The sequence below is a fragment of the Haliotis cracherodii genome, unplaced genomic scaffold (assembly GCF_022045235.1).
Source record: "Haliotis cracherodii isolate W230 unplaced genomic scaffold, xgHalCrac1.p SCAF_11, whole genome shotgun sequence".
Classification (NCBI taxonomy): Eukaryota; Metazoa; Mollusca; class Gastropoda; order Lepetellida; family Haliotidae; genus Haliotis; species Haliotis cracherodii.
The window spans coordinates 5,940,658-6,012,746 of NW_027266266.1; the positions used below are offsets into that span (position 1 = coordinate 5,940,658).

Sequence of the window (72,089 nt, forward strand, 5' to 3'; positions counted from 1 at the left end):
CCTTCCACATCAAGCCGACTCGCTGTGATATAACTGGAATACTGTTTAAAGCGGCGTTAAATACAATTCAGTCGTTTAAATTACATGTTTTAGAGCAGGATTCGTGTTTTTGTGTGAATAGAAACATAATTGGGGCGAACCGGGATTCGAACGCACATTCACAGGTTTCTGGCGTGCCTGAGGGTCTAAACTCTGCACAGCAAGTTTCAGCGCCTTAGACGACTGGACCACCGGTGCCCCTTATCGAGTGTGTGTTTATTTGTTTTTAAACGGCCCTGATGTTACACTTCCAACTGAAATAACGTCGATTAACGGTCCCAAACATTACGAAACAACAATTTCCTTATGCCTTGTGGCGCCGAAGGACAAATTTCTGTTTGTCCACGGGGATACAAAGTGTGAAACCAATTTTGTGTCCCCAGAACCCCACAGCTGGACAATATTATCTATAAAACATAATTTTATTTACAAGCTTGACAATGTTTAATGCTGGTAATAATGCCAACGATCGCCTTAGGGACTCGTCTGTATGATGTCTGGTAGATGAAAGCAACAAAACTCATCTCCTTAACCCAAATATATAGCGACAAAATGTGTGCATAATCATGAGAAATCTCTAGTATATCATAAACATGTGTTTCTGAATCACTATATTTCCATATCTATCATTTCAAACAAAAAATACCCCTTTCATGATCAACCGTTGACATTTTATGTACAATAATATCATCAAATATATTATATTGATTGTTTCGTTGTTGTATGTCTACAGGAATGTAAATTATGTATGTCTGTATATATGTATATATAAATCATAATGTTTTGTCTTTTAAAATTGCATCTGTCCCGCAATGGAACGTCTCTGTAATAAATATTATCTTATCTTATCTTATCTATCAAATAGTGATATTTCTAGGTGTTTGTGAAAGGATGAGCGTATCCTGCTCCACTGCTGGCATCCAACACATGCAAAGGCAGGTCAATTGTTCACCTGCAAAAGACACGGGAACATATGGCACAAGTCAATTTAATGTTCAATGTCTAGTTTTTCAAAAAATGTTATTTATCGCCAAAAAGATCGTTATTTCGTTACCTTGCATGAAGTGTGAACTCAAATCACTGATGAAATACAGTATGTCTTTCGGCTCCGATTTCTTAAAGTACTGTCGCTCAGACTGTTACCATAGCAGTTCTTTTATTTAAGGGGGGCACGGGTGGCCTAGTCGTCTAAGGCGATTCGCTGTGCAGAGTTGCGTCCCTTGGGCACGCCAGAAACATATGATTGTGGGTTCGAATCCCGTTTCACCCCGATTATGTTTCTAGGTTTGTCAGCACCATACCCGTGCTCGTGGGTTTCACCGAAGTGGTAAACGTCTGAGACCCGCATCACTTCGGGGTTTCCTCCCACATTAAGCTGACACGCCCCGATATAACTGGAACACTGTTAAAGGCGGCGTTAAACCCAACTCACTCACTCACTCTTTTATTTAAGAAATATCGTTCACAACTTGTTATCCTTTTTCAAAAATATTCTTGTCAAATAACAATGCCTTTAAATGCATAGGTCTACCTTCAAATCAACAGATCAAATCAAGCTTGAGGGCAAACGTTTGGAAACCTGAGCGCACACACGGATGTAGAAAGGACCGTGATTGTTCGTACTATAAGGCTATGCAGTTTCCGATATCTGATATGAATAAGCTGTTCCCTCAAATGTCAGCGCCGATCCTCATCCCCGCGTGTAGACAATGTGTAAAGCCTCGAAGAGTTAGTGTGCAACGCAGCGGACACGAATTCATCGTGGGAACTCGCGTGCGTGCGTTGGGCTCCACATTCTGCACGCGCGTGACACTGCAGGGGAATGTTGCGGTATGTGCAGTGCTAATGGTAGTTGTAATAGCAGTAGAAACACATGGGTAGTAAGTAGGTCTGAACTGGTATTCACATCTGTCTTGTAGCGAAAGAACAGTGAGTGGTTGAGTATTGTTTCTGGTTGCCGTTGTTTGCAATATCCCCGCGGAGATATCAATATGGGGATCACACATTGCACTCTTTTGGACTCCGGGTTAGGGAGAGAGAAAAAAACGTTTTGCCATTAGGTTGTGTGTGTGTGTGCTTAGTGACGAGTATATATATATATATCTTAAAAGATTAGTCGAATATCATCATCATCGCCCTCCGGGCAGTTACTGTTTGATATGTTATGAAAAAATGTGTTATGAATAAAAGAAGAAAAAGTATTCGTCTATTCCTCTCAGAGAATACCGATATCCGTGATGTACTGGATGGGACGTCTGCCCGGAGAGCGGAAGGTCGGGGTTCGATCCTCATGCGTTTTACCAAAAGACGTTAAAAGATGGTACCTGCCTGGCATTAAGGGCTAAAACAAGGACTGGTCGGCTCGGAGTCAGTACACTGTATCTGAGTGGGGTATTCATGTTAAACTGCGGCATGTGGTGTCTGTGGGCTAGCACCATAATACCGGCATTAGTCAAGACAAGTACAAGCAGCCACACATACACGTGCATGCACGTTGCTATATGAGTTAAACCCCATTTCACCTCACATACCAGAGAAACGAGAAAACGATGTCTTGAAGAAGTGACCGAAAACTAGTCTGTCATACAGACCCTGGAAAAACATATCCAATACAGCCCATCCAAGTCTATAATAGTTGGCAAGTCAATATTACTGCTGTCTCTAGGCTCCTTTTTATTATATTTTATTAAGTTAATTTATCAACTGTTTTTTTTCTGTAATTGTTTTGTTTTAGAGACTAGATGTCTAGCCGTAAACATATTCTGTCATTTGAATATATACATTGGTAATCAAAATTTCATTGGGAACTGTATCGTCCAAGTTAACGAGGTTTCACTGTGTGTGATCTATACATACATTTGGTGCCAAGTTGAAGCAGTATAACGTACACAATAATAGGCAACTCGTTGAGAACCTCCGTGAAGAACCGGGTTATGATTGGTCTACACTAACCAATGCTTGTCGTTTGAGGCGACTAACGGGATCGGTTATGCAGGATTGCTGACTTGGTTGAAGCATGTCGTCGTAACCCAATTGTGTTGATCGATGATCATGTCAATCACTGGATTGTCTGTTGCAGACTCGATTATTTACAGATTTACAGACAGTCGTTATATTGTTGGAATATTGCTGGGTACGGCGTTAAACAGCAAACAATCAAACAAATGTCGTGTAAACGTGATAAAACGCCCACAGCACTATGGTCCTAAACTAAGGAGAATTGTGTCCGAAGACATAGATTCCAACACTTTTCATTTCCAGAAGACGCAAGGCTTTTTATTCACAGTCCACCTCATCTTAGGGTACATTGTGTCAAGATCATATCCGTCTCCGCCCAGATATTTCCAACTCATCCAACCTACAACGTGTCAAGATCCTTTCTGTCCCCCGCCCTTGACCGTTTTGATTTTTCCACAACAAGGGATAGATATTTCAAAGTTTCATCGTTAAAGGATCTTTTTTACAATATCAGCTCTCATTTAATCGTTAGTTTTTTTTAAAGAAATAGAACTTGTACATAAATTTTGATAAATGTGTTTTGTAATTAATAAATGATCTTTTAATATTGGTAGAATACATTGGATAACTAAGATTGTCAGTGGCTGTACCTCGAAGGGGGTTGAAGTAGTGTAAAAGGATTGTCCCCCGGAGATGGTGCGTAAGTCCACGTCATTCACAGTTTATTTATTAATACCACGTTTTTAATCGCAGAATATATGTTCTTTTAATTCGGCTAAATTGACAATAATCGCCAACACCTGAAGGGATGATGTAAATCCGGCTGGGGTCCATGCACATGATGCAGGAAGCTACAGTTCTGTAAGTCCGCATGGACCCTAGCATGGTGATCTACCTTCAGCTGCTGGCGATCTGTAGCTCTATTTTATAAGGTATTGTTCTGTATAGTGATGCATTGTTATGGTTCCACGCTAGTTTTAAATCATAATCTGTGATAAGACTAGGTATTGTACTGTCCGTTGTTGACAGGTTTTTATAGTTTCCATTTATTTATTATATATGCCCTTTGTAAGTCACGATATGGCTGAAATATTGCCGATGTGACTTTAAATTTTAACCCACTCACTCACTTTGTCCCCCGCCCTGATATTTCCATCTGATCCAACACACAATGTGTCAAGATCGTTTCCGTCTCCGCCCTGATATTTCCCACTCATCCAACACACAATGTGTCAAGATCGTTTCCGTCTCCGCCATGATATTTCCCACTCATCCAACACCAATGTGTCAAGATCGTTTCCGTCTCCGCCATGATATTTCCCACTCATCCAACACACAATGTGTCAAGATCGTTTGTCCTCCGCCCTGATATTGCTGGAATAATGGATAACTTTGGAACAAGTGTATAAATATATGAAAGAAAACGTCTGAATCAGCTGATGACTCACTCCATCCCTTCCTACCGGGTACCCAGTGTTTGCTGCTTGTTGATCAGATGCAACTTTGCAACAAGTGTTTACATCGCTGTAAATGGAGAAATATATGACACATTGTTCAGAAAATATATATTTTATTTCTCTCACCATGACACTGTCTCAATGTTACATCAAAATGTATAATTTACTGATATACCCCATAATTTAAAATTGACATGGCCAACACACTACATGCAGGAGCACAGGCACAATATTAATCTGGAACACCCGAATCTTTCACATTATTCCGGTAATGCCATGCCGAACAAATTAACTATAGTCATATAAATGAAGCCTGGCGTCTTCACCTTTTTTGAGTAGTATATGTTATATAATTGTAATCACCTCGTGACAAGTTATCTGGAAATACATGTTAACAAATGTATGACTGCATGTACTCATTTTCACGGGTGTGATGCGTGTTAATATCAGTGAACTTTTGACAGTAGTCGGACCCGGCATAACACAGGCTATATGGTGATGCATCTATCAACATAAAAACACCTATGTCCTTTGTGGTGCGACGTTCCTATCCCAGTGTTAATAGCAAATTCCTTTTCATTAAATCATCAAAACATAACGAAGCGTCGTATTGCAACATTGAGAACATGGTCAACCTTATCAATGCGGTCTTCATTAACCCCGTCAGAGCTTGCAGATTAAAGAACAGGTTCACACTCGAGTCATGTAGTTAGTTCGCAATACTACCAGTCAAACAGTTCGTTCACAAGACTACTAGTCAAACAGTTCGTTCACAAGACTACTAGTCAAACAGTTCGTTCACAAGACTACTAGTCAAACAGTTCGTTCACAACACTACTAGTCAAACAGTTCGTTCACAACACTACCAGTCAAACAGTTCGTTCACAAGACTACTAGTCAAACAGTTCGTTCACAACTTCGTTCTTCCGTTTCAAATGTTATCCCACTGAGCGAGAGATAAATGATGATTTGTCGAAGATGCATGACTAGGACTAGTCGTGTAATTTGTTTACAACATCCCTATTTGGGTGAGTGGGGTGGGGTGGGGTGGGGTGGGGTGTTGTGGGGGAAGGGTCGGGAATAACAACGCGTTCACTGTATGCCCACATCTAATGAAAGTTCACTACACTGATTGTTTCAATGCGTTTAAATGCATAGGTCTTCTTTCAAATCGACAGGTCAAATCAAGCTTGAGGACAAACGTTTGGAAACCTGAGCGCACACACGGATGTAGAAAGGACCGTGATTGTTCGTACTATAAGGCTATGCATTTTCCGATATCTGATATAAATAAACTGTTCCCTCAAATTTCAGCGCTGATCCACATCTCTGCGTGCAGGCAATGTGTAGCACCTTGTAGGGTTGTAGGGTTGTAGGGTTAGTGTGCTGGGAAGCGGACACGAATGCATACATATGCCCTATACTGCTTCGGGCGGTCGGGTAGCCTAGTGGTTAAAGGTTCGCACGTCACTCCGGAGGCACGGGTTCGATTCCCGACATGGGTACAATGTGTGAAGCACATGTCTGGTGTCCCCCGTCTTGATATTGCTGGAATATTGCTAAAAGCGGCGTTTAACCAAACTCACTCACTCACTCCTATACCGCTTCACCCAGGAACCCTATTCTTTAGCGACCGCCGCCATCCCGGAGGTAAAAACAAAGAAATCTAAATCGCCACACTCAAAATGAACATGAATTTGAATTCACTTTCATTATTTTATTTTTAAGTTTCCCTGTGTTGTTCAGTCATAGATTTAATTCTTTAAAATAAATGCACTTACACAAATTATTGTTAACACGTTCAGAAAACGGTATCATGCAATCATGGTGTGTTCGCTATAAGGCCAGAGTACATCTTGTGTGTACACCATAAGGCAACAGTGTATATATTCTCACTCAGAAACATATCAACAATGCAAGTATTCTACACAACTGCGTGTGTAGTCATTGGTTTAGATCAAATAAAACAAAATATATACAAAAATCTGGTGTTGCGCTGTACCCATCACAATAAATATCTCGATACGTGCGCACTCTAAAATAGCGATTGAAATTGCGAAAGACGTCATTTATAAACATTTGTATAAAGAGAGACAGCCTCAATCCAATAAATAATTCAATAAATATTATGATAGGCCACTTAAAGAAAGCCTTGTTTCTCATCACCGAATACAAATTGCCCCTTCCCTTGATGTGATTTCATGCTAAATTCGGTTTCGGTTCCGCATTTCTAAAGTTATTTCCTGTTGAGCAGCCATGTCGTTCGTACTCGCGTTAAAATCAGATCTTTGGGCTCTCTACCGCTGCAGTTACTTAGAGTAACTAAGCCAATCGCCATGTTGTAAAACATATATTCCTGACATAGTCTGAAAATACCCTCTGACAGTTAACACAAGTTAACTGGTATATATCTCAAGCGAAAATATGATTGTTTCCTCTCTATAAAATAGAATATTTCATCACTAAATTTTTAAGGATATTATTCATCAGACCTGTGCTCTTGTTTTAACGGGGCGGTCGGGTAGCCTAGTGGTTAAAGCGTTCGCTCGTCACGCTCGATTCCCGACATGGGAGCAATATGTGAAGCGCGTTTCTGATGTCCACTGCCGTGATATTGTTGGAATAGTGCTAAAAGCGGCGTAAAATCATACTCACTCACTCACACTTATTTTGGCGCACTGATCTGACAAGATTTGATGTCCTTAATTGGTGATGAACAGAGTGCATAAACATTCATTGCTATGCGTGCGAAGTCTTGCCACCCATCACTCAAGGTAACGTTAATATTTAGTCAAAATATTCGACATTTAAGGACCGACCATTTGTTATTTGGGGGTGGAGGTATCACTGCCCTCCTCCCCGTAATAGGAAATGGTCACTCCCTGGGAAGAAACAGGCCGTTAAGGAATCAAGGGTAGACGTATTCAAGCTTGTCAGTGCAGTGGAACCTCGTATTCTCGAACTAATGTCAATGCACAGTAGGCCTTTTGATAGGTGATCGTTATGTGAAATGGTGGTTAGCCTTTGTGTGCCGTGAAAACGTGGTGGGAGAGAACGGCGAGAGGAAATATTTGAAACATTTATGTTGGTTACATGTTTGTATCTCAAATTACACCATATCTCGAACCTGAAGGTTTGGTCCTTCGGATTCGAGATAGAGGGAGTTAACTGTAGCCTTCTCGCCTAGGCAAAATCGTATCTATATCACTGAATCCGGCTATGATATTATTACGACAATGAGGCATGTGTACTGTAAGCCCATGTTCTCTGGTGGGATGGCACAGCATTGGTTATTGGAGCTGATGATATATAGTGTAGTTACTGTTGATTTATGTCTCATGTGTGACAAAAGTTGTATACAGTACATAAATATTCTCCCTGATGTGTTTTTTTTGTAAATTACTTGTTTTCGACAGTCTATAGGTGAAGTAGTGCTGATTTAACATAAACATTTATCTCTCCGACATTTCGCTTGTATCAAACTACGGATAAATAGAAATACATTTCATAATCCCACGGTCTTCGAGTAAATGAGGTTGCACTCTGGATTGTCTATCCTAATCCTATTTCTTCGTTGCTCTCTCTTGATCAACAACCTTCGTCAACAATTGAAAGAGCTCTGGTGTGACCTTGACCTTGTCGGCAGAGGTCACCTCTAATTTGACGTCGGCGTACGTGAACCTCCCGACGCAGAATATCGACCACAGAGGTTTGTGAATACTGATCCTCTCTGCTTTACTCACAACCGTGTTCGAGATCAGATCAAGAACGTGAAGACGGCGACGATCAAAATCAAGAAGCATGCCAAACTGGAAGTCCGCGTTTACCCCAGCGGCGTTCTTGCAGCCACCGAAATGCGCCAGATTTTTACAGCAATATTTGATTTTGATGCATAGCTCATGGTGAAGGTCGCATCCAGCCAGAACGAGACTGGAATCAATTCTTTGACTGAGGGGAGCATCTACGGGTGTACCAGTCAAAGCTGCCTCAAATAACATCTTGTTATCAGGAACACGCTGTTTTATGTGAACCTTGGTTTTCACAACCCATAGCATGAATCCAGTCCCGTCCAGAGCCGTGTCCGCCATTGATCCGGGATAAGCGCGCAGACGACATCCGGTGTTAGGTAGGGGGCGCTCAGGAGCGTAGTTGACCATAACGCCCTCTGGTGTCACGGTCCTATCTGGGTGAATAGTCTGGAGATCGAATGACAGTCTTGGACCTGAAAAAAATGTTCAGTGATTGATTTTGATTGATTTTGATAATTGACTTTTACTTCTCTGGCGCGGCTAAGGGACCTAACCAGTGCACGCACCACGATTACATGAGATTACTAGATAATTACTAGATAATGTGCGTCCATATGCAAGATGCGTCCATACAACTTCTTTATTAAATGGGGGCATTGATGGCCCAGTCGTCTCAAGCACCGCAATTCGCTGAGCAGAGTTGCGTCCCTGGGCACGCCAGAAATATGGATGTGAGTTCGAATCCCAGTTCGCCCCGATTATGTTTCTAGGTTTGTCAGTACCATACCCGTGCTCGTGGGTTTCACTACAGTGGTAAGCGTCTGAGACCTGCATCACTTCGGGCTTTCCTCCCACATTAAGCTGACACGCCGTGATATAACTGGACTACAGTTCTAAGCGGCGTCAAATCCAACTCACTCACTTTTTATTAAATTATACATAAAATCACAAATGCTCCGATTTTGTCGTTTTGTATCCGATTAGCTCCCTTGACATTTATTTAAAGCATACCTTAAAAGATCTCACATTTGAAACTTTAAACGTCAAAGAAATATCTAATTTATTACTTACAGCTAATGCGGATTGTTCCTCTGTCCTCATTGGCCGGAATCATGATGACCCGGTCGTCATGACAACCTGAAACAGATATGCATTATTCAAGGAATGACGGGGGAATGCCACGAAATGCAGAAATGTTTCCCTTAATGCCAGGCTGAGTGTTGTGTACTTTGAAACTGAGAACGGATTTCTATGAAGTTAATCACCAAAAATGCAAATGTAATCAGTTGATATAATTCAAACCACAAATTCTCCAGACATGAGAATACCCTTACAAATTGATAAAATATGTACATTTTAGGAAGGGCAACGTCTCTTGACTTTTCACTAATGGGTTCGTTTTCGTAATCGACAAACACATATCTAGTTATTTACACAATGCGCCTAATGCATATGGACAAGCTAATGTATGCCGTTTTGCCATACACCAGGCGTACCTCATCCATACAGATAGATAATCGTATAATGCATTGCGTCAGAAACTTGAGTGTCATTGAGTTAGCTGGCCTTCTACGAGCAGAGACTATTTCAGGATTGAATCGATCGGAGCACGGCTTTCCGATGTCAGGCGTGTTTGCTACTCACAGACAATGTCCCTGACCGTCTTCAGATCCTTGCCCTGTTCCTCCAGAGTGGTGATTACGTCCAGGTCATGACCTGAAACAGTCCATTAGTTCCATGTGCATTGTATGTTATAAGTGGGATAACGCCACAGGGTTTCCGTACAATAGTCAATTTGTGCGAACAGTGTATGTCTCCAGTTGAGGGGGCAAGGGTGGCCCAGTCGTCTAAGGCGCCGTGATTCGCTGTGCAGAGTTGCGTCCCTTGGGCAACTTATTTACAGTCTATTTACTTGTATTTGATACAAATTCTCTTCATAACATATTAGTCTTTATATTCAATTTCTTCTTTTCGTAATTTTGAGCATTTTAAGTTTATTAGAAGCACATGAAAGTCAGATTATATCTAATAACGATAATAAATTCTGTCTTGGAGTGTTATGGTTTTTTTTACGAATAGTGAGAAAATGGCATTAATATTTTTTATTCCATTAGATAAGTACAGCAATTTGAAAGGGCAATAGAAACTTGACGCGTGACTTCCCCTTTCACTGGTATGTTTCGTAAACCACAACAATAATGGTAGGTATGTAAGACCACATAGTCCATATCATATCGGTATTGTCATTGATTCCTTACTTATCAGACCCGTGAAGATCCAGAGTAGAATAGGTCTTCAGCGACCCATTCTTGCCGTAAAAGGGAATTATAGCTGGAGTGCGGCGTTAAACAACAAACAAACAAATAAACAAAAACTTACTTATCAAAGTTACTTTTTCTCATGAGCATATACGGTCACCTACCTTCCGGGTGCAGAGATGGCTTCATTTGGACTTCCTCTCGTCCCTTGCGTCCTGTCGGCTTGTAGGTGACGACCCGTAGCTGTCCCGCCGTCTTCAGTAACGTCTCCACCATCTGCAGATTCCAGGGAGAGAATACAACACCCTGTCGTGTGGTATGAACTTGGCCATTGGGAATGTCAAGGACGTTCTTGAGGGAGTTGGACACCATCGGGAAGAGCTGCAAGAACTCAACGTTGTCAGCCTTAGATTTAAACTCCTTTGCATAGTCGGTCGCTGTGTTCAGCATGGACAGGCGACAGTCGGTCGAATCAGTGTCCACCGTCGCTGATGTTGCAAGCGTGGCCGAATCACGATCCACCTCAGCCAGTAGTTCTGTGCGACGGTGTTGCATGATATCCATGAGATGGTCGAATACTTCATTGATACTCTCTTTGGCGGTTGTCTCAGAGACTTCGTTGCTGTCCGATTTCAGTTTCAAGCATTGGCCGTAGTCTGTCAAATGTCTGTGCTTCTTTCGCGCTTTGGACAACAGTTTCCCAGTTTGTTTGATCCTAGTTCCAAAAGCCTCTTGTATTGTGAGAACATTATGTGTGTCCTTGTCATGACCTTCCCTGATACAAATGTTGCATACGACCTGTTTGCATGTCGTACAGTACAGAGTAACCTTAGAGAAACTATGATCTTTGCAGTAATGCTGTTTAAAGTCCTTGAGTTGTCTGGCTTTCATGTTAGGTACTGCAACGGTGCTGTGACGTTTTGTCTTGGTTTCCTCCTTATGTACGTCACGGCATACGTCACACATGTATCCATCACAGTTCTCGCAGAACCACGTGGACTGCGTCTTCTTGCAGACCAAACACGGAAAGCTTAGGCCCTTCTGGATATGCTGGTACTCCATGGTTTTGATCCGTATCAGCTCAACCGGTAGATCCACCGTCCCTCCATCTACAACAGACTCGTCGATGACGTCAATGGACTCGTTGGTTCTGTTCGCTTGGGGCATAGTAACTGATTGTCGGCATACAGGGCAACGGAGGTGCGAGGAGCTCTCAAGGCACAGCTTTGATGCGCACGCAGAGCAGATTGCGTTCAGGCAGCAGCCCAACATCCGGGGCTCGCGGCCGTTCATGGTGAAGAGGTGCGTGCAGAACAAACAGCGGAGGAAACGGGTCCGGGGGTCAAGGTTCACGGTCTCCGACATCGCCATCTTGAATAGCTGGAACTAAGAATCAAAACTTTTCTTTAGAGAATAATTTAAGATTAACGCCGAGGCATGTCAGGGCAGTGCGGGAGAACGGCTAAAAATAATGAAGTCTCATACGGTTACCACTTTGGTGGCGCCCATGATGACGGACATGGTGATGTGAACACTTACTAGTGCATGCAAATCATTTTATAGCATCGAATACATTTCCATCTACCCAAATTAAAGAAGTGTTCTCAGGAACGATATGGTATAAATTTTCCTTCTACCATTTCATTCTGTCCAACTAGTACTGTGGCATACAGGATACCTCGCTAACTCTAATACTTCGATCTATTGCTTAATATATTGCAACTTGGTGCTACAACCCTGATCGACTATATGGTCTAATATCAGTGTATACCTTTCAATGTTCCGAGATTGATGCGGGTGCGAATATTGTAAATATTAATTACAAATACGTGAAAATGGGCAACATAAACCAGTATGGTAAGAATAATCGTGCCATGTAATTTGATGTTAATAATATAATCGCTGCTCACAACCAAATTACTTGTGTTTCAATAATTCTTGACGAGATATGTTATAAAGCACAGCGGTGTCAAAAAGGTATGAACATACAAAAATATTCTCCAGACGAAGAACAGTTCCCAGCTAATATGTTACCTATATGTTCTCACGCTTTTGCCGTATATAGAATAACTCATCGATATACCTGGTATTACCTACCTAAGTGTTATATATTCTGTCAGTGCGTCACCTTAACGTGATCTGAGTCGTCAACTTCATAGGATGTGTCATACATGTAACATTGCCGGCCGTATTACTGTATCACGACATTGATATTGGGACCACGAGTTCGGTGCCCTTTTCTTGGTATATTTAGTAACGCGGTAAAAACATTAATACAAATTACAACAGGATATATGACATGTACAACTTCGTGATCGAGACAAAGAAAAAACTTTTTTCTTCAAATATCACGTCTTCTGCACTCGGTCTGTCTAGACTTGCTAATTACGAAGTAACATGATCGGAGTGACATGGGTTATTTGCTTCTGTAAAACCACGGACCAGGTCGCAGTGAAATCGTTGAGTTATCAACTTCCCCAATGACGATTCCTGCATTGGCCATTTGCCGTATGTTACCGAGGTCCTGACTGACCGGGTTTCACTTTCCCACACGCCTATACATGCAGCATCCACATCATTAGACATACATTGTCAATGCAAGAGTATAACCAGCCTAGATTTTCTGCCGAAACAGATTCCACTTGTCGTAAAGGTCCAATGGCGGTGGAACGTTTATGAATGAACCACTGAAAATCAGTGATGACACCAGATGTTCGCGAAAAGGGTAAGCATGTCCTGCCCTACCGGCAGCACCCGCCATTCATACAATTTGCATGAATAAGTAAGTATTTATTGCCTGACGCAGCACGGCAGTACTCCTGCCACGCGATGGCGGACTGTAAACAAACCAGACAATCAAGTGATCGAGGAACCAGAAATTCCGAATTTGTGTTGAAACCAATACAAAAAGTATGTTAATTTTGAATTACGTCTGCTGTGTAGAAGTGCAGAGAATTTCATAGGAAAAGGTGTGCACAGTAAGATATAAGGGCCACGACGAGAAAGTGTTATTCTGATATAATGTTTTTCAAATAATAGGTCTTAGAATATTGTTTACAATATTTCTTACGATACATATTTTAATATATCATCGTGACATTGTATGACATGTTATCATAACTGAAATACTCTGTGTGTGTTAAAAACCATACAACAGCTGCCATGTCGATAACGAATAACGAACTAATCAGGTCGTTCCTTGTTCAAACAGATTTTAAATATGAACAAGCTTTCTCTAAGCGTCAGAGCAGAGGCACAACCTCAAATACATTAATGCTGGAACCAGTGTGATTGTTTTTTTTGTAAATATAGCTAATATTTGTAAAGATATTTTGTCTTTAGTTTGTTTAACTTTTTTTCTAATATGATTCTGTCACGGTCAGCGGGTTGTTCTTAAAAGCAGCACACACATGCAATCATGCGGGGAACAAACACCACGGCCCCAAACGTGTATTTTTAATCATAGTTTGTCATTTTTCGACACTAAACTGCTTAATTGAATGTCAACTATGACATCCGACGCCCACGACCCCGACTCACTGATTGTTGAATTTATCGTGCAAACATTATTTGAGAGTGAGTGAGTGTGTTGGGTTTAAAGCTGCTTTCAACAGTATTCCAGTTATAGCAAGGCGTGTATGCTTAATTGGGAGGAAAGACCGTAGTGATGCGGGTCCCAGACGTTTACCACTTAGGTGAAACCCACGAGAATGGGTATGGTGCTGACAAACCTAGAAACATAAGCAGGTCGAACCCGCGATCATAGGATGCTGGCGTATCCAAGGGACGCAACTTTGCATAGCGAAATTATTTGAGAAGTGTGCAGGTACACAAGTTGTTTTGCATATCTCGGTCACAATCCCCGGTCAAAATGGGTTGCCGTACCCCATGCATGTCACAAAAGTCCACCAACATTAGCATCGGATGGGTGGTTACCAGGGTGATTGTGTTCACTTTCGGCATGGATCGTCAAGACGAAAACCCGGGTTCAATTCCCGACATGGGTACAAAGTGTGGAGCCCATTTCTGGTGTCCCCCGCCGTGATATTGCTGGAATATTGTTAAAAGCGGCGTAAAACCATATTCACTCACTCACTCACTCACTCACTAATGACTGTTTTTATTACAGCTAAGATTTGATATAGGTACTCCGCCTGTTTCGAACTGCGACCAGATCGAAGTATGGATTTTCTGTTGATGAAAACTGTCCTTTATTAATATTTTTTTAATGGTCCTGATAACATAATGTCGTCGTCTTCATTGTCATGGAGATACATATAGTATTTAACAGCAAGATCACATATCACAGACGACACATGCCATATACAGAGAATGGAGTATGACCGTTGAGATAGAATCGCTGAATTAGCAGGATAGAGGCTTATTTCTATAATGTCATCGTAGTCTGGGATGCTTATATTCGATCAGGGCGCTTCGATATCATTTCCTGGCCCATACCGAGTATATCGATTTCAGATTGTGTTCCGCATTTGTCACCATCGACCAGGGCCCTACTATATCAGCCCTAGTCCATACCTAGTGTACTTAACGAACAGCATGTTACGTTGGTGAATATACAATGCTGTGATATCTGAATGAAAATTAATCATTATTATCATAGTTCTGGGCCATATTTCAATTACCAAAAGCCCATACCGAGGGTAATCAAACACAGATATAGGATGTACGTTGTTGATTGAAGATCGTGACGTGTAAAGCCGTTCTGTGATACACACGATGTACATGTACATGCTTGTGAATTACGAGTATACTTCTGTCAATCAAAGATTCCCTTAATGTCATGTGGCATTTCTGGTTTGCAAGCTGTCACGCGACATCTGACAGTCAGATACCGACTGGCCAATGCTGCTTTGCTCATTATCGATTACAGCAAAACAAATCAACGCATACCACTCGATAAATATTCTTCTCAGACATATGGCTCAAACCACAATTATTATATAGTGTAGATTCAATGACGAAACGATGAACTATTTCTCTATTACACTTACGCGCTTCATTAAGGAATATCCTAGATTAATCTACGCCTTATGTTTGTAACGTTTACTACATACACTGGGATTAACCGAAGGGGCAATGCGCACATGCTACCTACCTATAAATGCTATCTGCGGTATTTGTACCAGTTCCATACAGCGCCACTCCTCGACATAACGTCAATCATATACCACTACACCTCGATATAACACACATCAGTAAATATTGCAGAAATTATCTCCAGCTATGACACAAACATGATTCTGTAATCCAGGAATCTGTACTTGTCGAAACAGTTTGCAAACAGTAGAGCGAGCGTGCTTCAATACACACTCCCGGTATTGACTGTTGATGTTCGTCGTCTGCTCCAAACTCCACACAACTACAACCCTGTGCGGAGCCTTGAAAGGTAAGATGGCCCGGAATGCAAATCGATGCAAGAACAAACTGATTCGGAGCGATGATTTGAAAAATAAATATTTGTCCTTTGTTCTAATCAACAATGAGGGTCAAAGACGTCGCCAGGTGTCACATACCACGACAGATAGGGACATATCTCGTGGTGGATGGGACATCTTATCGTGAGGTTGTCAATTCAATTACGCCATGGACACTTGAGACTTGCATGTGTACTGCGCGAGCATCTGCTAACAAACATGTTTGACACCTACACACGACTTGGGGAATGGAGTTATAAATAGCTGTATTGACAAGCCGAATCATGACAGATTATGAAATAGCAAAAATAAATATACATAATATCCAGGTAAGTTTCGCGACATGGTACAGACTAAACTCTAGCGAAATTGCCATTAAAAAGGTGGTTGAGTAATCTTGTGATGCAGTCACGTGACGTAAGATCGCGAGTAAATATTAGCCTGCGTTTGTGCTGCATGGCTGTCTGACAAAACTGTCAACTTCTTCAACTTCATTTCTGAGGTCTGATGTCATTTCTGTCTCGTGACTTTAGTGGTACCTCAATGTAACACTATCATTCTACTGTCTGATTTAGAAACTATTCTTATTATTGAATATATTCGCATTGTCAACATTCCTGTAACATGATTAACCTAGCGGGATGTACATGATACCTTCCTATAAATGTTACCTGTGTTATTTTGTACCAGCTCCAAGCAGCGCCTCGACATAACGTCAGTCTTATACCACTTTACCTCGCTATAACACACATCAGCAACTGTGGCAGAAACTATATCTCGGCATGATATGAACATATTCCTGTAATACAGGATTTTATATCCCGCTAGGTTAAACATATATTACAGGAATGTCACTTAAAGGAATGTTCGTCCGTAGGTAGGTATGTATGTATGTATGTGTGTGTGTGTGTGTGTGTGTGTGTGTGTGTGTGTGTGTGTTTGTGTGTGTGCCTCTGTATGTATGTGTGTGTGTGTGTGTGTGTGTGTGTGAGCATGCATGTATGTACAAGATGCTTATTATTTTCAATGTCACGTGACCCATGTTACAAATAGGCCTTGATCCGACATGCGGCCGTTGCGGAAGACGAACATGAGCATTAAGCCAGCACTCATATACCATCTTCCTCCCGAAGTATAATTTTTTTTTGTAATATCTAAAGGTGTGCCGTTATTAAAGTCTTCTTCCCACTCTTCTCATGGAGTGTACATTTGAGTAATTGATGTTTCTCATCGTCAAGTACATATCACTCATTACATCTGCTGGCAATCGCAAGCAGCGAAAGGGATGGTGTAAATCCTGCTAGGGTTTCATACAGGTAGCTAATGTACCGTAAGTGTCACCAGTGTCCCTTATACCTCAGCCCAACTGTAGTTGCTGCTGCCTGTTTCTTTATCGTAATGGTGGTGAGGTGAGGTGAAATGGGGTTTAACGTCGCGTCAAAGATTATTGCACTTATATAGCGACGTGCATGCACGTGTATATGTGTGTGTGTGTGGCTAGTTGTACTAGTCCGGACTGATGCCGATGTATAGTGCTAGCACACATTAATACCCCACTCAGACACAGTATACTGACTCTGAGCCGACCAGTCCTTGTTTTAGCCCCTTAATACCGAGCGCCAGACAGGGTAACAACAAGTACCATCTTTTAACGTCTTTTGGTATGACCACGGAGGCGGTCTTATCGTAATGGCAAAGAAGCCGTAACTTTTAATGCGGTAATGTCAGTTTTTAAACAAAACTGTGATATGCTATAGTTTTTAAAGGTATTTAGAAGTGATTCACATACGGAAGAGAATTTATGGATGTCAACTTCTTTATTATGAGGAACACAATGTTTCGGAGTATGTACTTAATCCGCTAGTTGTTGTACTGCCCTTCGTTGACACATTTAATATGTTATTATATATTAATCTGTTCCTTATGTTATTATATCAATTTATTGTCCAATTTAGCCTAGCTACGATATGACTGAACCACTGCCAATGTGACTTTTAATTTCAACTTAATTACTCACGGCTTACATAAAGATTTATTACGATCCAAATACTGGATTCAGTTAAAGGGGGACTATGCATGACGGTTTGGTTCCATTGTCAGTCTGGGTCTGGACGTAATTATTGCAGGTTTGACATTGACTGTAACTGGGACATGTTTGACATTGACTGTAACTGGGCCGTGTTTGACATAGACTGTAACTGGGCCATGTTTGACTTTGACTGTAACTGGGCCGTGTTTGACATAGACTGTAACTGGGCCATGTTTGACATTGACTGTAACTGGGCCATGTTTGACATTGACTGTAACTGGGACATTTTTGACTTTGACTGTAACTGGGCCGTGTTTGACATAGACTGTAACTGGGCCATGTTTGACATTGACTGTAACTGGGCCATGTTTGACATTAACCTAGATTGTACGAGTGATGGATGATACCGGTAGGTCAGTATTATGTATACACGTTTAGCCGATACCCGGTTTCATCATTGACATTCGGTGATCAATTCATACACTTTTCACCGCTATTTTGCCTTTTCTGCCCAGTGGAATCTGATCCGGCGAATAATGGCGACTCGTTGGCGTTGGCGTTTTATGTAAACAATATTGACAAACAAGATCTTGGAATAATTTGAAACAAACTTGCTGGGACGTCAACTCACAAGAGCCAAGTGCGCCTGTGGGGTATTGTTTGGCGTGTTTAAATCTTCCCCTCAGCATGGGATAGTTTTGCCAAGAGAGAGAGAGAGACACGGACAGAATTAACATAAAATATTGGGGAAGACAAACACACTTGTCCTCCAGTTCCAATATTTCGGTTGTGGTCATATCTTCTCACTCGCTCGGTCACATGACTGTAACTATCAACGACCAACCTTTAGAGCGCTACCAGTTCCTCACCACCAACAATGGATGACACAGTGTGGCGTCATATATATATATGGCCAAGTTACGTTCTCTTCACCCAGGTTGGCAATACTACAATTTGTCGATGTGTGGACACGCAAAAACGCCATTACGATATTCCACAGGTCAGCTGACGATTGGGTCTTCCCAGGTCACGAGACTCCAAGATGGTATTCACGCTCACGCCATATTGTCCATCTGATCCCCAGCTATATCATACCAGCACGTACAGCTAGAAAATGTTGAAATTACATGAAAGAGTTCGAAACACCCTGCATCATAAACTCACCAACCTGCGCTGTCCTGCTCGTCACCGTTTACGTGAAAACGTTTGATCACCGCTACAACGTGACAATTGGTAGAGTGACAAACACCTAACGCTTACTGTCAGAAAGAAAATATACATTTACCCTCTGCGAAATAAATTTCCTTTTGGCTAGATTATAAATAGCCATGCGGTTTTGAAGAAATTGAATTTTGTAAGCAAGGTGGGTTAACTTTTAGGGTTACCGACAAACGCAGTGTTGACTTCAGAACCTCAACGAAATTGTAAAGTCAATTATGTTTATTATAGTTATGTCCTTCTTTTATGAGTGAGTGAGTTAATGGCTAGGATAGATCGATTTTACGTCGCTTTGAACAGTACTCCCGTTTTATCACGGCGTGTCCGCTAAATGTGGGAGAAAAGCCCGAAGTGACGCATGTCTCAGACGTTTGCCACGTTGGTGAAACGAGCGAGGGTCTGATGCTGACAAACCTAGAAACATAATCGGAGGGAAGCAGGATTCGAACCCACATTCATAGGTTTCTTTTGTGACACATGATAGGTCTTATGTTTGGAGTCATCGAAATTTACTCCCAAAAGAAACTTCCGTATCCATCGACATTTTTCCTAATGGGATGGCTCACCCCTTTCTCACGGGATACGGTCTGCATGATCTGCTCTCAAACACATGGACATGATTCAGTCAGGGCCATATATCTTAATACTTCCATCAAATTGCACGCAGCCCTGAAGTCAGTGGGGATCCACACAGAGTTATATCATTCCGCCGTCAATTACACCAGACGATAAAGATTTATACCAAATAGATATAGCCATGGGTGTCAGCTTGCGGACGAGATGTATTTATGTTTACTTTCAGTTGATATTTCAGATTCATTTGAATGTGATTTCGTTCACGTTTAACATCCGGAATATTGCACTGACAACCTTTTATCATTAATACTCAACTTTAACAAACGTCATTACCAAATGACGACACTGTCAATAAATAGGCCTGTGGTGATCTGGTAAATTGCCGCTTGCTTATGCAAGGTTCTTAAAGATGGACTTCAGACCAACGCGCATTGCTTCGTACCTATCTATGTAGACTTGAGCAGTCTCCATTACATTGTTATCAATTTAAATAATGTTACCTTTAGCAACTAAACAAATATATTGTAACAAACACATTGTAACATGAAACATTGCTCCCAAAACTATATAAAACAGATGTATCATTTTCAAAGGTTTTATGCAACATACCTAGAACATTGAATTTTTTATATTACTTTTTAATTGATAATGGAAAGGATAAACTACAGCACAATAGAAAGCATCCACCAAACACTTTGATGTTACTTAAAAAACCCACAAACGTTATCAAAGCGTTACCAGGCTAAAATTTGAAATTTGAGGTCAAACACACAACTATGATAGTAGTTCAGTCATATCACAGTGTGTCAGCTTCATGTGGAAATAGTTCAGTTATATCACAGTGTGTCAGCTTCATGTGGAAGTAGTTCAGTTATATCACAGTGTGTCAGCTTCATGTGGAAGTAGTTCAGTTATATCACAGTGTGTCAGCTTCATGTGGAAATAGTTCAGTTATATCACAGTGTGTAAGCTTCATGTGGAAATAGTTCAGTTATATCACAGTGTGTCAGCTTCATGTGGAAGTAGTTCAGTTATATCACAGTGTGTCAGCTTCATGTGGAAGTAGTTCAGTTATATCACAGTGTGTCAGCTTCATGTGGAAGTAGTTCAGTTATATCACAGTGTGTCAGCTTCATGTGGAAATAGTTCAGTTATATCACAGTGTGTAAGCTTCATGTGGAAATAGTTCAGTTATATCACAGTGTGTCAGCTTCATGTGGAAATAGTTCAGTTATATCACAGTGTGTCAGCTTCATGTGGAAATAGTTCAGTTATATCACAGTGTGTCAGCTAAATGTGGTAGTGGTTCAGTTATATCACAGTGTGTCAGCTTCATGTGGAAGTAGTTCAGTTTTGTTGCAGTGTGTCAGCTTCATGTGGAAGTAATTCAGTTATATCACAGTGTGTCAGCTTCATGTGGAAGTAGTTCAGTTTTGTTGCAGTGTGTCAGCTTCATGTGGAAGTAGTTCAGTTATATCACAGTGTGTCAGCTTCATGTGGAAGTAATTCAGTTATATCACAGTGTGTCAGCTTCATGTGGAAGTAGTTCAGTTTTGTTGCAGTGTGTCAGCTTCATGTGGAAGTAATTCAGTTATATCACAGTGTGTCAGCTTCATGTGGAAGTAATTCAGTTATATCACAGTATGTCAGCTTCATGTGGAAGTAGTTCAGTTATATCACAGTGTGTCAGCTTCATGTGGAAGTAGTTCAGTTATGTCACAAAGTGTCAGCTTAATGTGGAAGTAATTCAGTTATATCACGGCGTGTCAGCTTCATGTGGAAATATGTCGCTTATATCACAGTGTCTCAGCTTCATGTGGAAGTAGTTCAGTTATATCACAGTGTGTCAGCTTCATGTGTCCTTTTTGGTGAAACCCACGAGCACGGCTATGGTGTCATAACCAGAAACACAATCAGGCCGAGCTTGGGATTCGAACCCGCTATTATATGTTCCTGGTACGCTCGAAGAACGCACTTTTACACAGCGTATTGCCTTAGACGATTGGGCCACCCGTACCCATGCGGTGTATGCATCCGTCGCTGATTTCAAACCATCGTCTAATCTCTGTGTCAACCAGTACATTCTGCTCCTTAACATGCGGAAAGATGTCCCCGCGCAATGCCTAGATTTGCCCCAGATAACGCATTGATACCATGAGGTCTCAAACATGGTCTTCACCTAGGGGAGATACCCTACCGCCAGGGGGTGTTCCGGTACAGCACTCCGGGCGGAATACGCGACTGTGATGCCATTGGGTTATGTAATATGGCCTCGGCGTGTATAATTATAAATACCAGTCACGATCTATAATAATTATGTTGTAATATTCGAGGATTACATATAGAGGGTTGTAACAATCGCGTTAGTAGCAGCTTCAAGATGCTACGTGTCTGTTGAACAAGAATGACCGAAAGCAACACTAATGTACCAATATAACATCTTTTATAGTAATTAAAAATATATCCAGTCGTAAAAGACGTTAATGGAAAAATAATGTACAAAGACTCGGTAATAATCAAATATGAAGGAGTTATTATCATGAAAAATTATATCCAGCCAGATTTAGTTAGGTAAAAAGGAACTATATATAAGAGGAAAAGGAACTAAGAAGAAGCAAGATGAACTTAGCCTCATCTCTTCAGGGTTAATTGTACATCCAGGATATAGATGAATAATTATTGCTTTTGAAGTAGGGACCTCTATAAGTGCTGGTAAGCATATACGTATGATATTAAAAAATAGTAAAGGACCTCCCGATGCTTTCATATTACTATAGTTAATCTGTCATGGTTGACTGATTGACTGTAATATTGTCATACATGTTATGTATATATGTATAAAATTTTACAATGTGCAAACAGAATTCCATAACTTACACTCTTGGTCGACGCCCCTGGCCGCGTCATACCAAAAGACGTTAATAGATGGTACTTGTCGTTACCTTGTCTGGCGCTCGGCATTAAGGGGCTAAAACAAGGACTGGTCGGCTCGGAGTCAGTATACTGTGTCTGAGCGGGGTATTCATGTTAAAGTGCGGCATGGTATCTCAGTGGGCTAGCACTATAAATCGGCATCAGTCCGGACTAGTACAAGCAGCCACACACACACACGTGCATGCACGTCGCTATATAAGTGCAATAATCTTAGACGCGACGTTAAACCCAATTTCACCTCACCTTGGTCGACGCCTACCAGTGTCTATGTAAATGAAGGCTCTGCATATGTCCGATTTATAAGACTTATGTTCGATCCCATATCGACAGTATGTGACCGTGTTACGCCATTACTTCTTTAACTATACTAAGGATAAGGACGGGGCATGAGTAACATTGTAAATATATAGTCTACTGTATAACCGTAGTCTATATATAACTGTATATAACTGAACTACGGTTAAAACGAACTAAAATTAGTAGTCCCTTTGAGTTCGTTATAACCGTAGTTTACTGTATATATATATATATATATATATATATATATATATATATATATATATATATATATATATATATATACATACAGTTATATATAGTTATATACAGTAATATATAGTTATATATATATATATACATAAAGTATCATAAAAGTATCTGTATGACAGTATTATGAAAGAATCGGGTGGGCCTATGTTTTTTTTAAATATAACTTTTAATTTTTTTCAAAAGAAATTAGTGACGTCATGAATAAAAGAAAGTTTAAACAAATTAGTGAAATAGTAAAAAGAATTCAATTCATATTTCCCTTTTAAACCGACTGGTCATTTTTCTCCATGAGTTTCAGACGTGTGTATTGTTGTGCCAACCAATGTTAAATTATAGATCCCTATCACACCTGGTGCTGTTATTGAAAATGTACACAAATACTTCTGATAAGCCTGTGATTGCTATAAGTAGACACATGTGTCATGATGATGTGATGGAGAGGGCCAAACTCTACCAGGGTCAGGGGTCTTCACCAGTAATCAGCACCCTGCCATTTGTACATGTGTATTATCTCATACAGTTATCTAATATATTTGTGGTATGCACAGTTGGTCGTACATTAACTGGTTGATGTTTAGCTGTCGAGCGTATGTGCCATTAGTGGAGCTATGTAATAGTGATGTGCTGAAACACGTTGAAGAAAAGCAGTGCACAAAAATGCGTAAAGCCGTGCACTGAACAGCTGGAATTTTACGATTCCCTTCCTCGTAGTTATAGGAGCTAGGTATAAGTGAAACTGAACGTTTTCTCTTTCATTTATATTTTACAGTCTGCTATGCTGTGGGTTTGGAAAATAATGGATTCTGATTGGTCAATTGGAGGTTTCAATCTCAATGACCATCTCTGACTGAAATAGCTAATTTGACGGCTACATACAAAAGTACTTTTTTTCTGTGATTTGGACACACTGATATCTACTTGTATATAGTTACTATGCGTGGCGGTCTGGAAAACAGTTTGAGTCTGGTATAAGCAAACTAGTTATCGATAGTGTGAGCATCAATCAATGCCGTTGCACTACTATGGGAGTTGGTCGCCCATCCTGCTAAATGCAGTAGGCTTCCCGTCTACCCAATTTGCTGTGGAGCTAAAACTGAAACCCGATGATCAAGACCACGTTAACACGTACAGCCCGTGTTCCGGGCGGCAGTTGTTTGGAACATCTATACATAATTATAAGGACATTACTATAATCCCCAAAGCAATAAAATCGGAAGAATGTTAATCCAGCTATTCCTCTTGGCGCTATGTCATCAAATTTCAAAGAGATTGTCAAAACTGATAATACACTTCAGAGTCAGCCGTGTTGATTAATATACCAGTTACAGAAAGAACTGTGCATATGATTGTATCACTTCTCTTAGTGCCTAGTATACATGGTACGAGTACAAATGTGTATATGGCACCAGGCAAAAAAGAAACTGTGCATATGATACAACCATGTGCACAGTTTCTTTTTGTGCCGAGGATATACAAATCACTAGGATATACAAATCACTAGGCACCAAAGGAAACTTTGCATATGATAAACTCGTGTGCACAGTTTCTTTTACAGTGCAGTATATGCAAAGAGTGAGAAAACAGGACAATGTTTAAATTGATTTGGTTCTGGTGAATGTCGATTTATACATTGCTCGCTATATGAACGTAACTTTAAACAACTCCTACCTGTTTGACCTGTTCCTTCCAAGCCTCGTTTTCCTCTATGATCCTTCTGGGGGTCATGGCGTTCTTCGGTCCCGGGGTAACCTTCTGGGGAGTGATGGGGGGTATGTCTGCTGCTGGAGGTGAAGCTGGACCTCCCTTTGGGTCCGGTGTGGACGTAGCGGGAGGGGCTGGTTGGGGGGACTCTGTGATAGGAAGCTTGGAAGTAGACTTTTTTCGGCTAGGAACTAGGTTCACATCTACAGGTGATGACGGAGATTTCTCATTTGACGTTTGTCTCCCAGGTAAGTGCGGTTGTGGTGTGCACGGAGGCGTGTTTGGTACATTAGTGGGCGTGCCACTGCTTATAGGCAGTTTCGACTTTGACGGTTTTCTTATCAGAGCACGTTTGCTGGTTTCTGGTGAAGCTTGACCTTGACCTTTGTCTGACGTTAATAAAACGTCGGCTGATTTATTCCCATTTACTGAAGATTCTTGTTTCCCTTGGATATTCTTGGACATAGGTTTGGCACCAGGGCTCGCTGGGGAAGAGCTACCGCTTGACGTTCTGGAACTATTGCGGGAAAGAGGCAGTTTTGTGGGTATTGAGGCCGTTCTCTTGATAGGGGCTTTCTTAACGCCGTTAGAATGTTGTTTAGTGGGAGGCGCTGGAGTAGCGGTGTTAGAAAGGTTATTGTCTTGTTCAGTGGCTGAATTTCCATTAATATCTGGATCATCTTGTTTCACGGTGCCGCTGGTAGTCTCACCTGGGGTTTCCGTTAACTCAGGTGTGGCGTCAACATCCACACTGTCTCTCGCGTCATTTTGTTCACAAGACTGCTCTGGTATTGAGTTGACGGCGTCCACGTCAGTCCCCTCATTCCTCGAAACATCGCCGTTTCCATTCACAGATGCTCCAGAACTAACTTCACCCTCTTGTGGACAAGAGTCGAACTCATCTTTCTTGTTAATCACCCCAATATCAACACTGGAAGACATATCTCCTACTGGACTTGTCGAACAAGCTTTCTTCTCGCCATCATTTTGGTTTAGATCACGTCCCACATCACTCAGAACTGTACCAGATCCAACATCACGCGGTACTGAACTAGATCCCAAATTTAAATCAGCATCTCCTGACCACTCCATCTTCTCATCAAACACAGTTAAAAATAGTTTTTTTTATGAAGTAGTATTCCTTCCTCTGAAGACACAAAGGACATCTATAGACCTCCTTCACAAAAGTCTCATCTCAGTCTGTGTTCAATATCACACACATCTTTCTTCAATCATGCCAGGGCCTTTTGTCGCCACTGCAGTCACTGGTAGGTGCAAGCAGACAGGTATATTGACAGTTATATCCTGGTGAGACGATAGAGGACTTATCTCCAGCTCGCTTGTGTCTGTAATGGTGTCAGAGGGAGACTGGGACCGAGATATGGTTGCCAACCAAGCGTGATCACCAATCATCTATCAAAACAAAATGAAAAATGAAGGGGGGCCCATAAAGGGTTTTATTCAATCAATAAAACTATCAAAATATTTAAGGAATATCACTGATCATGTCATACAACATGAAAATTATATCATATGCTTATTATAACAATGTTTCGCCTTTTGAACTGCATACTTATTCAATTAATATGAGGTTTCATAAAACTACCATTATATATGTTGTCGCGAGTAAGTATCTTCGTCGCTACATGGCTGAAATAAAGCCGATGCGAGGTTAATTTTTACTCACTTAAGAATATCCTATAAATACAAAATAACAATGTTTATAAGGATGAGCCATTACCATCAACCCTTGCCCCTCTCTTAGTGTTTTACACATACGGGTATATTATTATTGAAATTGCATTTCCATTTGCCACCCTAACAGGGCCTTTTGCTTTGGCTATGCTTCATTGAGTTCGTAATCACAGTAAGTAACCCAGCGTAATGGTACATCTGGCCCAGTTAATTGCGTCGCTGCAAGGATCGCTGCAGGGTGATATACTCGCTCCATTGCTTTTCTCCTTGGCGAAAGATTTCACTGTCATCGAGTAAATGTGACGTTCAAATTGTTCAGAAGGTTTGATCATTGGTTTGTCTCGACTTTTACTACTTTTTTCTTATCATCAATCAAACATATATTCAACATTTCGCCTGGAGCTACACTTGTTATAACCCTAATAACTCATAATCATATTTACGATATCGCCTTCCTGTCTTTCGAACAAAAACATGTTGTGATCTTGACATTTACGTTCATATCAAACACCCAGCAGGGTGTGACGGAAATGGACGTTTGAGTTTAATTGGCTTGGAGCGATTTATGTACTCAGGTGTTCACATGGAGAGTGAAAATCATGGTCCATTATTTACTGGCGAATAATAAAGTGCCTCTTTAGGGACCAACCATTTCATATTGGTGGGGGAGGGGGAGCTGTGATTTTATCGGAATAAAATACATTGTCCCCGATAATGCTTGGAAAAAATAATTATGCTTCAAACTGATGAAAAAAAGATGTTGCCTGCCTCAAAAATAACATTTTTCAAGGTGTACTTCTTAAAACAGATCAGGCGCATATCTTCAGATAAAAAAATCTAATCTCGATAGAATATCCTGTCCCTCTCAATCAGCTCACATCACCTGGAGATACACACGCGAGGGATTACTTTCTTTGCCCGGCAGTATACTGGTACATAGTGCATATACCACCTATATACATGCATATACCATACACACATACCATGCATATACCATATATATGCATGCTTATATCATACATGTGCCATCATACATATATACTAAATCATACTAAACCTACACCACGTATAGGATATATAAACCATACAAATGATATGCATATACCAGTCGGAATTACGTTATAGTGTACATACACATACGTGCTTATACCATACGTATACCGTGCCAAATATATGCCATGCATATATTCAAGAAATATGTATAGTACAATGCATGGCATATATTGCAAGTTATGGTATTAGGACATACATGTACAGTTCTGTTTGGTTGAAGCGTTAACTTGCTTGTATGAAAAATAATCATGAAGATTCAATATGATATACACGAACGGGCAAGGTTATGAAAAGAATGATTTACATTGAAAGGAAGGACGACTATGCAGAATAGATCAGAATGAGTGAGTGAGTTGAGTTTAACGCCGCATTTAACAGTATTCCAGTTATATCACGGCGTGTCAGCTTAATGTGGGAGGAAAGCACGAAGTAATGCAGGTCTCAGACGTTTACCACTGTAGTGAATCCCACGAACACGGGTAGGGGGCTGACAAACCTAGAAACATAATCGGGGCTAACCGGGATTCGAACCCACAATCATAGGTGTCTGGCGTGCCCAAGGGACGCAACTCTGCTCAGCGAATCGCGGTGCCTTAGACGACTGGGCCACCCGTGCATAAATAAGCCTTCCTCCAAAACTAAATAAGGACTTCAGTTTGATCAAACAGCGGTATAAACCTTCACTATCATCTGGGTTGACGGCTTCCATACTTCTGTATTCCCCTCAACAAACTGTTAAGATAACTGATTATCTCACATATTACAAAAAAGAGTTACCCTTGACCATGTTTTCTACAAACATTAAAAAACCCATTGATTTTGATATGAGCTGGTGTTGGCCTCATAAGCTTGTTACAGGCTTATTTGAAGAGAGACACCAACCTCTCAGTCCTAAACATGAGCCTGACAGTCAGTTGTCAGTGTATGTTTATAAGCAAGGTTATTTATTTCAGCTGGTTTAATAATCCGCAAACAACTAACATTGTTTCAATCATATAACACATATTACAGATTCTAGTACTTTTGGGGGGGTTGAGTCCCACACACTAGTGCGGGTTCTAAGCCTGGAAGGGACTCAACCCAGAAAGGTACTAGAATCTGTACTTTACTAAGAAAGTGTTACCTCAAAAATGACATTTGTTACATTTGACCACTTTCTAACTGGCATTGTGCATGCATGTTCAAATCGTGTCTCAAAAAACGCAGTACTCACGCATGTTGCTCGTTCAATCACTACACTTTAACTGACTTGACTGAGCTCACCGAACACAGCTCCGGTTGTTAGCGCTACAAGATTATAAACATATTGCTGTCACAGGTAATTGTAGCAATAAGTGATACATAATACACTACTTTACGAAATACTTTAACCCGATTTGTCCCGACCGGAGTATAATGAAGTGTTATCACACACGCGACAATCCCTCAACGACCGGTTTGTGGCAGGGCAGTCATGTAACGCCTGACTCCCGGCTAACAGCGTTAATCTGATAAGTTAACACTGGAGAGACACGTAAGTCACCAGGAGGACAGCCGTATCACAAGTAACATGCTGAAGCCAGTCATAACAGAACCGGATCAAGGATAATATATTACAGGGGGGGGGGGGGGGGGGGCAAATTTTGATTTGATTGAGTGAGAGAGTTTGGTTTTACAATATTTTAGCAATATTCCAGCAATATCACGGCGGGGGACACCGGAATTGGGCTTCACACATTGTACCCATGTCGGGAATCGAACCGAACCTTCGGCGTGACGAGCGAACGCTTTAACCACTAGGGTACCCGACCGTCCAGTTTGTGTGAAACTTCGAACGTACATGTGTATTGTAATAGTATTTTTACGTTTTCCATGAATTGTAGGTTCGTATGTGATTTTAAAAAGAGGGAGGTAGTCACGTGGACTTTGGAAGATGGGATTTGACTGCATGACTTTCAGGAAGTTGCTATAAGCAGGTAGGCGGGTGTAGACGATCGGGCCTAATGAAATGTTTCTTTAAGTGATACCGCCATGCTTCCGGCCCATGGTACATACTGCAACGAAAGCGGTTGTAGGGTTTACAGTGACAAATTTCTTAATGACCTGACAATAAAATGTTACGAGCTGTCTCGTTGGTACGTTGCATTAATGAATTAATTTTATTTTCATTTGGATGCAGATAACATTGTTGTTAAATACTTCTCTTTCTCATTTCATTATTTTAAACATATAGGTGAAGCTCCATATTCGTTAAGGTCGACCGTCTCACAGTCCTTGCACCATGTTATTATCCCCTTTGGTCGCGTTCAAGATTATCGCACTCCTAAGGCGACGTGTATGCACGTGTGTGCGTGAGGGCGTGCGTGCGTGCTTGTATTAGTCCGGACTAATACTGGTTTTGTAGTACTAGCACACACGAGCACCATGCCGCAGTTTAAGACCCCCCCCCACACCCCCCCCCCCACCCCCACCCCCACACCCCCCCCCCCCCCCCCCACCCGCCCACACACACACACACACACATCTCCTTAATGTTGAATTATCTTGAATATTTTCAGTACATGTCTTAGTCTGTGACAGAAGATTTTTCTATATGTCTGCTTTGTGATGAACCCGATGTCTCGCTACCGCTAAAAAATCACCTTAGGACATCCCATTACAGGTCACGTCAAAACGACCTTTCAACCGACCAATCAGAGCGTCGCCTACCAGATCAGAAAAGTGACAGTCGGAATGTGTTTTCTAATCATTCAAGCTCGACAAGGTTAACACGGGGTATTCCGAACGACAGTACCACTGATTCCGTCAAATTCAACTCTCGCTTCAGTAGGATCAACATTTGAACGGAAGAGACGTTACATATCACGTGGGAAGAACTGCTATACAATCTAGACCAGTATATTAGACATTCCAGAATGTTCTTTTGTTCAATTTTCAAATTTTTAATCAAGAACTGCGTCAACATATATTTCAGGCGAAGCTGAAATGGAAGTCGCTCGTTTTAAACTGGTGTCGTAAAGCTCGAGAAAGCTGCTTTCTGGTTGGCTAATGTCGGCTTCTTGTTAGCCATTTCATTGGTCGGTCAAAGTTCGCAAAAGGTCGTTCAGACGAAACCCGTAATGGGATGTCCTCAGATCTTTGTTTAGCGGTGGCGAGATAATAATGAGATTGTATACTCCGACCCGAGTCCTTGTTTTATCTTCAAAATACCGAGTGACAATTGGTATAACACGGCAGAGATAGAACCACCGACCTTCTGCTCTCTCCACACACTCACAGCTGACGCGACATGACAAATATCCGAAATACCGCCAACAGAGGCACCAGCCACATCACACACACTCTATTTGAGACATGCGCAAAACCAACTACAGTCGTCATGTCTGTTGATCTGATATGCAAGGGGCGTCGGGTAGCCTATGGTTAAAGCGTTCGCTCGTCACGCCGAAGACCCGGGTTCGATTCCCGACATGGGTACAATGTGTGAAGCTCTGGTGCCCCCGCCGTGATATTGCTGGAATATTGCTAAAAGCGGCATAAAACCATACTCACTCACTCTGATATGCAAAAGGTGTATTTGAGACATATTACAGATGAACTTAGACTAACATCTAGTCCCTGAAATGAATATCGTACAGAAAAAACAGTTGTTCAGGTATCTTAATAAAAATATAATAAAAGGGAGCCCAGTTACTCTCGTCATTTTTCATTGATACTGCAGTAATCAAGACTTGCCAAACATTATAGACTTGCATGGGCTGTATTTGATATATATTTGTATCAGGGTCTGTAAGACTACAGATGAACTGTAAGCGTTCAGTAATCCTTTCAGAGACAGCAGAAACATGGGCCCAAACTGATGAACCTTCAGTGTCTCAAACATAAATGTACGACATTGTCTGTCCACACCCACAAACGTGTGGTTCGTGTATACGTAGGCAATAACTTATAAATGCATTTCTGCTTCAAGCAATATTCAGTTGTCTCAATTTACATTTGTTTAAAAAATGCCAATCCATTAACATACTTTTGAACAACAACGGTTCCATTCAGCGTTGATTGAAAGGGTCGTTTTTAATGTTGCGTATTACAGAGTGATTAACCTAGGTCGAACTGTTGCTAGTTGCAGGGATGATGTATCGCCCTGAAGAGTGCGGATGTGTTACGACCTATAAAACCAGTTAGATAACGCCCACGTACAGTAACTTTACCTCATATTGCACAGATGGGATATAACGTAGTATACCGCGCTGACTAGGAACAGACACGTGTAGCTGACGCAATGGCAACACTCTCAACGGTTTAATGAGTCAAGCCGTCGCCAGCAGGGTACGACAATCAGTTTTCCTATTTTGACTACCCCAACTCGGTATCCACTTTCAGGTAGAAACAGGGGTCATAGGTAGTAATTACCAGCCACTGAACCATGAAGTACGTGCATGGCAACAGCAGAAACCAATCATCAAGTGTTGTGAAGTCGACACCCGTGAAGATCCGGGGTAGAGTAGGTCTTCAGCAACCCATGCTTGCTGAAAGAGGCGACTATGCTTGTCATGAGAGGCGACTAACGGGATCGGGTGTTAAGCTTCGCTGACTTGGTTGATGCATGTCATCGTATCCAAATTGCGTGGGTCGATGCTCATGATATCAGTCACTGGATTGTCAGGCACAGACTCGATCATTTACAGACCGCCGTCATATAGCTGGAACATTTCTGAGTGAGACGTTAAAAAACAAACAGACGGACAAACAAACAAACAAACAAACCTTAAGTCGAACTGCATCAACTCGATATATGACATGAGGCGATGTTAGTTTGTGCTCCGGACATAATGCTTGTCCTATCTATATGGTCCAATATCCGCCACTCCGTGTTGCTCGAACAGGAGATATTTTTGACGGTCCCCAGATGTCTTCACTTTTCTGTTGACATTCTACCACTCCTAGTCATATAAAGCCTTCATATCTTATCAAGCTCGTTATCTCTAGGACCCAACACATCATTAAAGACGAAGTGACCTTATGCACTAAGTATCTGTCAATCCTCAGGCTACAAAAAATGATTCTCATCAATCCCAAATTCTAAAAGAAACGGCAAGGTAACGAGTCCTTTTTAAACTTCATGTTTGTGTACATGGTTTTCAAACAGAGAATGAAAAAAGACCATCACAGACACTAAAATAAGTGAGTATTGAATTACATCAAGGAAAATGTTAAAGATACATTCCATGAACTTTAAAATTTTCAAATTGTTTGTAATTGTTTATTATCTTTCTTTTACGCCATTGTACAAGTGTTTATTTTTTTAATTTTTTTTTAACGCCGCACTCAGCAATATTCCAGTTATATGACGGCAGGCTTTAAATAATCGAGTATGGATCAGATCATCCAGTGATTGACATAATGAGCATCGATCCCCGCAATTGGGATACGATGACATGCATCAACCAAGTCAGCGAGCCTGACCAGCCAAGACCGTTAGTCGCCTTTTACGACTAAGCATCTGGAGACTTATTCTACCCCGGATCTTCACAGGTCGGTACACTAGTGAGTTATCGAATACAGTTTTAGCCATATTCAAGCAATATCACGGCGGGTGACACCAGAAATGGGCTTCGTACATTTACCCATTTGGAAAATCGAACCTGGGTCTTCGACGTGAAGAGCGAACGCTTTAACCTCAGGACACGCCACCGCCCTGCTATGATAACCCCATCTGATAGCTTAAATCTAGAATGCGGAAAAATGGGAATAGCTGGATTCGCAACTTGGAAAAAAGCATCGTCCGCTTGCTTTAACACAACCCGTACGACGATAAGAAACATTTCTTTTTCTTTCGGTTTTATACATCGATAGTGGTCTGATATCGACTCGTAGTATATTTCCAATTACGGATAACCCGAATACATGACTTTTATTGATGGATAACTTCTTTATTCTTTGCAGCGACGTTTCAGGGCTACTAATTGCCCCTTTATCAGGTGCACGATCCTGTATATGGAAAACGCGATATATTTTAAAGGTCGACATGACTATAATATGTTTGAATAGACATGCCCCTGTGGAACATTTAAGCCAATGTAACTCTAAATTCTGTTGATCATACGGACCTCTTGTCTCGAAATGCGGAATACTCGACATTTCAATAATTTTTTAGTAAAAAGTTTTTTTTGTACACACCTTTGGACAACGCACCTATACACTGTATGACATACTTCTTCACGATCAGCTGTCAACACGTGTTAATATAATGTTACATGCAGCATAACTCAAAATGACATGTATGTCGGTGGGTAGTTGCCTCACCCATCAACACGTGGTCTCGCCTGTTGACTTGCCCGCTGGCGCGACATTAACCTACATCTACCGGCGTTCACCAGTCACAGTAACGGAATCAAATTAGATAATTGCTAATTACTATGGTCGTCATAGCGACAATGCAGGTGTCTAGCCTTCAGCATCATGCACACACTTTCATGCCTTTCTTAAATATTAAAAATAACAGAATGAAATAAATTGGAACTATTCCAGTCAATGTTTGACAGCCTTGTTCTATGTTTGTTCAATGCATTGACACAGGTGGAAATAATGTTATCACCGACAACACATAATCTGAAGTCAAATAAGGGACTAGATTTTCATCAAAATAGCTTCAGGCATTTTGTCGACTATAAGACAAGCAAAAGCAAAAAGAAATTAACAAAAATGTATCCCTATGAATATAGCAGGTGCCACCTATTGATACAACAATGAAACAGCATCCTGTCCTTGATACATAGGCGCCATTTTGTTTATTTTTCGTTTCACGGATTCGACCGACGGGAGCCAAAGTCACAATAAAAACATATGGCCTAAATATAGTTTCAATGGAAAAATATATTTCAAAATGATAAATGTTCAATAAACTGTACGTCAAAATCTAAAAAACGTTATTTTAACCCATTAAATTATAATTGTGCATATGCATAATATACAATATACAATTTACAATATACAATATACAGTATACAATATACATGGCTTCTGGTCACTGTGAAACCCGTATCAACAGAACATGTTACACATGAAACACCTGTGCATGTCTAATGTATACATATTATCATCCTTATTTTAAACAGCAATGATTCAAAGTGGGCATAATACATTAAGCAAGGTTTCAGTACAGTAGATATTAATGATATTCTTTGTGTTAAATACGCTGTTTCAGAAGATGAAGAACATAATATAATAATACACGTTTTTCATGTTTTCCTCTAAGATTATTTATTGTCAGGACATAAGATCCCATTGTTCATCAAACAATAAGAAAGATTATTTATTCATGCTTGATTTGTGTAAAATATGTTCAATATCCATGGAAATACAGAACAGTGTAATAACCAACGCATGTGTCCATTACATTATATAAATAAAGCATGCGTTGCGTGGGACGCTTGACTTTAAGAATAATAAAAAATTGGCATTATCATTGTCATTATTTCTTACAACTTTATCGACGAACCCTAACAAGCATGCTCAAGAAAATAAAACCCATAAGAGATCAGTTAGCAATGCATAAATTATAAACGCATTGCTCTGAAATATATTCCAAACATAACTCCAGCCAGACAAAAAATAATTAAATTTTGTAATTAAGAGTATCAGAAAGTTGGGTCCTCTGTCTAAACAAAACCCAACAGTTATAATGAATAACATGTTAACCAAGGCTACACGATACATTCCGCCAGGTCAGGTTAGGTAACCTCAGCTCAGATAACCGACGGATATCTATCCTCCGTGGGAACAAAGTCTCTACCCTTTATTAGAACACAGGTCACATCCTCATAGATAACCACCTCGATATCTTCACCCTTACTTGAAACACAGGTCACATTCGCACTGACCACAATAATATATAAATAATTTTATTCTCCAAACACCACCAATCGGTGGCACCAAAGCACATATTTATACCACTCAGCTATGTTTGTATATATTTGTCTTTTCAAGTCGTCTCTGTGGTGGCGGTAAGTCATTGTTTTACGTAATGTCTGGGGTTGTTAATCATGTATGATAATCCACAATTTTGAAGAGTTGTTTTAATAAAAGTGTAACCAATTGTTATCAGTAGAATTAAAATTAGATTGCAGTTTCATAAAAATGTACATGCTTTTAGATAACTTGCTAGGGAAATAAGTTACTTCCAGTTAATGAAAAAGACTTAGATAAGTCAAAAAGCAAGATTTGAAAAGGTTTGGTGATTTCTTTCGATTACCTCAAGTTTTTCATATCCAAAAAATTTCAGATTCGTAGACGTGGAGAAAAAGGAAATATCTACAGCTTTCAGTAATGAGTAACGGCAGATTAATATTACGTGCCCTATTTAGAAGTACCTACATCGACTTAGTCGCGGTATTAAGTAAACCTTTTATGAATGTGATTAACCTTCTGTTCCTGTGAACACTAATACCAAATTATGTACAATTATCTACAACTTCTATTTTTTCTAATCCGTAATAAAAAGAAAGTTGAGATTTTTCGCTAACACATCCCCCTAAACTACAACTTTTGTTTTTAATATATTACATAGATACCCAATACTAGAAAATAGATCAAATCCACATTGACAATCACCTCGATAGTCACCCTAAATTTGAACACAGGTCACATCCGCATTGATAACAATCCTAATATTTATCCTATACATGTATCAGAACGCCGGTAACATCGGTATTGTCAACCACGCCAATATCAACACTATATTAGAACGCAGGTCACACCCGTACTTGTAACCACCCCAATACCCACCCTTTACTTGTGTTAGAACGCCGGCGACATCGGTATTGATAACTACCTCGACTAGAACGTAGATCATATCGGTATTGATAACCACCCCGACTAGAACGTAGATCACATCGGTATTGATAGCCACCTCGACTAGAACGTAGATCAAATCGGTATTGAAAGCCACCTCGACTAGAACGTAGATCACATCGGTATTGATAACCACCTCGACTAGAACGTAGATCACATCGGCATTGATAACCACCTCGACTAGAACGTAGATCACATCGGTATTGATAGCCACCTCGACTAGAACGTAGATCACATTGGTATTGATAGCCACCTCGACTAGAACGTAGATCACATCGGTAATGATAACCACCTCGACTAGAACGTAGATCATATCGGTATTGATAGCCACCTCGACTAGAACGTAGATCACATCGGTAATGATAACCACCTCGACTAGAACGTAGACCACATCGGTACTGAAAACCACCTCGACTAGAACGTAGATCACATCGGCATTGATAACCACCTCGACTAGAACGTAGATCACATCGGCATTGATAACCAGCTAAAAACCACCCTAAATTAAAATACAGTAATTAACGTGCTTGCACTTTCACCGCGGAATGGTTTACCTTTTCCAAGCCAGACCCCAACTCGCACGTTGTATAAACGTACCCGCCACTCACGAAAGTCCTCCGAGTCTGGTAAGTGAACCTGTCGCCGAGACAAGATGCCGATGTATAGAGGAGTGCACTACAATGCTCCAATATCCACAGTTACGTGTGAACCGAATGCCTCCCCGCTGTGACTTCATGTCTGGTTGTGCACAGACAACAAAAGCATGCAAACACTAACTCGGGAGAGCGGACATTGTGTTATCCAGCTCAGCGCCCCCCTCCTCCCTCCCTCTTGCCTCTCCCCTCCAAGGCTCCTCTCCCCTCGTTAGACCCCTATCTATTTTGTCAAGATCCTCAAACGCGCTGAATCGCTTCTTACAGAATGAGAGTCTATATGTCAAACAGGCGAGCACACAGACAGCAACATACTCAGCTGCATTGGAATAAGGAACGTCTCACATGGAAAATACAAAAAATAAAACAGACTTGTTTCCTATCGTAAATAGCAGGGATCAAATATTGTCCACCGTCCCATTATGTCATTGTATATAGAGGGGAATTTGAAGTATTTCTCGGTGAGGCAGTCTTTCTATCAAGTACCCCCATCACTTACACCACAATAGTCCTAACATCATGAACACATCTACTCGTACACCAAAACCCAGTCTCAATTAAACAAAGGCGTAACCGTCATCCTTTAACCTTTTTATGACAAGTTACTGCTTTTCTATTCACCTGACTCGAAAACGTTCGACAGACCACATGATCTGGCTACTTTGTAAGAAGTATATCACATAAATAATTGTTGCACGTAATTTTATCTGATCGCATGATCAGTACAGTGGGCATTTTTTAGGATAGTTACGGTACAGGTTGTATGTAGTACATCAAGTACACCGTCTACAGTTCTAGTTACTTTAATATTTATCATTACACACCTAATACCGTAAACCATAACATTAATGTAAATCTCACAATTTTACGTGAATTGATTTGTTAATCAGTATTGAAGATAAAATGTCTTGCAGCAGGTCAGTTTGACATTAAGATATGAAAGAAACAGCGTCGCGTTCTTTTAAACCACAAGTTAAAAAGTCAAAATCGCAGAATCGTAAAACGAACTTACCGGCTACGTCGAACTCCTTCGAGTCACAATAAACATTATCATACGATCCATGGGGAATGAATTAGGCCAAAAGAATGTCTGATCGGCTGAAACAAAACTGGCGAAAGAGACAAACATTTCCTCCATGCGTTCTGCAGTCGGGGCCTGGTCTCGTGGGCCCCGTGTTGCCGCTGACGGCGCTAGACTATTGACCGGTTCTTGAGCCAATCGAACTTGTCAGTATTTTAACTGTCCACAACCAAATTTGGTAAAAAATTATCAATATTTGTCCGGCGACATCACCGTTTCTTTCAACCGAGGAATGTATTTTATGTCGAGGGCGAAACTAAACACAGCTTGCTTAAAACCAGAAAACAGAAAACATGATGCTCAGTGTTTTCAAAAGATAATACTGTTATCTGCAGCACCAAGACAACTTTGAAATATAAACTTGATGACTAATTTGATACACGAATTCACATCACATTTGTACCTTCTTGTGTGCATGATTGTACATAAGTGCTAAGGTTAGCGTTATCAAATACACTACTCACCTTTTGATAGGGATATTCGTAGTGTTCAGGTTGGGATTGAATGTGAGGTGAGGTGAAATTGGGTTTAACGTCGTGTCCAAGATTATTGCACTTATATAGCAACGTACAATGCACGCGTGAGCTTGTGTGTGTGGCTGCCTGTACTGATGCCGATTTATAGTGCTAGCCCACTGAGATACCATGCCGCAGTTTAACATGAATACCCCACTCAGACACAGTATACTGACTCCGAGCCGACCAGTCCTTGTTTTAGCCCATTTGTGACCACCGCCAGACAGGGTAACAACAAGTACCATCTTTTAATGTCTTTTCGTATGATGCAGCCGGGGATCGAACCCCGGACCTTCCGCTCTCCGGGCGGACGATCTACCACAAGACCACGGAGGCGGTCGGATTGAAAGTGACCGATTTCTGAGGGATGTTAGCTTACAAATAGAATTCACTATTGCCAAGGAACTTCATTTTAAGAAGTCATAAGTTCAAATTCAGTACGATGATCCACCCTAACCCACATTATGGGGGCGGTCGGGTAGCCTGGTGGTTAAAGCGTTCGCTCGTCACGCTGAAGACCCGGGTTCGATTCCCGACATGGGTACAATGTGTGAAGCCCATTTCTGGTGTCCCCCGCCGTGATATTGCCGGAACATTGCTAAAAGCGGCGTAAAACCATACTCACTCACTCATTATCCCTATCAAATTCTGACTTGTTTCAAAGACGTATATTCGTCTTCAGTAATATACATAGCCCTTCCATAGCTTCGTTGTATTGCTTGAAGAGAAAAACTAGCTTCTAAATCAGTACTGTTTTTTTTCTCTCTATTACCCACATTACCAAATATATTCCGAAACACGCAGCTACTAGTCAAGTGGGTGAATGAAGTTTGTTTAAAGATGCAATCTTCAAAAATCTACCTGTACCAGGGCGGTAGTACAACGTCGAATCTGTGCCAGCACAAAGGGGGTAAGTAGCACGAGCAACAATTCACGCCGTCGGGCCAAACACATCGCCCATTGTGGCAAGCTAATCCCCACACGACCAGCCACAGAGATATTGGCCAGCTAATCCCCACACGACCAGCAACATGGGTATTGGCCAGCTAATCCCCACACGACCAGCAACAAGGGTATTGGCCAGCTAATCCCCACACGACCAGCAACATGGGTATTGGCCAGCTAATCCCCACACGACTAGCAACAGGGATATTGGACAGCTATAATTCTGACCGGGAACCCTCTGTGCTTCAATTTGTAAGTAAAGAATTGGATCAGAAGTCCCCATTTTTACTGAACTGCCACATAACCACATGTGAGTGAGCGAGTATGGTTTTACGCCGCTTTTAGCAATATTCCAGCAATATCACGGCGGGGACACCAGAAATGGGCTTCACACATTGTACCAATGTGGGGAATCGAAGCCAGGTCTTCCGCGTGAAGAGGGAATGTTTTACCAATTGGTTACTCCATCGCACCCGTAAATAAAGTTACAAAATCCTTTCCATATGCAATAGAAATCTCTGCATAAAGCAGAGTCGATAGTACGATTCCGACCATGTGAGCATGTGTTTATGAATCACTATCAAACTGTGATGATTTTAGCGAAAAGATGAGCGTATCCTGTCCCTCCGGTGGCACCCGTCACAAACACATGCAAAGACATGTCAATTGTTATCCAATTGTAATAATTAACTTGTGAGTATGTATTTAATAATTCACATACTCATCCTCTCCACAAACCAAGTAGATAACCTTTATTTTCATAATTCACCGACAAATACGACATGACTTAATCTCTAACCTGGGACAGGTAAATGTTCACTTAAGTCGGCTACAAGAAATAGCCAAGACTGCAAACAGATCACTGAGGCTGATTATACAGTACGGATTGGGAAGAATGCCATTTAATGTATACATTACACAATCCGACACCAGAACAGAACTTTATTTACATGCCAATTTGCCTCGTTTGGGGCAGGAATTAATCCCCAAACCCAGCCTTTAATGGCGACGTGGTGAGGTGAGAAGTTGGGTGTAACGTCGCATCCAAAATTGTTGCACTTATACAGCGACGTGCATGACTGCTTGTACTAGTCCGGACTGATGCCGATTTATAGTGCTAGCACACTGAGATACCATGCTGCAGTATACCATGCATACCCCACCCTTTGGACAGTAAGTCCTTAATGCCGAGCGCCGTCATATAGCTCCAATATTGCTGAGTGCGGCGTTAAACAATATCACGGCTGGGGACACCAGAAATTGGCTTCACCCATTGTACCCATGCGGGGAATCGAACCCGGGTCTCCGGCGTGACGAGCAAGCGCTTTAACCACTGGGCTACCCCACCGCCCCGAGATCCACACGGAGATTCAGCCGAGTATAACAATGTCAGTAATAAATTAGTGTGACTTATGAGAATTATGATTGGCAGATGCCATTCCACGTCCACAGTACCACCATTAACACAAATACTGAACCAATGACCTTGTAGCAAATATAAATCTCACCTGCGATACACCGATCAGACTGGTACCAAGGGTTCCTCTAAACCAGCTGTTCACCAGCCGTATTCCGCGTGTACCTTCTTTCGCCACTTAGAAACTAAATGTCCAGCAGAGTAACGAACCGCTATTAAACCCTCACAAATAGTCTCTCTAAATAGCAGAGTATAACTCCCCACAGATGGCATTCACTCTCAAACTGCCGGGACACCCGCCTTCACATCGCCTGGACAACAAGGTAGAGAGTATTACATAATCAGCAGTGCAGGATAAATGTTCACACCTCTCTGGCGTGTCGTGCTAATTGACGCTTTCACATCAGCAATTATCACTGTTACTGAAGATTTATCGTTTCCGTAGCAAGTGTTTGTTTTCATCTACATACAGCCCACATGCCATGTTTAGTCAACATTATTAATTCATGACTGGAAATGAAGAATCGCTTTCCTGGGTTGGTACAAATTGCTTGACAAAGGTCTTCCAGTATGACAAGCCCGTCAATAATTGCTGTTACATTCATATAAAACTCGTTATGCTTGTTCTAGGCCTACAGTCCCCACACCCAGCTTACTCTTTATTGACTGCTGTGAATGTTATGGAATGTACTTATTTTAGTAATTGTTACTCCCACCTTTTGATGGGGATAAGTGTATACTAGTATTTAAATTGAATGGTATCTTGACATATAATGAGAATCAGTTTTGTGAAAATATGATGCGAAATACGCATCAGTCGGAAAGCGCACGTTAAATCTCCAAAGTAAGTAAGTAAGTAAGTAAGTAAGTGAAAATATCCCCATCAAAACTTCAGCCGTATTACTGCCTACACACCAGGAGTATATTGCTCCGTCGTAAGAGGATGTGTTGGCGAGTTAGTGAGTATTGTCTAATATGAGACAGCTACGCGATGAATCACATAAACTAATCCCTACGCAAAAAACTAGACTCAATCCAATATCAGGCTCTAAAACTAATAACACACACTCAACATGGCACCTCCTACACTTCACTTCAGGCCTTAACAGGAGAAATGCCACTAAATCTACGTAGGGAACAATTAACCCTAAATTTCTGGGCCGCGTCTCAATCCAATCCCCTAATCAAAAACCTAATAAACAAAAATATCAGCCCCAAAACCCAAGCCCTAGCTCGAAAACACCCTCTACTTACTCCAATATCCCAAAGAATAACCAATTACTTAAATGAACACCAAATAAACAATCTTAAACAAAACTGTAAAAAATCAAATATCTTCACCCCAAAACTTAAAACACCCCAAATAGACATAACACTAGCTAGCACAATAAATAAACAAACCGACCCAAACATCGCAAAAAACACCACACTAGCATACATACATGAAAATTGGCCAAATTGGCGTCAAATTTACACAGACGGATCCTCAGATCCGATCTCCAAACACACAGGTTTCGGAGTCCACATTACACAACCGACTAAAGCCACACAATCCTACCGACTCCCAAACAATCAATCAATATTCACGCACTTCATAATCAACAATCGAAAAAACAACAAAAAATTCTTATACTTACCGACTCGCTCAGTGGACTACAAGCCCTCCAAAATAAAAACTCCAAAAACCGCCCTGAACTAATAAATCAAATACTAAAAAGCTCAAACGATTTAACTAAGGCAGGCAAACAAATAGTATTCATTTGGATACCCGCCCACGTAGGAATATACGGCAATGAAAACGCCGATAAGGCAGCTAAACTATCCCTTAAAATCCCAGAAATAAACTTAAACCTACCCATCTCCAAATCAGAAATTAAAAGTGTCAACAAACAAAAAATGACCCAAAAATGGCATAACTTATATTTTAACTCAAATAGCCAAATAAAAAAAGTTCTAAAAAAACCCCTAACCAAACCAAAAATTCTACATCCGTCCAAAAAAGTCGACAGAGTAATCACTAAACTCCAAACAGGACATACCAACCTAAATAACAACCTCAAAATAAAAAAACCAAAAACACGCAAGAGGAACCTGCCCACATTGCAAACAACAAGAAACCCCAGAACACGCACTCATACACTGCACCCACTACCTAACACACCGAACTACACTACAAACCACCCTAAATCTAAATAAGGCTGTTACTCTAGAAGCAATCCTAAACTCACAAAGTAAAATAGAAAAATTCAAAGCCTTAGGCGTATACTTAATCAAAACAAGGACTAATAAATCGCATTTAAAACCCCAATAAACTACCAAAACCAAACCACATAATCAAACTAACAAACTTCCATACTCAGCTCCCAAACCCTCATGGCATTTTTTCCAAATCTCAAAATTTCCAAAATTCTATATAAGCAACCACTAAAACACCCCTACTGGATTGCCAAACAACTTTTCCCCCTTTTCGGAAACACGTTAAATGGCCTGGCCGGACCCGTGTGCGAAATACGCTGCAGTCGGAAAGCGCACGTAAAATCTTCAATATAAGTAGGTAAATAACAAAAAACAATAAAGAACGAAGCGTGGTTTATTTCATGATAAAACATTGTTCGAGCATGACGTCATTTCTATAGAATCGAACATGCGCTCGCAACTTGATGACTTCGTATATTGGACGACGTTATTTTTGAGAGCGGAGAGTTTGGGTACCACAAACGAACGCAATGGCCGAACGATCGCATCCAAAAGTGAGAGAGATATGACAGTCAGTATTAGGAGAAAAGGTGCCGATAATCGAAGTGAAAATTGAGAGAATACCAAACTTAACTCCCCTGTACATAAAATGGACTTGTCCGACATTGCCGAGGTCGGATTGTATTCTGGGAGTCATCATCTTTTAAATACGGTTAAATGGTTTTAAAGCTTGTACAATTTATGGACATCCTTAAAAAGGCTGTAGAAAAGATTGATATCTCATATAAGAAATAAGACTGCCTCCGTGGTCTAGTGGTAGAGCGTCTGCCCGGGAGCGGAAGGTCCGGGGTTCGGTCCCCGGCCGCGTCATACCAAAAGACAGTCAGAGTCAGTATACTGTGTCTGAGTGGGGTATTCATGTTAAACTGCGGCATGGTATCTCAGTGTGCTAGCACTATAAATCGGCATTAGTCCAGACTAGTACAAGCAGCCACACACACACACACGTGCATGCACGTCGCTATATTAGTGCAGTAATCTTGGACGCGACGTGAAACCCAATTTCACCTCACCTCACCTATAAGAAATAAACAACTCCCACTCGTCGATAATATTCAAGCTACCTCAAGGTGTCCTGCAAACTGGTAATGGAAGAAGGGCAGGTAGTTTGGGGTACAAATTCTTGCTTGATTTAGGGACGAGTCTATTGTAAATTTAGCAAAAGTATTTTTAAAAGGATCAAATTAGATTTACATCAACCTTAACCACATGGAAATGTTCCGAAAGTTCGTGCTAAGACCAAGTCACTCAGAGACACTTTCAGGGAATGTAATCATTGATGATTCCCTGTAGGTTGACATTATGATAGGGACACAAGATGTCAAGGTGGTTCATGGATAATTAGCACCTTGTAAGAGCGACTGGATTTGAAGTATTTCAGTTATATCATGACATATCAGGCACGCGTTCAATAGGCCGAGGCGCTTTCTGAGCGCTTACTTTGCGCTCTCCGCGGACGTTCGGGTGCAATCGAACGATGTATCAACTGCCGCCGGCAGAGGGCGCGGTTTTCAAAATGGCGTCAAAGATTGATTTTAGCAATATTGTTGAACATTATGTATGTGAAGTTTTATTGTTTAGAATAAAGATACAATAAAATTACCGTTTGTTAGACGGTCACCGATTAGACCACACAACTTTATTTTATGGCATTATTGTGATATACGTCGGACCGAACTCATGTAATACTACCGACTTATTTAACCAAGTGAGTGAGTGAGTATGGTTTTACGCCGCTTTTAGCAATATTCCAGCAATATCACGGCGGGGGACACCAGAAATGGGCTTCACACATTGTACCCATGTCGGGAATCGAACCCGGGTCTTCGGCGTGACGAGCGAACGCTTTAAACACTAGGCTACCCGACCGCCCCTATTTAACATAGGAAAATCAAAATATAGACTGTGATTGCGTCGATTTGCCGCTGATTACGTACAGCCAACTGTCAGTGACACTTGCCACTGAGTGAGATTTCCCACTTCGCTGTACAAGTCACTAATTTGTGGCAGATGGGCTTGTCGAGATATCAGTTCGCAATATCCGGTAGTTCGCTGTACAGAGTTCGTTATGTACGTAAATTTTATATGATAATATAGAGGAGATAAATCGTGGATTTTGTAACAGTTCGTTATATCCGTTTGTATGCATGTTGTAAGATTCAACTAAATGGATCGGTGACTTGGTAGATTGTGTTTCATTGTACCCCGACGGCCATTCGTCACCACTTACCCCTTTCCGTAACCTACTTGTCCCCGAATAACACAAGTTGGTCACGAATGCCCCGACGGCATGGGACGTTGTCCAAATCAACCACTGGTAAAGTTGTCAGGGACAAAATCGATTATTTACAGGCCGCCCTGATATTGCTGGAATATTGTAGAATGCATTATAAAGAACAAATCGCAATTTTTTAGATTTATTTTAGAGACGACAGAAACCTATGAAAATATCTGAATTTACGTTTTCTTTGAGTTTCGACAAGTGAAGGTTTATATCGCATAATAATAATAAATGTCAATTGTTTACAAAAAGAAATCATATGAGTGTTATTAGGACAAAACTACAACTTCATACCAAATTTTATTATACATGTATCTTTTTCACAAACAGACACATGAAAAGGATTTTTCTGTACTGAAATTAGCATGGGTTGCAAGGAAAAATACTCCGTGCTGCGAGAGGCTTCAAAATGCAGCTTTTGGGTTTTCCTGGTTTTAACAAGTGACAAATCTTCCAATAAATGTAATCACTAACGTGGTTGTATCAAACTTCACCACCGAGTGCGTGTATGTCTAACAAGTTGTTCCATGTCGAAAATGTAATGTTCACAGGCCCCGCATTTGTCCAAGTCCGCCATCTTGGTCCCTCGGCGTGCCTCCTCCTCTGTATGAGCGGAGGCGCTAGAAAGTGCTAGCTAGCGCTCACTGGTGCGTCGGCACCAAACGGCTTATTGAATGCACGTCAGCTTGATGACGGAGATAGTCACACACGATCAGACAGGTCACATATTGTTGGCGTGGTGAAATGAGGTTTAACATGGCATTCAAGATAGTAGACGTATGTAATGACGTGCCTGCATGCATTCTGCCTTCTACATAGTTGCTTGTAGTAGTCTAATGCCGATTTTATAGTGATAGTCCACTGAGATTCCATGCCTCAGTTCAACTCTGACACAGTATACTGACCTTCATTTCACAGACTTTTTTTATCCCATTAATTCCAAGTGCCAGGCGGTGAAACAACAAGTTCCATCTTTTAATGTCTTTTGGTTATGGGGGAAATTACCAACCCTCGGCTCTCCGGGCAGACACTCTATCCACTGGACCAAAGAGGTGGTCTCACATACTTCAACCAAATCAACACTTTTGTGATACAATCCACCTCCCTGAGCCTTTTTTTTATCAAAGTCTTTGTTTCCACTAGGCTTTGATATAGGCAGGTGGACGGCATGATCATGGCTAAAAGATTTTCACTACCTAATTAAATAGGTTCGTTCAAATTACTTGGCATGACATTGCTCAGGTCAGTCAGTTTGTTTGTTTGTTTGTTGTCTAAGGCCACACTCAGCAATAGTCCAGCTATATGATGGCAGTCTGTAAATAATCGAGTCTGGACCAGACAATCTAGTGATTGATATCATGAGCATCAATCCACGCAATTGGGATCGATGACATGCATCATACAAGTCAGCGAGCCTGACAAACTCCACCAAGGATGGAGCAGTCTGGCAAATACGAACAAACTAAACATGCTAAACTATCTTTTCTTTATGTTAACATTAGTGCTTTTGGTCAGTTTGTATTGAAATCAGAATTGTCATTCCCAAATTTCTTAACCAATACTTTTGCTGAAAAAACATCCTGGTCTGCCATGCACATTCTGACAAACTAAATCAAACACTCTTACCATGCTCACGATATCAAATCTCGGGTTGATAATGATCATCAAAAGAGAACAAACAAATCTCTTGTTTCCAAGTCTGATATTACAGTCAATATGTATGGGATACAAATCTTAAGCAACCATTCAACAAGATTATGACGACTGAGGTCCGAAGTCACACGCTGACCTGCAGAGAGTAGACAGTCACACAGTAGGGTAGGGGGGAAACCAGGAGACAAGGGAGGTAACTTCTCTTACTTTCACAATGTTTCACAATGTAATGAATGTGCAACAACATGAACAAAAGAGAATTGGCTGATGTTTTCAACAACGTCTCCATGTGTTTAGGAACAGGTGAGAGAGTGATTTGGGTTTAATGCTGCTTTGTAAGTATTCAAGTTATATCACGGCGTGTCACCTTAATTAAAAATGACAACTTGAAGTGATGCAGGTCCTACAACTCTGGTGAAACCCATGAGCACGGGTATGGTGCTGACAAACCTAGAAACATAATCGGGGCGAACCTGAATTCGAACCCACAATCATAGGTTTCTGGTGTGCCCAAGAGACGCAGCTCTGCACAGAAAACTGTGGTGGCCGTGGGGGACACCCATGCCCATAGAAAATGGTGAAACTAAATATGGGATATATAACATATTCATCTACTTCTAAAGCCATTGGCACCATAACGTCACATTAGTTTCTTGCAGTGGTGTGTAATAGAAGCCAATGAATGGTTGGAATTTTGAAGTGTGAACAGGATAGATTCTCTGTAGCTTTCATCAATCCTGAAATAATATCTTATGATGTTAACAGGACACATCTGAAACCATCTGAATCAAACTCAGGGGAGCACTCACCACTTGACCAGTAGAGGACGTAACGTGTACGCGAGACGGCTCTCCCGTCTCGCGTACAAGTGACCACCTGAGAGGGGGTCACTCGTATGCGTGACGGCCTGTCAGTGGACCATGGATTTCTGCATGTTGCACAAAAATGTCTCTACAAGCGTTATTTGTGAAAATAATAAAACAAAATTATGTACAATTATTGATCATTATACTAGTTATCGAAAGACATGAAAATAAATGTCATAAGAAAAATAATAAACGGTCAAATGTGCAAAAATCAAGCAAAATGTTCAGTTTTTGACAGCAATTTTCTCCTATGTACATATTTTTCAGAAACCAACATGTAGTATTTTCTGTTGACTAACCAACCAACCCTTATATCTCGCAGAACCTCTGCTGACCTTTTGGGCAATAGCCTCTGGTCAGATTGAAAAGATTTTTTTCAAATTTGATCTCGTATCCAAAAGCTCACTTGGTAGAATATGTTCATGTTGCCCTACAGGTGGCCTTGTCCCAATAGCACTAAGCTCTCCTCTCTGACATCAGACATAACATACACAACCAGCACACATCACATCACTAGTTCTTCTCCTTGCCATACTTGTGTTTGTAACGCAAACTAGACACTATTGTTGGCCTATGAGGGAAGGCAGTCTTTCCACCGAACATTGTATCCGTGTCTTTGTCAAATCGTAAAGGCTCCAATTGAATGTGCAAGTTTTTGGGCAAGTCCAGCTTCGCCAGGTCATTGTAAGCAGCTGTGTTTCGGACGGGTGTGGAGAAGTAGGCGAGGACGTCATCCATCGTGGCCATGCCATCCAATGCCAGGTTGGGAACGGTGTGGTCCAGATCCCTCATCAGCCTCGTCAGCAGCTGCAACACAACAGAGGTTGTCATCATCTTGTCATTGTGTTTGTTTGTAGTGTAAGGTAACACTCGGCAGTCTTTCAGCCACATAATGTATACACGTTTTGTTGTTTAATGCAACACTCAGCAATATTTCAGCCATATTATGTATACACGTTTTGGTAACAAGGTTTCACTGTGTCTGTTACTATGGTTACTAAATAACAGTAGGCAGCAGTATTCCAGGATGATAAGACATCCACAGTTATGTCCCTTTGTTGAGGAGAAAGCATGCCCTTTTTGTGAGGGAGTTTGATTGAGTGCCACAGTACTTCAGTCCTGCCATGACATACTAGCGTGATGAGGGAGAAAAGCAACACACGTTAATTGGTTTCTGGCATGACTGAGGGATGCAACTCTGCAAATAGTTGAATGCTGACCTTGGTCTTTAACCATATTTGACCAAAACCCTGTCAAAGTAGTGCCCCATGCCGGAGAAGGTACCAAATTTAATGATACATGCATTAATACTTTTGGGAAAGTGTACCCACAAGCTTTTGAGTGAGATTTTTTCGAGTTCATGATCTCGACCTTTGATCTTCTCAACACAAAAGAATTTCCCAGATGCATGGAGATTTAGACCATTGTAGGTAATAACTATACATCACAAAATATGATACAACTTCTGTTGAAAATTTCCTGTAATGTGATCTTGACCTATACCTTAAACGCACTTGATGTTTGAGGTGATATAATTTCTGAATACACATGTAAAAATAAAGATCCATGCCTTCTGAGGGAACCATGGCTCATAAACAGACAATGATATAACCATAGTTACAAACTGTTGACCTTGACCTCTGATTAATCTTAACAAATCTTTTTCAAATCAAGGCGGCATTCTAGTGAAAGTATATACAATGTTTAATAATAATTTTGTTCTATCTTGTGACCTTGACCTTGACCTTTGACCTTTGACACAAATAGGGTGTGCTAAGAGAATTTGGAGCTGTCCATGCAAGAATAATCCCTGTCAACAAACTCTGTGTAGTAATCTTTAGTAAAATCACAGGTGGTGATTTCAACAACAACCAATTAAAACAGTCTCTTTTCACTGGACTCCAAACAACATCAAAGAAAGACCCTTGGCAGCACACAACCATCTCATTAAAGCTCACCTTGAACTTGACCCTCCTGTCAGCCAGGTTGACCTGCCTCCACTCCCCCACACTGTCCCCGCACACCTGACTGACGAGCTGCTCCAACCTCTCCTCCAGGTCTCTGGGAGGATCATAGGCCTTGTTTGTCCTCACTGACCTGCAACATGAATGTCAAGATGACCACATCAGCACGCATCTTCACTACTTTAAGTCTTGTTGACACCACAATCAACCAACACCCCTGAATACATACAGCTTGTAAAACATCTTTGGGATTACATGTCATACACCATTTGAAAGGTCTAATCCTACTGTTTACAAATATGAATGTTATGTTTATCACATTACTTAAATAATGCTTAATAAATAATTACTACAATAAACTGCAGGCTGTCAGGGCCTGCTGAAATTTAAAACTATCAGCCCGAGAACAAATCTGTCGGCCTCTGGCCAATGTCTGTTTCGAACACTTAAACAGACACTATGCACAGTAGTCTCCATCTTCAAGGAATAAATCCAGCTAAGGTCTGGTTTAAGCGAGAGGGAAGCCAACAAGTGTTCAGGCCAATCAGTGTTCATAGAACAAGCACGACTGTACTGTTTCTCACTGAATAACATTTGCGCACATGTGTCATAGCCTTGCAGCAGTCTGTTTTATGCATTGTCAGGCAATGGCAGGGTTTGCTCAATGTCCAGGCATAGAGTAGGGCATATCTGATGTCAAGGAGTCATAAACAGCCTCATCACTAACATTTTAAACGTTGTTTTAAATGATGATCTTAGGAAAGCCTTTTTACATAAAAAATATTACACCATGAACACCTAGTACCCAGTTCTACCCTTCTCATGTAAGTAAGCTTAATAATAGTACCAAGATATTACAGTGGTTTACATCAAAGATTGAAGACGTCAGTTTTACCATTAATCATTTCAATGATGCCAATGATGTCCTTGTTCTAAGGTCTCAAACAATTAACAATATGACAAATGTTTCAGTGTACAATTGCCGTGAGTCCATTACGTGGTTATCATGGTTATCACTCTTATCAACCTTCAACTTTATAGCACTGAATCCTGTTTAAGGTATTCTAAGCACAATGTTAGTTGTTGCTAATGTAAATTGGGATTGTGGACCCTGCACTGAATACAACTGTCGCATTACGTTTTCTTCTTCAGTGACTGGACACGATCAGTGGTAGTTGGACCATCAAAATTCACTCGTTTTCTAACTTTTCCCTCTTCAACTTCCTTGTTCTTCTTACGCCAGAATAATGACCTGCTTTGAGACACGACCTGAAACATATCAAATTTAAAAAAATGTACGACTGAACATGTCAATAAGCACCAGAAACTAACGTTAGCCTGCAACTTGTAAAGCTAGTGGAAATCTACTTACTAGCTCATTTTCAGGCTAATTAATTTTCAGTCACTTGCTGTGACTTAGTAATGTTTAGTCTACTAGCCTTTCTGGCTACTGAAGTTTTTTGCCTCAATTATTATTCTGAATTATTATCCAAACACATTCAAGTTTTCAGTCTTAAAGAGATGCTCAGACAGTCTGATTAGTGAATTGTTTGATAAGCACTATTTTTCATAAGACAAGGGACTAGTGACCTTTATCATGCAGACTTTTTCCAGATTTCAGTTAGTGTCACATTGAGGATCAAATTCACATTGCCAGCTTGAGGCTAAGCTAATGAGTTAATCCAATTAGCAATCACTATACCATGGTAGCACGGGCGCTATCACAAATACAAATAATTATTGCTCATTTACCAAGTCATCAGCACGCGATTGTTTGTTGCCAATATCTCCGTGAGGGAGAAATGCACTTGACTAGGTGCATTTTTTTTGGAATTCAATTAGCACCGCTTGGAAAATTGAACTCACGTTAATGCTAGGTTGAAGCTATTGTGCTTAACCCTTAGGATCCACAGGAATTCGATGATAGTGTGTACAACATAATATATCTGTATAGAAAACAATCACAAACCTCTGTACATATATAGATATAGGGGTGTTATTTTTCCAATAAGGAATATTATCATATACACCATGTTACCATGTTAGGATCTGTGTTAGGATCGTTAATCAGGGCGCTTGCTCGGATATTAAACTACCGCACAACTAACCCTAAGTATCGTGAAGCTGTGCCCGGTACGGGGGCAGAGGTGGCCCAGTCGTCTAAGGCACCGCGATTCGCTGTGCAGAGTTGCGCCCCTTTGACACGCCAGAAACCTATGATTGTGGGTTCGAATCCTGGTTCGCCCCCGATTATGTTTCAAGGTTTGTCAGCACCATATCCGTGCTCGTGGGTTTCACCGAAGTGGTAAACGTCTGAAACCTGCATCACTTCGGGCTTTCCTCCCACATTAAGCTGACACGCCGTGATATAACTTGAACAATGTTAAAAGCGGCGTTAAAACTAACAAACTCACTCACTGTGCCCGGTACAACGCATTGTTGCCCAAGACGGGAGAAATGCACGACGGAATTTGACAAACTTGTCGTTACCGATTGTTCCATGTACTAAGTCGAAACCGTTGTGTCAGAGAACAGATAGTCAGGTGTGTTGCGATGGTAATCTATGATGAGGACCCGATAACTCGTATAACCTCGGTACAGAAAATGACATAGACTTTAACCATAAATAATGTGCATTAATTAAACCTTACCGGAACAGTGTATTTCGAAAGCAATAGCCCATAACTCGATGCAAAAGGTCTCAACATGATCCCTATGGGGGCTGCCATCTTTGAAGAGTACTTAAAACTTAACTCATAGAGTGAAATACGGATCAATGATATGTTTGTCATTAAATGTTATTATATTTATAAAACAAGGATATATTACAAAAATATATTGTTAATCATGGGCCTATGTTTGATTGAATTATATCATGCAATGATTTAGACTGCGACAATTAAATTATAGACAAAATTCGTTTCCTAGAGTTGTACATTTACAATTCAAAGGGGAAGAACTCTGCAGCCTTACTAGAAATTCCAAACAGCAACTATATTAGATCGTAGTCTGAGTCGATAGGCAAAATACATTTTCATCCAAACACATGTACTGTCAACAATATGTTTACATTTGTGTTTGCAACTTGTTTAGAGAGAGCTGTTAAGTAAACATTTCAGGTGAAATACACTTGGCATGGATTCGTCTGCTTGTAATATGTTGTTCAGTCAACAGAGCGTGGTCAAAGACGAACATGGTGACACTGAGTCATTGTTGACATCAGACCAGCAGGTACAGCAAATCTAGTTGTCTTACTGACGTTTACTAATTTTTAGTTTCTTGAAGTATCTTTTGGAACACGCGGTGAATATTTTATGTATTTGAATGTTTTATTGTATGTGGTATTGTAGCCTATTTACAGTGGAAGTGTGCTGAAGTTCATTATAACCCCTTACACAAATATAGGATGCGTTGTGCAGAAACTAATCTAACAATAATATTGTTCATAGACTCTATCCCCATACCTGAGACCATCTATTTTATTGTCTCTGTCCATACAAAACCTGACATCGTGAAGCAATTGTTTCTATTTGCTTTCTGAGGGCTATTAACTCATACTCAAAACTTTCAATTTCTCTGGAACACCACTATGAAAGTGACATTAGCTACAATCTTAAACCCCGAGGTTCCGGGGTAGAACATGTCCATAGAAACCTATGCTGGTCACAAGAGGCGATGGTCTGGCAATTGGTTTGTCAGACACGTTGACTTGGCTGATGGCGTGTCTATGTACCCCAACTGCGTGGATCGTTGCTCACAATATCAATCACTGGATTGTCTGGTCCAAACACTAGGCCACCATCATATAACTATAATATTGCTGAGTGCAATGTTAAACAACAAACTCAAACACTACTTGCCTTTTTCTCCAATTCAGAGTGCAGAACAATCTCATTAAAATCAGATCTTAGTTCTCGCTACCGCTGAAACTTTGTTTTGTAGCAGCGAGAACTAAGATCTGATTTTAATGAGATTGAGCGCAGAACACCTGCTTCAAAAAGTCTTTAATTTAATGTTATACATACTATAAGTGGCATGATTTTTTAAACGTCTGTGCAAAACCATATTTCAGATACAGAACTAGAAAGAGACCATATGTGGCTCACGAGGACTCATGGGTGCTAGGATGTGATTGTGCTATGACGTCAAAAAGACGTTTGATGTGAAATTAACTTACTTCAGTGAAGATTTCCATGTGTGATGTCATGTATCTCTGTAATAGATATGAATTGAAGCTTGTGAATTGAATTTTTGTGTTCGAAAGATGCTGTAGTTTTAAAGTACATGTATCATGAAAAGTCATAGTGTGATTTTTCACCCATAAGGTCCCGTATCTCATGGTTGGTCACATATATTAAATAGGTTTAACCCAGGGATAGAATTAGATTAGATTAGAATAGGTCTTCAGCAATCCACACAACTAACAGGATGCGGTGGTCAGACTCGCAGACTTGGTTGATGCATGTCATCGTATCCCAATTACATGGATCGATGCTCATGATGTCAATCGCTGGATTTTCTGGTCCCCATTTTAATAATTTACAGACCGCCAACATGAATATAGGTGGAAAATTGTTGAGTGTGGTGTTAAACAACAAACACACAAACAAACAAACAAACCAAGGGTTTAATGATCAAGAAGTAATTCATCAGAATGTTTGAAGCAGCCATAAAATGTCTCCATCAACCTTGACGTCAGAAATTCATTAATACTGTAGTGTCATAGTTTCAAGTCCATGGGTATTTATGATTAATTTACTCATTAATGAAAATTTTCCCCCAAGTGAGCCAAAATGTGTCATCTAACTATGTCTGTACATCAATGCTTGCCATGCTTACTGGTCAAGACAAACAACAAAAAACATGCATTATTGTTGTGAAAACAAACCCCATTGCCTCAGTCGTGTTCTGATGTTTCTCCTCTGCAGGGAAACGTGTTGGATGTGTGTGTCAAAGCATGCATACCTTGAGTGTTGCTATGAGGTGATTTTCAAATTGAATTAAATTGTGAAATCGGTAAAAATCTTGAACCATTTGCTGCCACTGACAATTGCAACCAATAAATTTCCAACAGTTTCTACTGACACATAATATGCATGACAGATATTTGTTCCAAAGTACCCTATCAGTTAGGATCAGTGGTAACTAATAGGTAAGATGTATTAATGGTGATGTAAGGGATGAATGGGACTGGCTTGTGTACATGGTGTAGATACAATAGGAACTGTGAGGTAATACAAACCTCAGTCAACTGTTTCACACTGACTGTCCCCATTTCACTACAGGTTAGGGGGGAGGGCACGGGTGGCCCAGTTGTCCAAGATTACCTTAATTCGAATCCCAGTTCATCCTGATTATGTTTCTAGGATTGTCAGCACCATACTTGTGCTCATGGGTTTCACCAAAGTGTTAAATAGCAGAACTGCTTTGCTCCACATAAAGCCATGATCTAACTGGAATACTGTTAAAAGTGCGGTGCTACAGGGTCATGTCCATGTAAATTACGCACAGGGGTGTCCGAAACATATGATCATGGGTTCAAATCCCAGATTGTCACCGATTATGTTTCTAGGTTTGTCAGCACTGTACTCGCGCTCGTGGGTTTCTCCAAAGTGGTAAACGTATGAGAGCTGCATCACTTCGGCTTTCCTTTCACATCAAGCTGACACACTGTGATGTAACTTGATTTCTGTCGCAAACCATGATAACCAATCTTGCATGCATGCACGCACAGTATCACTCTCATACACACGCACACACATGCACTCACTCACTGACTCAAGTTTCTGTTACAGGTGACAAGCATGGACACTGACGATGTAATTGAGAAGCGTTCATCTTTGTAGTGTATTGAAGGGAAGGGACACTGGTGCAGAAGTTCAGAGACCACCATGTCGGTGATAACAGTCCAGCTTGGTCAGTGTGGCAACCAGATTGGCGGTCAGTTCTTCTCCACAGTCATTGAAGATGCTTATTCCAAGCCATCTCAGGTTGGGGTCAAGCCCCACAAGAACCAAGAATACATCGACGAGACCCTAGACCGATTTTTTACTCAAAGGGAGACAACTCTAGCCAAGGCAGGGACAGTCGACGCTCGGGCTGTCATGGTGGATATGGAGCCCAAGGCAATAGCCCAGACTTGCTTGGAGGCCAAGAGGAGTGGGAAGTGGAAATATCCCGACAAACAACAATTTTGCCAGAAGCGAGGTTCCGGGAACAATTGGGCTCATGGATTCTGCGTGCATGGACCGCGTGTTCGAGATGACGTGTTGAACATGGTGAGGCGGGAGGCAGAAAAGTGTGACAACTTGTCTGGGTTTGTCTGCTACCTGAGTCTGGCTGGCGGGACCGGGTCCGGTGTCGGTGCATTCATGACGGAAGGTCTTCGGGATGAGTATCCGCACTCATTCATCATGAATCAAGTTGTGTGGCCGTACCAGACAGGGGAGGTAATTGTGCAGAACTACAATGCCATGCTTACTCTGTCACATCTGTACAGCACGTCCGATGCTATTGTCGTCATGGAGAACGACAGTCTGCACAAAATCTGTCAACAACTGTTAAACATTAACAAGATATCTTTCAAAGCCATCAACAAAGTCGTGAGCCACAAGCTCGCCAGTTTCCTGCAGCCAGCTCAGTCAGACAATGATGGCTACACCTGCTCAAATGATCTTGGTAGGTGGTTAGCTGAAGTCAACTGACATTCCCATACATACCATGCAGTGTACAATAGGGGGAAAACGATGCAGCAAGATCATGTTACGATACATATCACGATACATAGGTCACAATATGATACATATCGCCATACTCATACTTTCATCAAATCACATGAAAACTTCTTGACCATAAATATTTCAGAGCAGGTTCCAAAGGAAAAGCTAGCTAAAGATCCATGTTCGTAGCGTCTATTTTAGCAGTGAACTTGAAAAGCTAATTACAACACATTTTGTAATATATACGTGACAAAATTGCTGGGGTTTGGGGTGGGGGTTCAGTAAACGAGGAGTAAGTAATTTAGTTAAGTAAGTGTATCAACTTGTATCAATACAGAAAAAACGTATCATGTATTGTATCGTCGCATGAAAACTCACAATGCACCAGTGTATCATTTCACTCCTTGTGTACAACATTTATCATGAAAGTCAAGTGGTCCTTACCCTGTGTTGAGATTTTGTGGGATCCCTGGATTCAAAATATACCACTCAAAAGGAGTTAAAGTACATATCATATTATACTATTCATGCTGGGGCGGTCGGGTAGACTAGTGGTTAAAGCGTTCGCTCGTCACGCCGAAGACCTGGGTTCGATTCCCGACATGGGTACAATGTGTGAAGCCCATTTCTGGTGTCCCCCGCCGTGATGTTGCTGGAATATTGCTAAAAGCGGCGTGAAACCATACTCACTCACTCACTACTATTCATGCTATAGTGAATCTGTCATGCAATGACAGATTAATAAAGTAATATTTTGGTTACTTATCTGCTTTTGAGTAGTATATATAGTGGCAAACCTCAAGGACACTAAGATGTTTCTAATTGACATTGGTCCTTTTTTTGCTCACTGGAAATTTGAAATGTCAAAAATGGTGTTATTTGCTGTTGTATTGCATGTCATGACATACTCACTCCTGAAGTCTGTTCGAAAGTGATGTAGATAGAATCTGTATCTGTTGCCATGACTTCTTCCATTCTTTACTCCAGGGTCAATGTTGCACCATCTTGTCCCCCACCCTGAGCATAAGCTCCTTACACTGAAGAACATCCCCCAGATGTCGGAGCGAGCCATGGAGTTCAGCACCTACCAGTGGCACGGCCTGCTCAAGCACCTGCGGCAGATGCTGGTGGCTGATGCTGCTATGGAAGAAGGTAGACCAGTGTTGCAATGACTGTATTCATGAAAGGTCACAATTTCAATGTATTTGGCAGTGTTCGAAATTTCGCTTGAAAGTCAAGGACCCTTGTCCTAATGTTGTATGTTAAAGATTAAGGAGGGCTTTAGATAGGAACATACATAAGAGTGAGTGAGTGAGTATTGATTTACGTCACTTTTAGCAATATTCCAGCAATGTCATGGCGGATGACACTGGAAATTGGCTTCACACATTGTACCTATGTACATTTGGGGAATCGAACCCGGGTCTACGGCGTGACGAGCAAACACTTTCACCACTAGGCTACCCGACCGCCCTTATACAATAGGAGCAAACCTTCAGGACCCCAAGCTGTCCCCTAATGTGAACACTGAATATATTCTTTGCCAGTTAAGTGATACTACCATGATGTCTAGTGAATAGTTCTGGTTCTTGGCGTTGTTCCACATGCAAATGAATCAGGAAGATGGGGGTTGTCCCCCCACCCTTCAAATCTCACCCCTCACTCCACTATGAATCCATCTTTGTCTGGGTCCATCTGCCCACTCTGTACATCACATGGGCAAGGGCATGCCGGGTCAGCAACCTGTGCTGGTCCTAGGAGGCGACCAAATGGAGTGGTCAGGTTCAAAGGGCGAATCCAGCATTTTTAAAAGGGAGTGGTCCAAAATATCAAAATCCCCTCTCAGTGAGGTGGTGGGGAGGGTCTACAGCATACTACATTTGGTATTCAAAAGTTGGGGGTTCGGACTCGCTGCCCCCCACCCCCCCCCAAAAAAAGGGGATCCGCCTATGGCTTCTTTGGTTTGGTTGATGGCATGTCATCGTACCCTGATAACCTGACGAGTGTATCGTTGGTCACACAATATTAATCACTGGATTGTCTGTTCTAGGCTCGATTATTTACAGATTTACAGGCTGCCATCACAGAGCTGAAATATTGCTGAGCATGGCATTACCATGGTTACGTATCAAACAAACAGAAAGAAACAAGGTAAAGGTGGGGCATTTGTCTTCTATACACCATAATGTCGGTGTAGTGCAAGACACCTGGAACCTACACACATGTACTGAGCAAAAAATGTGAGGGAACATGAATATTTTGGGGAATATTTTTATGAAACTGTGTGCTCAGTCTCCACTATAAAAAAAATACCTCCCAAAATGTTCATGATCCCTATCTTTTTTGTTCAGGATATACCTGTAGTTTTGTTCTTCGGGGTTTTATTTTCAGGATGAGGTCTCTATTTCCCGTTTGCATTTTGATCCCCAATGTTATTTTTTAGAAAGGAACATTCAGCCCTCAAAGACAACCAGGGACTGCGTATTATAATTCTTGACATAGTTTCATCTGAGGAGTGATGTTCTGTTTTCGTCTTCCCACAGGCATCAACTGGGACATCCGGGCTGGGTCAGCGACTCCCCGAGGGTCCATCAGGTCAAATCGGTCACTTGCCAACACCCTGATTCTCCGTGGTAAAGATGTCGAAGCTGCAGATGTTGCTGCGTTTCAGGACAAGAAGTTGTACACGGATTGGATGCCCCCGGAGTTAACACTGAATGTCATGAAACAACCCCGTATATTCAACCAGTACGAAAAGTCTGCCGTCCTTGTCAGTAATAGCCAGTCTCCGATTGGTTCTCTAGAAAATACAATCAGTCGAGCATGGACGATGTTCTCGTCACGAGCATATGTGCACCAGTACAAGAGACATGGTTTGGCTGAGGATGACTTTATTGACAGTTTTGTGGCACTGGAACAGGTGCTTGCTAGTTACAAGGCATTGTGATAGATAACTGCCTTCTAGCACATCAACGTTAGGCAATCAGACTTCTTCTTTTCTTACAAGATTGAGAGATTATTTTTGAAAGTCCTTGTTGGTTAAAATAAAACAGAAATTACAAATGCAGTTTATTTTTTAATCATGTCTGTGGATAGCCTGAAGTGATGCAGGTGTCGGATGTTTATCACTTCGGTGAAACCCACGAGCACGGTTATGGTGCTGACAAACCTAGGAACATAATCGGGGCGAACCTGGATTCGAACCCACAATCATAGGTTTTTGGCCTGCCCAAGGGATGCAACTCTGCAAAGCAAATCGTGGCGCCTGAGACGACTGGGCCACCCTTGCCCCCGATTTACATGGAAAGGTTAAAAATTAATAAGATAGAAAAAGACATATGGTACTTGGAAATTGTATTTTAAAAACACAAACAGAGAGAAAGATAGAGATCCACTTTGTCTTATTTCATGTGTGTGGTACCGCCTCCATGGTCTAATGGTAGAGCATCCGCCCCGAGAGCGGAAGGTCCGGGGTTCGATCCCGACCGCGTCATACCAAAAGACGTTTAAAGATGGTACTTGTTGTTACCCTGTCTGGCGCTCGGCATTAAAGGACTAAAACAAGGACTCCACCGCCGTGAAAACTATTTCCACCGCGGTCAAAGTCAGTATACTGTGTCTGAGTGGGGTATTCCTGTTAAACTGCGGCATGATATCTCAGTGTGCTTGCACTATAAATAGGCATCAGTCCGGACTAGTACAAGCAGCCACACGCACACACATGTGCATGCATGCACGTCGCTATATAAGTGCAATAATCTTGGACGCCACGTTAAACCCAATTTCACCTCACCTCACCTCACCTCATGTGTCTGGTAATTGTGGGTGAATTGGAAGAAAGAGAAGGAGACTCTTCTTAAAATGTTGATTTTCTTCCTGGTTAAACATATTTAGAATAGGCTCTGCCTTTATCATGTTAATGAAGTAATTAAAGTACAACCTATCAATATCATTTAATTTTAATTTTAAAAGAAACTAAATCATGTTCCTGAAGTGACATTTCAAATGTTCTTATTTATAGCAACAACAGTTACTTGAAGTGTCATAAAATGCTTAATTCAGCCAAAGTAGAAGTCATTAGAATCTATTAATTTGTAAGAAACATGGCTAAAGAATGTAGAATATCCTATCTACTTATATGTCACTGGTAAAGAATAAGATGTTTCTCACACTATTCTAGATGTTTAATGGCATTGTTTAATACAGAAATATTTGAGAAATGATAAAAAAATCTTGATGGGTGGTACATTTCTGAATATAAAATTCAAGTAATTTTTATTACACGAATGTAATGTTTATACATTCTAGGTAAGTAATTTGTTTTAAATGTTATTTTTACTAATAATTTTATTCGTAAATTTTGTGTTTGGCAGTAAGGTTGGAGGGCAGTTAGCTAGATCCCATGCCTTACTCAGAGGCAGTATTTAGAGACGTGGGTGCCGCTGTACAAAGCAACCTTAGCGCTACTGTCGTAAGTCTATGTTAAGATATGGGAGTTTCGATCACCTTAGAGCTAAGATCGCTTTGTTCAACAGCACCCAGGTCTTAATATTTATGAACCGCCTCCGTGGTCTAGTGGTAGAACGTCCGCCCGGAGAGCGGAAGGTACGGGGTTCGATCCCCGGCTGCGTCATACCAAAATACGTTAAAAGATGGTACCTCTTGTTACCCTGTCTGGCGCTCGGCATTAAGGGGCTAAAACAAGGACTGGTCAGCTCGGAGTCAGTATACTGTGACTGAGTGAGGTATTCATGGTATGGTATCTCAGTGAGCTAGCACTATAAATCGGCATCAGTCCGGACTAGAACAAGCAGCCACACACACACACACACACACACACACACACACACAAGTGCAATAATCTTGGACGCGACGCGACGTTAAACCCAATTTCACCTCACCTTAATATTTATGAAATATTGTAGTACTGTTCAACTGGAGAGACACGACACTGACATGTTTCCGTGGCTGAGAGATCATTATTTTGCAACAGCAGTATCTGTGCAGCACCATACAATACCTTAAACGATGGTAACCAAGGGGCTGAACTGTTTGCTGGTCACACTTAAGACCAGTGTTTCATTCTCTGTCTGGGCCCAGTGTGTGAATTACATGTTTTGCTTGCCATTCTATAAATATAACAAAATCGTGGCGTAAAATCATCCTCAGTCACTTACTTATGCTGTACAGTATCATATGATTCAGACCTGTAAAGATCTGGTGCAGAATAGGTTTCCAACTACCCATAATTGTCCTAAGAGGCGACTAACAGGATCCGGCGGTGAGGCTCGCTGACTTGGTTGATGTATGTCATCGTATCCCAACTGCGTACATCGAAGCTCGCTTGATTGTCTGGTCCATACTTGATTATTTACAGACCGCTGTCATATAGTTGGAATATTGCTGAGTGTGGCATTAAACAACAAACAAACAAACAAAACATTCCAGTCAAGGGATGTGATATACCAGCCAAGATTTAGAGTTGTGTTTCCCTTGGAGTTGTGATGTTATTGGTGCACAGCTTCTTTTATATGTTAAATACATTAATGTTTTGATTGGTTTCTTTTCTTCTGAAATAATCCCTTGAATGATGCCGATACTTAACATGTGGTATATATTGACTAACGGTGTGGGTAAACTAGTGCTGTATCAACACTGCCACCTCATATAGGCATGACGTAATGTATTCAACACCTGTAATAATAGTGGCCAACTGACTGCCAAGGCACTGGCCATGTTATCCTTAGTATTGGGCTATATTTCCACACCAGCTGGGGCATGTTCAAAACGGGACATAATTATTACCAGGGTCAATGGATCAGTGTGCGCTTGATTAAAATTCTCAGGTCCCTGGGGAGTATACAACCCAAGCTACCCGTGAGGGGCTAGCAGGTCAATAGTCATCTCATCCTGTCTGGTATCCATTCACTGCTTGAGGGACAGAGGTATACTCCGAACAAAGTCACTTGCCCAAGGAGACACCACTTGTGCTACATGTGCTTCAAGGGGATCGGGTGGTCAGGCTCGCTGACTTGGTTGATGCATCGCATCGATCCCAACTGCGTGGATCGATGCTCATGATGTCAATCACTGGATTGTCCTGTCAAGATTTGATTATTTACAGATCGCCGTCATATGGGTGGAATATTACTGAGTGTGGCGTTTAACAATGAACAAACAAACTTGCTTCAGTGTGCGGCAGGACCTCAGCCCCAGAATCTCACAGCAGTCAAGGAATAATGCAGTTTGCGTTCACTGCGCTCTGGGGGAGAGATCTGTCATGCAGCATTGTAAAAGTGCAAAATACGATGTTATTTCTTTCTATACTTGGGGCGGTCGGGTAGCCTAGTGGTTAAAGCGTTCGCTCGTCACGCCGAAGACCCCGGTTCGATTCCCGACATGGATACAATGTGTGAAACCCATTTCCGGTGTCCCCCGCCGTGATAGTGCTGGAATATTGCTAAAAGCGGCTTAAAACCTCACTCACTCACTCACTCATTCTATACTAAAAAACTAGGAAATAGTCCCACAGGAAATTTGTTGTATTTTTTTGCAATGTTATCTAATTATATAACGACCGACAGGGACTAGGATGTCCACAATGTTTATGTAAATGTATAACGACCGACAGGGACTCGGATGTCCACAATGTTTATGTAAATGTATAACGACCGACAGGGACTCGGATGTCCACAATGTTATGTAAATGTATAACGACCGACGAGGAATCTGATATTTATGTTTCCTCGCCCCATTCGGCGTTTCTGGCTGGGTTCACATTAAGTTGTGTTTATTTGACGGAAGCATTTCTTAATATTATTTGACGTGTCATTTACTGACTAACTCGTTTACTTCTAATTCTCAATATTCCCCAACAAATCGACCGTTCAAAATTGATCTGACTCGTATGATTTTTTGGGGTGTTTCTCTTTCAGATCCTTTTGCATTAAATGTGCAGTTTATCGGATAAGGGAGAGCCGTCTGGCTAAAGTGTTTGCCCTTCACGACGCTAATTCAGTTTCGATTTCATGCACAGTAACGGATATGTGAAGCACATCCTTCGTGTCCCTCGCCGTGATATTTCTCGATTATTGCGAAAACGGCATAAAATAATACTCAGGGTCTATGTACAGTTATGTGCAAGATGACAACTGCGGGCTTATATTTTCATGATAAAAAACAAGCTATCTTTGACAATAATATTTTGTAACAAACATGTTTATATGCAGATGCCCTCGCACACGAATACGAGTCAGTGTATGACGCATTGAAATCTCACGTAGAAAAAAACGTGGTACACGTGGTATCCACTTAAATGGGTCTTAGATTTTGAAACGACGTAATTTCCAAGACGGCTTAGCTCTATTCTAATATTTGTCATTTTCAATGTAAATGTTGCCCCACCTCAGCAAAATGACATTTTTCTAAGTTTTCGAACTTAGAGCATTACGAGATGAGATACCTTTGATGATCCAAACAACATGCCCAATGAAATGTATTTATTTGACCTACAGTTTTCCCCTAAAAAATTCACTTTGATTCTGTGCCCCTTATAAGGCCACCTTGACCTTAGCTCGGGTAACACTACCCCTGAAATCCCAATCGGCACGTACGGCGAGAACATTTCGGCCTTAATCGGGAGGTAAACGGTGCAGATCGGGTCACACACTGAACTCGGTGGGAACAACTCATGCGACGTTATTGTTCTCGGATATAACGACCTAGGCCGATATGGGCCGATTGTTCTGAGATGCCCTTTAACTATGGATGCAAAATAGCCAATACCCTCAACCCTTTTGTGGGCACGTACAGAGAATTATGGAATATCCCCAATCTTTTCTTTATTTATTTACGTACAAATGAATATGGACCCACCCCTCCGAAACGAAATTTGCTGCCCTCGACATTTCCCAGAATACCAATATGAAGGGAACTTGATTTTAAAGCAAAAATATATTACAGCACAATATTTCAGGGTAGATATAACATTTTCGTAACTGAGTACAGTTGCAATAATGTGGACATTACATTAAGCGATTCAGTAGGGTTTTGTTATTCCAGAGATATGAAACTGAACCCTGGTTTTCGAGGCGAGCGAACAATTTACCCGTTGGCTACAACCCACTCATTTTTAAGTATGAGATATTCCAAAGACCTTGTCTCGATCTAATGTATTGTTGGGAGACAAAACATTTATTTTTCCGGAAAATACCCACCATGTGCTAAATTCGTGAAATACTATAAAAAGCGGCGATCCACTCTGTTGCTGTGTAGAGATTGACTCAATGCTGAACAGAAAGAATACTCAGTGAGTGAGTTGGATTCAATGCCGCTTTTAACAATATTCCAGTTACATAACGGCGTGTCAGCTTAATGTGGGAGGGTGGCCCGAAGTGATGCAGGTCTCAGACGTTTACCACTTCGGTGAAACCCACGAGCACGGGTATGGTGCTGACAAACCTAGAAACATAATCGGGGCGAACCTGGATTCGAACCCACAATCATAGAAAGAATACTTGAAGTGGCATATGACAGGATGATGGCTATGGCCGTGTTCGCCTTGTTGGTATTTAAAATACTATGACGACCATGAATAATACGCATATTTCATGATATATACTACTCATAATAAGTTAAAGAAAACCCTTTTACCACATGCTTATTGTTAATCTATCATGTCAAGACAGACTAACTATAGTCATACGAATAAATTCGGGTCTTCTTGAACTTCTTCAGAGTAATATATTGTACTGACCCGTGGCTCGTTGCAAATGTTAAGGTAGTATTCTCAAATGTTTATGTGCTTGTTACAAATGTTATATATGGATAACACTTTCTTAGTTAAGTACAGATTCTAGTATTTTTTTTGGATGAGTCCCATCCGGGATTCCAACCCACACTGCCAGCGTGAGGCACACTAATCGCTAACCCACTCAGCCACCGAGGCTTCCACAAAAATGAAAGTCGGACAACTGGTAGTCTAGATCAAGTACTTTATGTACCCCTCTGACGAGTGTAATTTTACTCGGCTCCTATGGCCGACAGCTGTGAATACACAGTCATTTGGGAAAGTGGTCAGATGTAACAAATGTTATATTTGGGATAATACTTTCTCAGTAAAGTACTAGAATCTTTACTTTACTAAGCTAGTGTTATCCCTAATATAACATTTGTTACATCTGACCACCTTCTGAATGGCATTTTGTGTGTTTATTTGCTTGTTGTTTAACGCCGCACTCCAGTCATGATTATAACAGCATCCTGTAAATAATCGGATCTCAAAGAGACAAACCAGTGACTAATATTAACATTGCCTCGAACAGTATTCCTGTATATCCCGACACATCAGCAATATGTGTTAAGAAAGCCCAAAGTTACACCACCGAAGACATTTAACACTTTCCCCATGTTGATATTCAAGATGGCCGCCAAAACAGAAGACAAAACGTGGGACCACGTTGTTCTTGTGGTGTAAGGAACTAATAGATCGCAGAAACGTGAGACACAAACCACACTTCACATTCTGATTAATAGTTAAGTGTTGCTTGACACAGTGCATGAAATTGCATTTTTATACGATTTATCATGCATATTGTACGTGTTCACGAAAAGCCATACGAGGCACATGTATACCAATGATTTCGCGTGACATTTTTGACGTCATGAATATAGCATTGTTGACGTAATATTTAAAAGCGTCATAATGATGCTGATAATGACATTATATCTGGCCGAGGCAAGGGAGTTAAGTGACTATAAAAGTCCAGTTTCCACCCTTGCCGAACTTAGTTGGAATTATGGAGTTATATTTTGGCTGGACTAACGAGTCTATGCATAGTTCAAAATCGCGTAACGAAATCGACATCCGGTTCGTAAACCGTCGTGCAGGATTTGCAAAGCATGTGTAACGCCAACTCGGCTTCAACAGATATTTTTCAAATCTTTTCATGTCTTTAATCAAGGTGATAATGCTTCGCGAAGTAAGACCCGTTTTATTACAATATATATTTTGATTATCGATCAGATCGTCTTGACTGGGCGCCGCCATTTTGTTTGAAGCAAATGCTGGTATGGTAGGTGGAATCTGATTGGTCGATAGGGGGGACATAACTCGTAGTAACCACTAGTGGCGCTCCGATCAAGTCCAGAAATTCCAGCCTATCCGGCAAGGGTGGAAACTGGTCTTTTTCAGTTATTTAACTCCCTTGTCTCGGGAAGAGGACGACTGTATTATCAAGTAAAGCTTCTCGGCACGGTTTAAATAAAGAAGCCGATTACTAACATCAATACATGATATAGAGTACATATCTGATTCTTAAATTCCATTTTTGTGTTAAGAAATTCTTGTATTTTCCTTACTATTGCCCGGGACGTACTGAAGTAAGCCTTTACTTCATCGGTGGCAAATTAGGTGTCTGGGCATCGAATATTCAATAGCTCACCTGAGAATCTGAAGACACACACTCTTTATCTCATAATTGTTTAACTGGTTAATTTGCTAGGCGGCCCGAAGCAATGTGACATCATATCAGTGCATTGTCGCAAATAATTAAGATGATTTCATCCACTGTAGATAGGGGGCACGGGTGGCAAAGTCGTCTAAGGCGCCGCGATTCGCTGTGCAGAGTTGGGTCCCTTGGGCACGCCAGAAACCTATGATTGTGGTAATAACAACACCATCAATAGAATGATGTCCCACGGTCTTTTTGTCTATTGGATAAATTAGACTGCAGCAACTGAGGGAATTGAGGGATTTATCTGTTTCTCGTGGATTACTGTTGAAAGCCCTTTGCCAACGTTCCTGATTTTCAAAACAATCAGAAATATCGGGAAATATTACCTGTAGAGTATAAGTGTAAAACAATTTAAGGAGATCTTATAACGTCACATTCCTCCATAGTTGGCAATGTGAAGTTTACGTGATATATACGGCTTCCCCATCTGACGAGAGGCCAGTGACATGACCGCAAAACTGACGTTCATAAGCCTAGGAATGACACATATTGACGTTCATACGTTTTACACGAAACTGAATATGCGCGTTCAAGATTATTGCAATTATATAACGACGTGCATGCATGCATGCGTGTGTCCGTGTGTGTGTTTGTATGTGTGTGTGTGCGTGCGTGCGTGCGTGCGTGCGTGCGTGCGAGTGTGTGTGTGGCTGTTTGTACATGTCCAAAGCAAGAGCGGTTTTATAGCGGTAGCTCACAGATACCATACCGCATTTTACATGGATACCCCACTCAGACACAGTATACTGACTCCGAGCCGACCTGTCCTTGTTTTAGCCCCTTAATGCCAAGCTACAGGCAGGGTATCACCTAGTACCATATTTTAACGTCTTTTGGAATAACGCTGTCGGGGGATCGAACCACCCACCTTCGTCACTCCATCTTGTAAAGAATGACTTGGTAATATATAAAATACTCGCAACTCGGGGTCATGTTTCAAAGTCCGAGCAGCACAACAATCAGTTATCTCCCCTTCCACATGGTAAATCAAGCTCCTCACAGCGATAGTCCGTTCACGGAGCTCTCTATACTATCGCTGCCACCAGTCAAAACTCCCCACTGTGATAAGGTGGCCCCAACCATGCTTGGAGTTGAACTCGCAACCGAATGACCGTTATGTTTGCAAACAAGTGACGACTGTCGTGACTCCGAATACACTTACCGCTGATAAATTACTTTCTTTATTTGTCAATTTGATTTCTACTTCATTAAAACTATCATCTTTAATTGATATATTAAGAATGTAAGGGAGAAGCTGGTTGATTTTCCGTAAGTCTGCAATCTCGAACCAATCTAATTATTAAAACAACAAAGTAAATTCATCTGGAAAATATGGTCAGTAGTAAATCTTTTCAAAATGAAATATGATGGCATTCCCAAAGACATAAACAAAAGTATAAACGTTACTACATTTGGGGTTAGAGGGCAAATTTCAAGATTCTTGTAATGGTCGCGCCCACATTGGTGGCAGCGATGTTACCGAGAATGTAACGAAGGTTACATGTAAATGTGTTGCATGTATTTCCACGGCTCCCATAACAGCGTGGAACTGACCGTCTGTATCTGTCAGCATCAGCGCATAGCAGGTGCAAGCTTGCCACGTAATTTCATTTTTTAAAGTATTATTGAATATTGCATGTCAATATGGCTACGGCTATATATATATAACGCACGCAGAGAGACACGTTAAGCAATATATCACAACAGCACGATGATAGCAGCATTTGCAATAGGTGTCATACTAGGTAAGATCTCTACGCCATTCTTGTAAACCGTGATCAGCGGCCTCTTTTTCAGATGTGGCCTTGACCCTGAGAATGTCTTGTTGTACCACCAGGTACGGCACCCTGCATGATGTTCCACTGAAGTACTGTCAATAGCTGAGTGAGCTTGTATTTACGCTGAAATAGCAATACTTCGGCATCGCCAGGGGAGTTGCGTCCCTTGGACACGCCAGAAAACTATGATCGTGGGTTCGAATCCCGGTTCGCCCCGATTATATTTTTGGGTTTGTCAGCACCATACCTGTGTTCGTGGGTTTCACAAAAATGGTAAAATTTACATCTTACAGCGCTAATATAATAATACACATCTAGAATATTCTACAATAGCCCTGTAATATGTAAATATATCCTCGTGACATGACGGTCAACTTCCCCCTTAATCTGCGCATGCCCAGTTTGGAAGACTGCGGTCTGTGTGTTTTAGTGCTGCCTTGTCCATGATTTTGGCAGCGTGCTCTCAGATTTAGCTTCTGGTTACGTTCTCATTGTTTCCTGTGTCCGATTCCCCGTGTATTGTAGACACGAGACAGTCTGTCAATTGTTGCAGTGTGTCAGTTTTCATTGGTCGTCCTGCACGGATTCCTGGATGTTTACGTATGAAAACAACTTGTGGTGGATGTGATGACCCAGCTGATTAGACGTCTTCCTCAAAGACACCCCGGCATTTCTCTCAGCCATTATCTGCCATGACTTACCATCAGAGTTGGTTGGTTGTTAGTTTGACGCCGCACTCAGCAATATTCCAGCTATATGACGGCGGTCTGTAAATAATCAAGTCTGAACCAGAACATCCAGTGATTGACATCATGAGCATCGATCCACACAATTGGAATAGATGACATGCATCAACCAAGTCAGCGAGCCTGACCACCCGATCCCGTTAGTTGCCTCTTACGACAAGCATAGTTGCCAGTATGGGTTTCTGAAGATCTCCACGGGATCTTCACGGGTGTTGACATTTATGATTATGACCCTTGGTCAGTCTGCACCATTCCTGTGCTCCTGGAAGTTTCCAGAATGGTAAACCTGTACCATCAGGTCGAAATTCCTCTGGCACACTTTGAAACGGGGCCATGGCTTTCATCTCTCATAAAGCTGACATGCCGTGATTCAACTGTGAAACTGTTCAAAGCGGCGTTAAACCAAACTCACTCACTCACTCACACACAATGTGTCTTTATAGGCGTTGTCGCCCCTCCCACCGCCGGGCAACTGTCATCCACGACGGCCTTCTTCGCCTTCGCCGGTCCAGCTGTCTGCGACCCTGCAGATTCGCACTTCACCAGTAACCCATCCAACTGTTCGACCTTCACCAGGGAAGTAGGTGGCGTGGTGCGCGAGTACAGGTGCGCAGCAGGAATGGTATACAACGCTGACATCAGTATGTGTGACTGGCCGGTGAATAGTCCCATGTGTAATGGTGGGTGCAGTAGTTCAATACGTTATCACTTCACAATCTCAATAAAATCAGATGTAAGTTCTCGCTGTCCCAAAACAAAAATCTCAGGACATCCCATTACGGGTCATGTCAGAACCACCTTTCGCGAACTCATACCGACCACTGAAATGACTAACAAGAAGTCGATATCAGCCAATTAGAAAGCAGCTTTCTCGAGCTTTACGGCAGTTGTTTCAACCTGGCGACTTCCATTTCAGACAACGCTTGAAAAAATATGTTGACACAGTTCTCGATTAAAATTTTAAAAACTGAACAAACGAACATTCCGGAATGTCTTATGTATGGTTGAGATTGTATGGGAATGTTTCCCACGTACCGTGCAACGCCTCTTCCATTCAAATGTTTATCCCATAGAAGCGAGAGATAGACGATGATTTTGACGGAATCGGTCGTACGGGCCGTAACTGTCGTTCGGGATACACCGTGTTAACGTTTTCGAGGTTGCATGATTAGAAAACAAATTCCGACTTATACTTTCATGATCTGGTAAGCGACGCTTTGATTGGTCGGATGAAAGGTCGTTCTGGCGTGACCCTTAATAGGATGTCCTCAGATCTAATATCTGATTTTAATGAGATTGTATCACTTCACTGACTTGAATGAGGATCGGGTGCACACAATGGCTGTTCCCTCTCCCTAGTTGTAACAAGCCAAGTGTCATAAACGATCTGTTTGTGTGATAATTTGTGAATCACTTGCGAGAAACGTATTGGTAAGATATCTGAATATTCCACAATAGATTAAACCTAAGCCCCAATTATACACTACCGGGCAAAAGAAAGTATACACTTAAAAATACAAACGTTATCAACAGGTTGCTAGGCTGAAAATACGTTCAATGATAGCCGTATCAAATGCATCACCATCGAATAACATTTCTTGCTTGTTTCATTTCCAACCACCATCTAACATAGGTGTATACGTTTTTTGCCCGGCAGTGTATTTGAATCAGCCCATAGAAAACCAACATCACTCAAGATGTATTTCATTTGATCAGTCTTATACCCACTTAGCATTATTACATAAAGATAATGTCTCAATTTGGCAAGAATGTCTATTACTATCTCAAGCCATGGGCCCGTATTGACAAAGCAGTAATAAGAATGCTTTGGGAATAGAGTCCCAGACACGGAACGGGCCTCGGGCCGTGCACCCTCGTCTCCACCGATTTCAGCACCCGTCTATGTATTGATATGTGTGCCTTAACATTTTTTGTTGTTGAACCATTGCCTCTATACAATAGGGTTTATCATCTAGAGGGTCGGTTTGGTAGCCTAGTGGTTAAAGCATTCGCTCGTCACGCCGAAGACCCGGGTTCGATTCCTCACATGGGTACAATGTGTGAAGCCCATTTCTGGTGTCCCCCGCCGTATTATTTCTCGTAAATTGCTAAAAGCGGCGCAAAACCATACTCACTGATCATCTAGATCAAGAAACTTAAATGAACACTGGATTAAAAAAACGAATGGTCTGATAAATCATTAGGCTCGAATCCAATA

The 72,089-nt window shown here is 41.3% G+C and overlaps 3 protein-coding genes and 1 pseudogene across 3 annotated transcripts in view; 2 read left to right on the forward strand and 2 right to left on the reverse strand.

Annotated features, from left to right (window-relative positions):
* Positions 1 to 5,822: 5,822 nt before the first annotated feature.
* LOC139456149 (uncharacterized) lies at positions 5,823 to 26,135 on the reverse strand (annotated as a pseudogene).
* A 21,126-nt stretch (positions 26,136 to 47,261) lies between these two features.
* On the reverse strand, positions 47,262 to 52,843 carry LOC139455298 (large ribosomal subunit protein mL50-like). The gene is made up of 4 exons (XM_071236851.1): positions 52,766 to 52,843; positions 51,253 to 51,383; positions 50,109 to 50,247; positions 47,262 to 48,957 (listed from the first exon to the last, which is right to left on the reverse strand). The coding sequence occupies exons 1-4, from the start codon at positions 52,841 to 52,843 to the stop codon at positions 48,664 to 48,666; spliced, it is 642 nt and encodes a 213-aa protein (XP_071092952.1). The 3' UTR covers positions 47,262 to 48,663.
* A 256-nt stretch (positions 52,844 to 53,099) lies between these two features.
* LOC139455299 (tubulin delta chain-like) lies at positions 53,100 to 59,880 on the forward strand. The gene is made up of 4 exons (XM_071236852.1): positions 53,100 to 53,345; positions 55,910 to 56,792; positions 57,821 to 57,985; positions 59,377 to 59,880. The coding sequence occupies exons 2-4, from the start codon at positions 56,006 to 56,008 to the stop codon at positions 59,778 to 59,780; spliced, it is 1,356 nt and encodes a 451-aa protein (XP_071092953.1). The 5' UTR covers positions 53,100 to 53,345; positions 55,910 to 56,005; the 3' UTR covers positions 59,781 to 59,880.
* A 9,146-nt stretch (positions 59,881 to 69,026) lies between these two features.
* Positions 69,027 to 72,089, forward strand: part of LOC139455302 (uncharacterized) — a 4,807-nt gene continuing 1,744 nt past the window's right edge. The window contains exons 1-2 of the mRNA XM_071236853.1: positions 69,027 to 69,092; positions 70,315 to 70,551. Of these exons, the coding sequence (XP_071092954.1) occupies positions 69,059 to 69,092; positions 70,315 to 70,551 (271 nt within the window). The 5' untranslated portion in view covers positions 69,027 to 69,058. The remainder of the gene's footprint in view (positions 69,093 to 70,314; positions 70,552 to 72,089) is intronic.

What these genes read in the sequence shown, in the direction of transcription:
- LOC139455298 (XM_071236851.1), bottom strand. Translation starts at nt 52,843, where the DNA reads ATGGCAGCCCCCATAGGGATCATGTTGAGACCTTTTGCATCGAGTTAT. An exon ending in TTTCGAAATACACTGTTCCG is followed by an intron (nt 51,384 to 52,765) that starts GTAAGGTTTAAT and finishes GATATGTTTCAG; the next exon opens with GTCGTGTCTCAAAGCAGGTC. An exon ending in ACAGGAGGGTCAAGTTCAAG is followed by an intron (nt 48,958 to 50,108) that starts GTGAGCTTTAAT and finishes GTTGTGTTGCAG; the next exon opens with CTGCTGACGAGGCTGATGAG.
- LOC139455299 (XM_071236852.1), top strand. Translation starts at nt 56,006, where the DNA reads ATGTCGGTGATAACAGTCCAGCTTGGTCAGTGTGGCAACCAGATTGGC. An exon ending in CACCTGCTCAAATGATCTTG is followed by an intron (nt 56,793 to 57,820) that starts GTAGGTGGTTAG and finishes TCTTTACTCCAG; the next exon opens with GGTCAATGTTGCACCATCTT. An exon ending in TGATGCTGCTATGGAAGAAG is followed by an intron (nt 57,986 to 59,376) that starts GTAGACCAGTGT and finishes GTCTTCCCACAG; the next exon opens with GCATCAACTGGGACATCCGG.